This window comes from Martes martes (genome assembly GCF_963455335.1).
Source record: "Martes martes genome assembly, chromosome: 5".
In the NCBI taxonomy this organism is placed as follows: Eukaryota; Metazoa; Chordata; class Mammalia; order Carnivora; family Mustelidae; genus Martes; species Martes martes.
In genome coordinates this window covers 41,569,202-41,641,290 of record NC_137892.1, presented here as the reverse complement: position 1 = coordinate 41,641,290, position 72,089 = coordinate 41,569,202, and the positions used below count along the sequence as shown (strand labels likewise).

Below are 72,089 nucleotides of genomic sequence, written 5' to 3'. Positions count from 1 at the left end.
TATGAGGTTTTATTGATAAGCTGAAGGTTGCACAGGAACACTAGGCCATATTGACTGTAATAAAACATTAAGTGGTTTAATTAAATCATTAATTCCACCCCCAGTTCCATTTGTCAAAAGACAGTCAATGTAAAAATAAAATGGTTTCTTTTTTTAGCTGCTTCTCTTTCCTCTATAATTTATTAAGATGAGTCTATAGATTGACTTATTGCTATTCTGCCGTAAAGCACTTGCTGTCATTTCAAGAATATAGCACTTTAGGCAGGATACAAGGAGGTATTGATCTCAAGGTGACATCTTTCTTCACTTTTCATAAAAGGATTTTTTTAGACAAATCTATAAAATGTGTAAGAATGCAGAGGTTTAAGTCACAACATTATTACAATACTACTAAAATGATTATTAGCTTGTTTCTCTGATTTATGAGGAAAACTTAGGAAAGGTAAGTGAGCAATTTTAAATCCATATAATGGTAGTCATTACCTATTTTCTTTTAACATTATTTTTTATTTATGAAAGTAGAACAGAGGTGGTTTTAAAAATCAGTAATATCAGAAGGCTTAGAAGTAATCTTCTGTCTCCCCCTCCCTACCCTGCAGTCCTACTTCCCAGAGAGAGGCAAGCCATTTCTTCAAGTATTTATCTCTATATTTAAAAATAATATGCTGTCTTAGCCTAGATTTTCTAAAAACAGATGAACTCAGGAATTAATACTTTGATACTTCATTTGGGGGGTATAAGCCCAGAGAGGTGAAGGTAAGGCAAAAGAGAAGGGAGGAAAAGAGAGCTATGAAGCATTGCCATGTGATGTGTTACATGGCGAATACACAGTGTGCGTGTCAGGTCCGCGTGCGACTTCTGCACACGGTCTCGGGGGAGCCACCCCACCCGGAATACTGTGCGGATGGGAGAAGGAAGGGAGAATTACCTGCATGGTTTCCTCTTGTCTCCTTTTTCTCTTTGGTCACAGTTCACTCCATGGGGCCCCTCCAGAAGCCTTGTTCCCTAGCCGGTGGCATTGCATTCCACTGAAGCTCAGGAGAGGAGGCTGACTTGGTGTGGGTAGGCGCTCAACACGTGGGGTTTGTGGGTCATCCAGGTGCTGGATTTTACTTTAACTCGGGCCAGCTGGGGCGCCTGGCGGAGTGGAGAGAGGTGGAAGTGGGGGCTTAGCTCAGGAGGCAGACAGCCTCCTTAGAAAGGAGAGAGCAGGGTCCATGTGAGTGGGTGTGTAATACACAGACTGCATTTATTCCTTGATTTACTGACTTCAGACATTAAATATTGACTTCTTGATATGAGCTGATGAACATTTAACTCTCTTAAATCTCTTTTCTTTTCATTTCTACTCCAATGTAGTTATATAATATTTTTTGTATCAAGCAATAGTCAGTGTTTACATTGTCATGACCAGGTAAATTATGTTACCGCTCAGCCAAGTAGGGACTGTAATTAAATTTTCTTTCTTACACAACTTTTATTTCTCCCGATTGTCACAGGTTTTTATTTACATTGTTTTCTAAGAACTTGTTTGATTATTTTTCATTGCTGACAGTGATCTATTTGTCCAAATCATCCCTCATACCCTGTCAATTCCATTTTTATTTTTTTCCTCCCTTTATGACCTCTTTCCCAGAGCCCTGAATCCTCTTGCTTTAATCTGGACTGATTGCTTTCCAGGCCTGATGGTATGGAATCCTTGTTTTCTGGATCTCATGTTTTCCCTTTTCTTGGATACTCCTTTGTTTTGCTTGAACACATCTCACAGTGGCTTCCGAAAATAAATATGGTAGACATGTCTAGTACCTCTCCGTAATCTGCTTTCCCTCCTTCCTGGGCAGATGAGAGAGTGACACTTCACTGCCTCTTGGTAGCTATGTAGGTCATTAACTAGTTCTGGTCAGTGGGTTGTGAGTAGAAGTAACATGTTCCAGTTTGGGCAAAAGCATTATCTTTCCCCATGAAGAAAGATATCATGCCATGGAAGATATTTGACCTGGAAAATACAAAGGAATAGGAATTAAAATAGAATCAAACTTGTCTGTAATCTAGAATTCTATATCGAGCCAGGTTATTAATTAAAGGTGAGGGGGAAATAAAAATCTTTTCAGATTGAAATGGCTCAGAAGTGTATTTCCCGTGAGCCCTTTTGTATCAGTCAGGAGAGACCGGAATTCCAGCAATGCTAAAAATCTCAATTGCTTAATAAAGCAAAGTTTCCTCTCTTGGCATACTTGGAATTTATGTGAGTATAAGAGATTTTCCAGGTCAAACATCTTCCATGGCAATTTATCAACCCAGCCTTAATTTGGGTCTTATGACCTTCTCTGTGTAAGCATGATATCTTTCTTCATGGGGAAAGAATAATGCTTTTGCCCAAATTGGAACATGTTACTTTGACTCTGCATCTAGTTGATACCATTCATTCCTTGAGTGTTTTTTCACTTTTTGGCACAAAAAAGTATTCTAGATTCATATTGGATCTTCCCTAGTCAGCCTGGAATGAGCCATTTCTCCAAGAAGGCGTGGGTTTCTTGTGGTGGAAAGTCAGCTCCCAGCCACTTCGGAGAGTACCTTGGCTTAGAACCTACCTTGCCCAAGCTGACTCCCCTGGGCAGCCCCACTGAGGCAGGTATGAGAGTCTATGTTAGAGTATACCTCCTGGAAAACCCAAACTGTGACTGAAGCCAAGTTTAGTCTCTAGTTGTATTCATTGATATTGGGGTATTGTTGTTCCCAAACTCTCAGGGGGCAGAGGTATTGTGTATGTATGTGTGTGTGTGTGTGTGTGTGTGTGTGTGTGTGTACAAATGCATTTACAAGTATATTCTTTTATGCGTCTGTGGTAGACTTAAATATAGCCCCCCAAATATTATCCACATTGGCTAATTGGATAGCTGGCTATCCACACTGGAACAACCAGTGGCATTCAAGGGGGTCCACAGGTTAGTTGGTAGTAATACATCAGTGCTAACTTTTTTATTTTGGTAGTTTATACTGTGGTTGTATAATAGAATATCCTTGTGAGATGCACATCAATTTCTTGGAGTGTGATGGTGCATCACGTCACTGACTTATTCTCAAATGATTCAGAAATAAGTGTCTTTGTATAATACTTGAAACTTTTTTGTGAATTTGAGATTGCTTAAAAAAAATTCAAGTGACTCCCTCAGCTTTTGCCAAACAGCTCATAGCATTACTTCTAGAGTGGTTGTTGATCCTCTTGGGCAAAAGGGGATGTGGAAGAAGACTGATGGAAAGTGCAAAGTGAAGGAATAAAATTTTATGGGGAACATCATGCCACTGACTCTCCTCATCCTGAGAACTGTCTCCCAAGATTTGATCGTTTTCCACTGAAACTCCATTCCTTTCTCCTTTCAGCTCCTTACCAACCCTCACCATTGCAACTATAGGCCACTGATTTGTTTTCTGATATTTTATCCCCACTACCCAGCTTAGTGTCTGGCATGTGGGAGGCTCCATAGCCATTTAAAAGATTAGTTAATAATCATCTCTAGAAATGAAGCCACCAATGAAGTCTTGAAAAAATCAGTTAGTTCAGCCTTCATTTAACATTCTCCATTAGTTAAAGAACTAAGCAGCCAAAAATTTGTTGTTTATTTTGCTTTCTGTGTTATTATTTTGAGTGAGATATTTCTATTTATGGCCTCTCCACCTGCATATATTTTCCTGAGCAATCCCAGTAATTAGCTTCCTGGAATATAATGCTGTGTGCCAGGTTCCTCTAGTCTAGCTCTCTTATGTTTTCCTGCTTGAGAGAGTTGTCATGTCTTAAGAATTGATGGAAGAAGATGCTTTTCTAACTTTTCATTAACATGTGACTCTAGACTAAGGGGTTTTTCTTGGTTCTTTGTGAGTGGAAAACTTCATCAGTTTTACCTCTGGCCCAACTCTGACTTGCTATGTGAACTTTCTCCGTGATCAATCCTGAATTCAAATCCCAATAACTAATATCAAAATTCTAATAATAGCTAAAAATTATTAATTTCTTCTTAGGTGCCAATCACTGTGCTAATAATCCTTTTTGGGCATTGGTTCATTAATCCTCACGACAAGCTCCAAAGATAGGTACCATTTTTATCTACACTTTATAGTTGAAGAGACAGATATTAGACTGAGCCTCTAGGAACAACCCCCAAATCCTCATGTCAAAATTGAGCTGCCAAGGAGCTGCCGCCCTGTCCATGATGGGAAAGTTTCCGGTCCAATGGAAGCTCTGCCCCTCCTGCTATCTACTTGAGAACCAGACTCACAACATGACTGTTCTGCTCTGCTCTTTTCCTGAATCCTCATTTCCAAATGCAGGTCTCCTATTTGTGCATCTGATTGGTAGAACTGGAACTCACATCTGGAAACTAAGCTGTTGCAGAGTCTGAGGGGGTGGACTCTTTAACTTTCTAGCTCAGTAGTATAGGAAGGACTGACTACAGGAAGGGCATTGCAGCAGATGTGGACCAAACTCATCCTCGCTTTGTTACGGCAGAACTTCACTGCTGGGCTTGGTTTATGCAGATGTGTGCCTACAGCAAGATGACATATGCATTCTGGAGTCTGTCTCACTTTAGTTTCTACCTCTGAATTCACAAAATCCCCGTATTGACTATCTTTAGTACATCTATCCAAATGAGGTCTAGTCTCAGGATTCTTTAAGCACCTTTTCTCTTGTTCTTTTAAAAGCTCTAGTAGTGTCCAACACGAGTAGTTTATTTCATAGCTCTCTTATTTAATTTCTGTAGCATCACAGACTTGCTAGTTTCTCAGTCACCCAGAAAAGTATAGTTTTTCATATTTCTGCTTCTTAGTGATACTTGCATTGCATGGTCAGACTCAGTATCCAGCCAACACTTTGCGGAAGACGAAACTCATGTCTCCATTACCGTTTGTTTTCTTATCAAATGAAAGTTGTATCTCTGCACTGTCCATAGAAATACATTATGAGCCATATGCGTAATTTAAAATTTTCTAGTAAACTACATTAAAAAACTAAAACAGGTAAAATTATTTTAAGAGTGTATTTTATTTACCCCATTATTTCCAATAGATTATTATTTTAATATGTAGCAAATATGAAGAATTATTAATAAAATATTTTACATATTTTGGTAGTACGTCTTCTAAACTGAGTATATATTTTACCTTAACAACACAGCCCTGGCCACATTTCAAGTCGTCGATTGCTATTGGGCATTGCTGCTACGGCTGAAGAGAACGGCTTACTTGGTTTGGAATGTGGCGCTGTTGTGTCCTTAGGAACTCATTGTTTTGCATCACTGTAACCCAGAGGTCTGTGGAAGTGGAATTAATCTGTTAAATCACTTCTTCCAGTGGTGTGGACAAGTAGCAGGAAACTGATGACACACTGGGCATTCTGCTCTGACTTGAGTATTTCTAGTGTCTTTAGCCATGTATGGCCCCAATGTCGTAGCTAAGGATGACTTCATGATTTGGTTTAGCCTAGACTTCTTAGTACCAACCACCCCTGGACGCTTCTCTCTTTGAAAGAGAACCTTAATTGGACTGGATTTTTGACCCGTCAACTATGGTGTGGAGAGGTTCTTTCTTTCCCATTACTCTCGTATTAGTGAAATGGTGAACTTGTAGATCCTTTAGATGCCGTGGGCCTGAATTTGCTCTTTTTTCCTAGCCAGGATAGTCATTCACAGTATTTTGCTCCGTCTTGGAACAGAAGGTCAGTACCTCTAGAACTAGGCATTTACCACTTGTCACATTTCCCAGCTGTGCTGCCTGAAATTGTAATAGCTCCTGTCACTCATGTCCTATGCAAGTACAACAGGCTTGTCATGAAGCCGGTAGAATCTATTCTACCCCAAATTCAGAGTGCTCTCTTGCGCTTTCTTCTTCTTGTCATTATAGAAAGCTCTCAGTGCAAGGTCAATCATTTTTGGATTTGGGGGAAAATTAATATTTGGATATCTTTTCATATGAAGTAATACAGCCATTCCCATAGCAGCATTCCTGCTTCTGGTGACCAAGTCCTTATGCTCTGGGGACAGATCTCCTTTAAGAGGAGTATCAGGAACTCACCATCTTATGATGGCGTTTCCAGTTCACCAGGGTTCGAACTATGGTTCTGTGTCCGTGAACTGACTTCAGTTCTTTAGGAGGGAATAAAAAGGTACCTAATGCATTTCGCTGAAGGTCACTGTCTTTTCTCTTCTCTCTATTTTTTCTACATTATTTACCAGAGTTTCTTGCTATGCCGTCAGGTTTACTCTCTGCCTCTCAGACCACTACTTCTATGTTATACAGAGAGTTAGTGTCTCCAATTCCATTATGCTCGGGTAACCTCCAGACAGCTAGATTTTACAGCTTCTAGTAGATTTCAGTTTATCTTGAAAATGAGAATTAAAAAACAAACAAACCAACATTCTTTCCACTTTTTTTTAAAGGCAGTGAAAACATCAGATGAACTAGTTGCTGGAGCCTCTCTCCCCCTGCTTGAACACATTCACCTGTAAATGGCCAGGGAGTTCTTCCATATAGTAGGGTTTATGTTGAAGATAATTTGGAGTCTCCTTATCCTTTACTGTCAGGGTAGGTATTCACTCCTCTTTTTCCGTATAGCTTTTCTTTATGATCTCACTTACCTTTTTTGTGTCTTTGCTTCAGTACAAAGCAAGTATTTTACTCTGTGGCAAAAGAGTATACTGAATGTCTGTTGCCTATGACACAATTGATCTATGAGTTTAGGACTTGTGCTTTAAGTTATTTTTTATTTAGGAAAAACAAAGAAATGGTCTCGAGAAAACTAACAGTTTTAGGGGTGCAACTTGAGGTCTCGGAAAAGAATAAAGCTAATGCATGAAGGTGTTTGCCCTATTAAAAGACCCGTTAAGGGGTGTCTGGGTGGCTCAGGGGGTTAAAGCCTCTGCCATCAGCTCGGGTCCTGGTCTCAGGGTCCTGGGATCGAGCCCCACATCAGGCTCTCTGCTCAGTGCAGAGCCTGCTTCCCTCTCTCTTTATCTCTCCCTGCCTCTCTGCCTGCTTATAATCTCTCTGTCAAATAAATAAATAAATAAAATCTTAAAAAAAAAAAAGGGAGAGACCTATTAACACTGGCAGTAACCAACTGAGTCAAATAGTAGCAGAGTAAGGAAAAAATTCCTTAGCAACAACATTCTGTTATCCTGAAATGATTCTATGACAGTGTATCGATCCGTGGTAAAAGTCCCAGGAGTGGTAGAGAACCAGCACTCAGTTATCTCATTGAATGTTCAGCCTAACAAGAGGCATAGGGACTAGGTAGCGGCAAGAACATATCATGCAAAATGTAGCACACTTCGTTTTTAAACTCTGGTAATTCATTGAAAGTAATGATGTGAAATTTATGTCTTCACAGCTTGAGTAATGGTGCTTTAATAGCTAGTTGGTTTGTTTAGGATGCCACACCACCTAGCAAAAGTATTTGAGACTTCAGTGTTAGAACAATGGTTACTTTTAATTAAGAATTTATTACAATTCATTTAATCACGCCCCCTTCCTTGTTCATCTGAGTTACGGTCTAAAGGCCAAGCCCCCCAGGTATCCACGATTACCTCATCTCCATTCTGGGTTCAGTATATTTGCCAATCTGACTCCATCTCCTCGCTCCCTTGTGCCCCCAAATCTCCTGCTCATGGTCAGCAAACTTGTATCTATAAACTCTTCTCTGATTATTCACTTGTTTTTCTTGTTCCAGCAGAAGTCCAGCTCTTCCCAAAGGGGCTTCTTCTCACCCTCTGGGTCTCAGTTTAGTAGAGACACCTCTCTTGCTCATCTTATCTGACCAGCATAATTTTTATTCTCTATCCGTACTGATTGTTTTCCTCCTTGCACTCATTATCTTTTGTGCTTATTAAATTCATTGATTTATTTCGTTGCTTGTTTACGACTTGACTCCTCTAGTCGAAGGTCAGCTCCTCGGTGGGGACAGAGATCTTGTATACCAGGCAACTCTTCTCCAGAGCTTGACATACATTGAGCTCGAGTGAGTGAATGAATGATTATGGAGCTAAATTTTTGATGATTTTTTTAAGATTTATTTATTTATTATTTGAGAGAGAGAGAAAGTGGGGAGGCGCTGAGGGAGAGAATCTCAAGCCGACTTCCCACTGATTGTGGAGCCCAGTGGTGGGCCCGGATATCACGACCTTGAGATCATGACCTGAGTCGAAATGAAGAGTTGGTTGCTTAACTGACTGAGCCACCCAGGCACTCCTGAGTAAATTTTAAAAACTAATTTTATCAAAAAAAACCCCAAAAACTAATTTTATCTTTTCACTAAATATGTGGATATATGGTCATCACTTTTTCCTGACAAATAGAGTATTTATCAGTTGGGTGATGGCCTAGTGCTGCTTTTACCAATATTCAGAAGAAAAATTTAAAAATCCCATATAGGTTCATCAGGTGGCCACATTTACTTTACTTGGTTTTTGAAGCATTAAACTTTGTAGCAGGTCATGATGATCTTATTTGATATGGCGTATTGGCCTTTTCTCCATAAAAAAGTTGGCAGTTTTTAAACTATTTCTTTTCTTTTTTTCCACGTTTCTAGGAGTGCACTGACTAGCACCTGTAACTTGTTTAGCTGAACTGCTGAATACACAATTCTAAGCTGCGTTTCAAACCAGGTATAAACAGATCCTGGAGTTAAAACACCATCGTTATGAACTAAAAAATGGATGCTATAGGTGGTAAGAGGCTACTTTAAAAATATTTTTCCTTTCAGGATTGTTGTGGAGAGGGTACCTCCATTATTCTTACTGTGTTTCAAGGGACATTTTGTTCAATTAAAACCCTGTCATGGAATTTTTTTTTTTAAAGATTGTATTTATCTGATAGAGAGAGACACAGCAAGAGAGGGAACACAAGCAGGGGGAGTGGGAGAGGGAGAAGCAGGCCTCCCGCTGAGCAGGGAGCCCCATGTGGGACTCGATCCCAAGACCCTGGGATCATGACCTGAGCTGAAGGCAGACGCTTAACGACTAGAGCCACCCAGGAATCCCCCTGTCATGGAATTTAAAATCCTGTCTTACTTCAAGGCTTAGGAATTCCTAGGTAAGATTTTTAAAAAGACAATGAATACATGCACATGTGCACACACACAGATTCCTTTCAAAAGATCAGGAGGATGTTCTCGTGAAATAAGGGGGGGGAAATGGAAAACAGCATATCATCATCAGTATATTTTTGTGAAAGTCTGTAATTAACTAATTCACAGTAAATATAATAATGCTGAAAGAACTAGGGCTATATATAACTCCATCAGTCCAATTAGTATCAGATTTCACATGTAATTAACACTCCAGAGGAAGGTGAGAAAAGCTGGAATGAAAAGTCCATATGAGAGTAGAGCGAAACTATTGGATCACATTACCTTATGCTGTTGCAAAGAACAGATAACAGATTCCCCAAAACAAAATTCTTATTTATTTTGCAGCATAGAAAAATACAGCAAGGATCATTTAAAAATAAAGTCATAATTACAGTGACTACAAATGAACAGATTCACTGAGCAAAACATTTTATTTGTATCTACAATTTGAGAAACTGGTGAAGCGTAAAGGACAAATATGTATAATCAGTGGGAAAGTTGTCTGAGAGGGGAATCTTAGCAAAATAAAGGATTTGGTGTGGTTCAGTGGCATTCACCCAAGAGAGCTCCTGTTTCAAACTCACGTTCACATCGTAAAACTTCGTTGCTTTGCTGCTAATCAGCACAGTAGTGGAGCTCTGTGAAAGGTCAAGCTTGAATCCTGTATTATTTGAACAATGTCTATACCAAAACGGGTCTCTTGTTTTATATTTATAATTTTAATTACAGATTACTATACGTTCCTCATGATCTTAAACTATCTTGTAATTTCTTGTATAACATAGTGACCTGTTTAAAGTATGGGGTGATTAGTTATACGATTACGAACTTAGAAAAGAACAATCATTTCTCAAGCACTGTCGTTTAAGTATACTGGTTTTGAAATTCAGTTTAGGGCTGAGTGTGCATTGTGCAAAAATAAAGGTGAGGAAACTAAATATTTGAAAAGCCAAGGGACTTAGTGGACAATACAGCTGGTTGGTGACAAAGCTGGGATAATATCATAGGCTACCAGTTAACAGTGGCGATCAGTGGCTGCTTTTGCTATGAAAAACAAAGTCCTGTCTCTGACACAGGACTCTGCTGTCTCCTGCTAGCATCCAAGGAACTATGGAAGGCTTCCTCACTAAATTGCATAGTCATTCCGATAGGAATTCTTTGGCCTCTAGGGCTCCCCTACACCCTTAAACCTATTTAAGTAGGATACAATCTCAACCAGTGACTTCCCAAAGATCCCATTTTCCTGACAAACTTCGCAAAGATTCCACTTCCTGAAAGTTCCCTTTTCCGTCCTCCCTCTATTTCCCTCCAAACAAACCCAGAGTTAGGGCTTCAGAGCTCCCCGAATTTATTTTCTTACAAGGTAAACCCACCTTCTCGGTCATGAGTAATTGGTCTCTTTGAATTTCTTTTCTTTTTTTTTTTTTAAAGATTTTATTTATTTATTTGACAGAGAGCACAAGTAGGCAGAGAGGCAAGCAGGGGTGGGGGGGGGAAGCAGGCTCCCTGCTGAGCAGGGAGCCCGATGCGGGGCTCGATCCCAGGACCCTGGGATCATGACCCGAGCCGAAGGCAGAGGCTTTAACCCACTGAGCCACCCAGGCGCCCCATGAATTTCTTAGAATCAGTATGGAAAGAGAGAAATTATTCTCTCATGGAGAACTGGACCTGAGAACATACATACTAGAAGTTGTGAGTTACAGTCCTCTTCCTCCATGTGGATGACAAAGCAGAGAATACCATTGTGTACATTATTCATAAGATGACATATATCTTACTTTGCCTGAGACATTTCCTGCTTATATCCATTGTCTCAGTATGATTATGGATAGTATATTTTCTCAAAATGTCCTGATTTGGAAGCTAAATTATATGGTCACCCTGATCACCCAAGATTCTGATGGCAAATGTTAGAAGCTGGACTTGGACAGCAGCTGCCTAGATATCATTATGGGTTCCGCCATCCAAAGTGAGAGACATAACATTCAAGCACTTGGAAAGAGTGGAGGGACAGCATTTACTGCTTTGTGGGAGCAAGTGCCTCTGAATTGGGAAGTCTCCTATATCTTTACCATGGAAAGGGGGGAGCTCCTTCTTGAGTTCAGTTTTCTGTAAGTGTTGCTGTGTAGGCCCTGTGTTATTGGTGGTATGCGGATTAGCTCGGCCTGATGTGTTGACCCTTGATATGATGGTTACAAAGGCTATTCTACCTTTATGCTCTGGCTGCTGACTTTATGAGTAAGCGGGCAAGCACTCTTCACGTGTTGATGCCACTAAGAGGCTGTAACTGTCATTGGGATTTTGACCAAAGTTTGTGCACTCATTCTCTCTGTCCACTAAAGTCAAGCTGCAGGGAGAAAGAAGAATGAAATGGGTACACAACAGGCAGGAGAACACAGAGAGATGAGGACTTGGGTTTTCTCCTTTGTTTCTATGCCTGGAGGCTAGCCCTGAGTTTCATTTTTGCCTTAGTTTCCAGAGAGGCTACCATTTGTTCATAATGATAATACCTTCAGGCTTAAGTTCTCTCAAAAACTTTTCTGTCACTACCAAACCTTAAAGTCCGAATCCAAATCAGAATCTAAACTCAAAGTCAGCAGGGGTGCCTGGGTGGCTCAGTGGGTTAAGCCTCTGCCTTCAGCTCAGGTCGTGATCTCAGGGTCCTGGGATCGAGGCCCGCATCAGGCTCTCTGCTCAGCAGGGATCTCCCGGGGTCTCTCTCTGCCTGCCTCTCTGCCTACTTGTGATCTTTCTCTCTCTATCAAATAACTAAATTTAAAAAATCTTTAAAGAAGTTAGCAGATTTAGTTTTCATCGGTGATCAGGTCAGTAGCTGGAATTCATGTGTTGATGCATTTACCACATGAATGTTGAGTGCTTAGTGTATGCTGGACATTGTGCTAGCTTCAGGGAATACAGTAAGTCAGACAGACATATTCCTACCTGCCTCCAGTCATCAAACCAGTAATTACAGATGTGAGGTCCTCCCCACTCATCTTCAGAAGATTAGGTAATGCACTAGCATAATTCAGACCTTGTTTGTGCCTCCTGAGTATTCATAGCCTGTGAAAAGTCACTGAAGTGAAAGACTCCACTCAAGAATGGGTTCCATTCTATTTGTGTGTGTGGTGTAAGAAAATGGTCTAGTTTCATTCTTCTGCATGTGGCTGTCCAATTTTCCCAACACCATTTGTTGAAGGGACTGTCTCTTTCCCATTGGATATTCTTTCCTGCTTTGTCAAAAAAAAAAAAAAGTTTGGAAACATATGAGGGATATTTTTCAACCAAAAATATACATGCATAAATATTGTAGATGTGAGCTGTGAGGTATTGTTAGAGTGGTTACTTTTTTAAAAATAGGCTTTTACCTCCCACTCTGGACATGTCTTTGAAATGGTTTTACATGGCTGTTCTATGGATTTGAATAGAAAAACATTTTTTATTTTTAAGATTTTATTTATCTGAGAGAGAGCGAGAATTAGCAGGTGAGGGAACAGAGGGAGAGGGGGAAGCAGGCTCCCTGCTGAGCAGGGAGTCCAATGTGGGGCTCAATCCCAGGACCCTGGGGTCATAACCCGAGTCAAAGGCAGACTCTTAACCAACTGAGCCACCCAGGCGCCCCTAGAAAACAGAATTGTACTATATGAGCCAAACCTCTGGAGAAAGCATTTTTTCTCAGAAGTCGGGGTGAGTGGGCGACAGATAAATCCAAGCCCAGGAAGGAGCTTGAGAGGTGATTTGGAAGCAAGGGATCATTGAGATCATGTTCTCAGGCTAAGTGGGCAAGGCAAATAAGGAAATAGACTGATTGTGTGTGGCATTCCCTTCTTAAATCATTGTGTTCTTTGATATTTCTTAATTTATCTTCACTAAATGTAATTCCCAAGTACAGAACAGTCCAGGGGTTTTCCTTTATAGCATGCACATTAAGTCAACAGATGAGGCAGAACAAGAATTGGAGTGAGACCAGCACGACTCGGGCCCATGAGGGACCTCCTGAGACAATTTGGACTTAGTTTAGGGCTTGCAGGAATACTGATGGAAAATCTTCCAATTTTATCAAGGATTTGGGCTAGCCGAGTTTTGTCAACAGCAGGCCAGTCTTGACAACTATAGGGCTCTGAAGTATAATTTTTTTTAAGATTTTATTTATTTATTTGACAGAGATCACAAGTAGGCAGAGAGGCAGGCAGAGAGAGAAAGAGGAGGAAGCAGGCTCCTTGCCGAGCAGAGAGCCAGATGCGGGGCTCGATCCCAGGACCCTGGGATCACGACCTGAGGCAGAGGCTTTAACCCACTGAGCCACCCAGGCGCTCCTAAGGCTCTGAATAGGGTGATACTATGTGGCATATGACCCAGAAAGCCTGAAACTGTAACTTGGCCCTCTCTGTTAAGTCCACTTAAGGTGGAAACCCTGACAGAATTCTCCTTCGTCAACCTCCCTCTGCAGGTAGTGAGGTGAGGGAGACAGGATGTATTGCTTCAGGAACAGTCCACAGAGATGTGAGGTCTATTTGTAGCCAGCTGACAAACCTCGCTAACAACACTGATAATCGTGTCAAGAGTTCACTGGGACTAGTCACTGTTCACTGTTTCTTGTACACTGTTCATTTCCCATAAACACATGTGACAGATACTATAATTATCCCCATTTATAGATGAGGAAACAAAAGCAGGGGGAGTTAAAGGAACCTGCCCAAGGTCACAGCCAGAAAGTGACAGAGCTAGAATTTGAACTTGGGCCTTCTGGCTACAGAGGACATGCTGTAATAATTTTTCTGCCTCTCCTTAATGTTAGCAGGCTGGTGGCAGCCAGTTCTTGGCCCATATTTGGTGCTGAATGACCATATATTGACTAACTGACCATTAGACTCACAGCAAGTTCTCCTTGATTTGCCCAAACGTGGGCTCATCCTAAAATATGCGGTGAGATAGTGCATCTGTAGAAGCCCGGCCCTGTGCTCTCCCCTCCCTCTTATATCGATTAAAGATGGAAACCTTGTGGATCTTGAGAAATGTTCTTAGTCTTAGAACTAAAAAGTTCTTTTTGAGTCACCTATCCCTTGAAAATTGTATCAAAGCTTAAAATTCTTTCCACATAGAAATGCTCACACATAATGTTGCTGAGGTTTTGCATAATGTATGGGATTGCTTATATCTCTAGAACCTTCCAGGAATAACAACAGTACTTTCTGAGGAGGATCTTTAAACTTTGAACATTGATACCTTTCACTTTCAAGTGAGTCATACGACTGCTTAATTCAGGGAAAATTGTATTCCCATTTTATTGAGGTGGTTGCCTTTGTTTTTCTCCTTCAGGGGAGAGCTCCGCGCCAGCGTTACAGTTGGCCGTGGTCACTAGCTGGCTGCCTGGTAACGGCACAGTTTGTATGTTCTGTGGCGGGGCTCCAGAAGGGCCGGGCGCTCCACTGGGGAGCGGATGTATGAGCTCCAGGTTTCTGACACGAACATTACTGATGCTGCCCTGCGGAAAGACCTCATTATTATCATGGCGAGGACCGGGTGAACAAAGGGACCATTGTCAGAACAGAGGGCTATCTGTTGTTGTTAATTGAATATTTTTGATTATGGTATTAAGTTGGTTAGAGTATCACAGCATGTCTTTTTTGGGGCATGGGTTCATTTGTGCAGCTTCTCGACAGGAGAACGAAGTAGCACATGCTCCCACACTCACAGGCCTCCTCTGTCCGAGCTGTAGTGGACGACCGCTGCAAGCTGTCGCCATCTTTTTGAAGAATTCACTGGCTTCTTCTGGGGGTGGGCACGGGAGGTGAAGAGTATAGGAGCGTGGCTTGACTTTTGATCTCTTTTTCACATTTAAGATTCTCTGTAAAATATCATTTGCATGAACCACGAAGCCCTCCGTGAGATCGTAGAGATAGAAACATGATGTATTGCTGGGCTAGATGTGTTTTAGCCCTCAGGCAAGGACCAGGACTGTTGGACAACTTTGGGAAGTGGATGATTACATCATCTCTGGGAAACCACACCACACCCTGGGTCACAATGAAGGGTCATAGGATGAGTGAGAATAACACTGGATGGAGGGATGGAGACCGGGGATCCGTTCCAGTTCAGCCATGAACAACTTTTGTGATTTTCAACAGTTGACTCCCTTCCTGAGCGGCAGCCATAAAGAAGAGGGGTTGAGCTGTAAGGGTCTTGGGAGCTCTGAAATACTATTATTTTGTAAAAAGACAAGACCTCAAATTTTTGGTTGTTGTCAGAAGCTCTTCCAGAGCACTTGAATTTAACGGTTGAACGCCCTGAAACTTGTTTTCCATGTTCCATTAGTAAGGGCATGGGACTTCCGAGTACCTCACAGCATCGTGGGCACACACTAGGATTGTTCCACTAAGAAACGAAGTCGATGCTTAGAATTCACTTTTGAATTTCTCTGAATGTCACTTCCAGGATTAAGAACGGGACATTCTTGATTTATTTTGTGTTTTCCCCTTGCAGTGTGACAGATATTCAGGTAATAATTCAGTTAATATTGTGATGCATGCCTTTGAGTTTTCTCCCCTAAGTGTAGCCTACTTTTCTTTATTTTATTTTTATAACAATACTTGGTATTATTTTCTTTCCTCAGGGAAGTCCTGGGAGGCACTTGGGCCAGTCGATTGTAAGATGGCCTGACAGAGACGACCTTGTTGAGTTGAATTATTTCCTCACCATTTAAGTCACTTCATTTCTATGATCTTAATTTACCTTCCCACATCCTGGCCTGCAGGCATTCTAGGAAGCCTACAGTCAAAGGACAGAGCGGAACATTTAACAAAGAATATGAAAGAGAAAATAAATCAACATTTATTGTATTTATGCTTTCAAAAGACAGGGGTATGGGACATACTATATTTTGATGCTAACATGTGCAGCCTGAGGGGCAAAAACATGGGGGGGGGTGGATTAATGATGTTGACGTAAGTTGTATTTCCTGCATGTCACATTAGATTTTGGTGCTTTGGTTCAAAAACAAAGTTATGATCTTACCACAAAGCTTTAGTGTATCTGAGGAGCATTCAGTTAAATGCTACATAACGAAAAATGCTTTTATTTCTTCCCACAGCAGATCAGTGATGATCTGTGGGTCCCTTCTCTTAAGATGAGGGTTTCTTTCACATTCTGGTCTCCTCTAGAGGTCGGTTCATGAAGTCTTGAATAGCCTGATGCAAAGGAAGCCACTTTTTGATGGATGCTTTCAGAGCCGTAATCCAGCTGCCGAAATAACAGTGCAGGCCAATTAAGCGATTTTTAAACAAACAGGTCATTTAAAACAATTACTGGGCTGTAGGAAAGTGAAACGTTAAAAAAAACTCTTAAATGTATTTCCTAATTGTTTCTTCTAGTTATTTAGTTTGAAATTAATACAGAAAGCCCTGATCCTTAGGTTTGGATTGAACGAAAAGGTAAGATATCAAATGTGGAATATACAATGGTAGCAAAGAAATAAAACTACGTTGATGTAACCGATAGGATCAGAAGAAGGCACAATGTTTGTTAACAGCGATTAACGGAGCTGTAAGACTTTTACAATCATTACTAGTATTTTATTGTTTCTAATTAAATTTCAAGTTCGAGTGGTCAAGTGTATAGTAATCAAATATTGCCATTAGGGCAAAATATTCTTTTTTACATTCTGCAAATCACAGCGAACTCTGCAGATTAACTCCTCTCTCTTTTCTACTCCCTTCTTTTCATTTTATTGGATGATGTTCCATAAAATGTACCCGTATATAATTTATTCTAAAGGTAGTTAATTGTTATTTTTTTAAAAGAATGGTTTGGGTCAGGTAAGTTCAGGTAGGGGAAGTATAGAGAGGTAACTAAGCATTCATTCCAGTGCAATGTGTCAGGAACATTAATAAGTTAATGTCCTTTGTGATTCTCTGAGAGGGGAATATAATTTGTATCATTTCTTAAATTTGCCTAACTATTTTTGGGGAGTAGGGCGTCTTATGAAGCCAGAATTATATGAACTACACTTTGTGAAACTCTGCTCTTAGGCTTTGAACTATTTCTCTAGTGATTCAATATTGTTTCCTATTGATAATATCCACTCATGGATTTGGCAGTGAAACCCAACTATTCAGAATCCACTCTTAAATCAGATAGGAGTTAACTTTATTTCATTGACCCCTTTTCTTATATGCCAGCTGGAGCCTCACCTTCAAGGGAACTGTCTTAGTCCGCCACCCAGATTGTGGAGCACAAGCCCAAGGAAACAGATCTTGGCAAAATATCTAACAATTCTATATTCCTTAACCTCCCACTCTAGCCTATCCTTAGGAATGGGAGGAGCAGACAGGGTTTACATAATGGGAGAAGGCCTAGGGAGAGTCCTTTGTTCCCTAAATGGTTACTTGCTGGAAACCCTGAAATTCTACTTTTTGAGTTTTATGTCTTTGGGCTAAAGCAACGTATTTGGTTCTTGTAAATACCCCTGAAAATTTTACCACGTTCTCTGTTTTAATAAATGACTGTGAATTTCTTTATTAGATCTTTTTTTTTTTTTTTAAGATTTTATTTATTTATTTGACAGAGAGAGACACAGCGAGAGAGGGAACCAAGCAGGGGAGTGGGAGGAGAAGCAGGCTTCCCGCAGAGCAGGGAGCCCGATGCGGGACTCGATCCCAAGACCCTGGGATCATGACCTGAGCCGAAGGCAGACTCTTAATGACTGAGCCACCCAGGCGCCCCTCTTTATTAGATCTTTTTGACCCAGACAATTGGGAGAAAGCATCTGGATGAGGTAAGGGATGGTCATCAAGCCGGTGAGGGTAGGAATGGGAGACAGAGGGCACTGGATGTCTTAGGGATTGAAATTAGATGGGGGAGGGTCCTCTATGTCCAAGAGAATACTCCTTTTGCCTCATGGTTTTGTCTCTGTTGACTCTACTGCTCTTTTTTCCCTCAAATCTTCATAAACCCAAGCACCCATTTCTGCCTGCCAAGCTGGGTAGTGAACATATTGAATTAGAGAGGTAAGTTCTATATCCTTCAGAGGCTTATAGCAAAATGAAACAACTGACCACATTTAGATGGACACAGCAGTAAGAGTTATATGAAAGGAGGCGAGACAGCGAATCTGAATTAATGACTTATAATATTTACAGCTAACTGTGTTAGTGGATCTTTTATGTTGAAATCTGAGTCAGTCACTGCTTTGGGAAGAATGGCGGATTCCTTTTTCATTGAAAAAAAGTACTTCCAGAAGAGTCATCTTCTATGCATTGAAAGAAAAAAAAATGCTGGGGAATATTAACTCCAGAGACTATGCAAAGAAAGGGAGAGACTTCATTGAAGGTGGGAGTTGAAATTGGAAAGTAAGGATAAGGGTGTTGCTAAGATGACTCTTGTCAGGGCAGATGATCAAGAAGAAACACGAAGACCTTGACTTACCGTTGGTTCTCTGTCGTATTCTCTGCACAGAAATAGAAGGTCTTGAACTCCTCAGATGGAGGTTCGAGTTCGATTACTGACTGCTTGAAGCTTAGGGTCTGCTCGTTCACCTTATATCCTTGTAGATACAGGCCACCTACAGAGGGAAAAAGATGAGGAGAAGAATAGGGAAAGAGTAAGATGGAGAAAAGGAATCTGAAAAAGCACCAAGAAAAAATTTTATCTGCAGGAACCTCTAATCTAGGTGTCTCATTTTACAGATGAAGAAACAGACTCAGGACAGTATGTGATTTAATCCACCAATGATTAATGTCAAGACTGGTCATAGAGGTGGTTTTCCCGGTTTTCATTTTTGTGGTCTTCTCACTGCATGTTCCGTATTTAGCTTTGGGTTCCCGTGGGTCTACTTTACCTGGAGGACACATTTTGAAATCAATTTTTTGGTATCAAAGAGTGACACCTGTGCTGTCACATTAGAGGAAAATTAAATAATATTTGATCGGGCAGAACCATTAAGACATCCTTCCTGAATAATGAGATTGCTAGCAGTTTCTAAAACCAACACAGATTCTCACCTTCTTTGTGCATATGCAAAACACATTTAAAATATGAACCAGCAGCGTGATAAGAGAGAGCCAACCTGAATTAAAATGAGAATGAATGACTGGTTTTAGGAGATAATTTCTTCCCCATGGTCCTTTGAATCCATGTTAGTGGGTATATATTGCTTGGTCTGAATTTTGTTTCCATTACTTGGGATAGGGAGAGCATATCAGTTTGGGGGAAGATGCTGGAAAATTAAAACCCTTTGTGTTTTATAGTGTCTTGATGCTCTGAGGTAACCTGAATCTCTTGTTGATACTCTAGACATCGCTAATATTGATAATTCGGTGTTTAAACCTCTTTCTTGCTCTTGCTAACTCTTGTTCTAATCTCCCATCCCCCCCCCCCCCAGGATGCACGTTAGCACTCTGACAATCATCCTATGCCAATAAGGGACTATGAAGGGAAGATTTGGTTCCTTTGAATGTGACTGACTTTGTTTTCCTTTTTTTATATTTGGTACCAACATCTGGAACACATACATTTTTTTTTCTTTTTAAACGCAAGTAGTGGTTTTTGGACTTTAAAATCTGTCTATTTTATAGAGGGGAGTTTAGATGCAGTACTAAATTCAAAACATGTTTTCATTTGAAGAGTCAGTTTTAAAGCTAACTTCTAGGAAAGCACTCATTTTAGAAATGGTTAGGTTTTCTTTTTCCCCCTTTAGTAGGCCCCAGTAAAATGGTGTTTGCCAAAATCTGAGATTGACATTAGCTGTCTTTGTGCTAATTCACACACCATAAAATTCACACATTTGAAGTGTGCAATCAGTGGTTCTTAGTTTATTTATGGAGTTGTGTGACCATCACCAGAATCTGATTTTAGTACATTTCCTTCACCTCAGAAAGAAACTCCATACCCATTATCAGTTACTCTCCATTTGCTACCCCATCCTATCACCAGGTAAACCAACCTCCTCTCTGTGTCCACGGATTTGCTTTTCCTGGGGTGCTCAGGATAAATGGAATCATACGTGATGTGGTCTTTTGTGACTGGCTTCTATCTCATATGCCATTTTCCAGGTTCATCCCTGTTGCCCTGTGTATCCGTTCTTCATTCCTTTTTTCTTGACAAGTGATATTCCATTGTATGGGCATACCACACTTTATTAGTTAGTTCAGGACATTTGAGTTTTCTTCATTTTTTGAGCTCTTACAAATAATCTTATGAATGTGTACAGATTTTTGCATAGATATATATTTTGGGGCATATACTGGAAGTGGAATAAGCAATGTGTTGGTTGTTTCAGGACCGTGGGCTACCTAAAGACATACCAAGGGTTAGTTTGCTGTCTTAATTCTCTGCTTCCAACAATAGTACAAAGTGTTTGTATTATTGCACTGGTTTCTGACCTTTTCCTACTGGTGACATTTCCCTTTCTCATATGTCTGAGCAGATATGAATACCCTCTCCCATCCCTTCCCTTTTTGAGAACAAATGGAAAGTTTTGTCCAAAAAGGTATCTGCTTCAAACAGGAGAGTTTTGGCCCCTTTTCTAACCAGTTATAGAGTAGAAATGATTGGCAGAAAAGACACCGGACTACAACCCCATTACCTCATTTGAGGTGACCTCATTGGGCCAGTCTCTCTGTTATTAAGTAGCAGCAGTGAATAGCAAGCTGGCACAACATTTGGACAGAGATTTCTCACAAGAACTATGCAAGCATTAAGTGTTCCATTTGTTGCAATAATATAAAATGTATCGGAGAAGTACACGCAGACCTTGATGTGATTTATTCAAGAACAATAGTTAATGGTCACAATTTGTTACTTTTACCTTCTGCTGGAGAAAAATAAAAGGGAAAAAAATCAGAAAGTATATGGTGAATGACAAGGGGCTTCAGGCCTATGAAGAGGCATTTGACTAAAGGGCTTTTGGAATACTGACACAGTGACTTTTTAACATTAGCCGGCACAGGCAAGCCAGTAATGCATGCTGTTCAAGTACGAGCACTTTCCTTGACAGTAAGCACAGACTTCAGGGAACCGACTGGTGCTATTTCTACAACTCTGACAGTACACATTAGAGGCGTATTTATCTAGCTGAAAGTAAAATGTGAGATTCACATCTAATGTGGTTTTCACAGGAAATTAGGGCCATATTGCTTCTCACATCGTGTACTTTCCCCTCATTTCACTGTTATCTTTCCCGGTCTTCTGTCTGTCGTCCGCAAGATTGCCTCGCTACCTCAAGTGACTGTTACAGTCAGTCAGTCATGTCCCAAACACTACAGATACCTGTAGAAGTGAGAAATATCACGTGAGGTCTCGTGGATCTCTCATCAAGAAGATAAACCAACGGAATAAAATAAATGTAAAATGAATTGAAAATAAGCAACCGAGATGCTATGGTCAGGGGGGTCTTGTCTCTGTGAAGTGGTGACCACAGAAGCCTGAGCTTAATAACAAAGCAACTAACATGGTAGACGTAGGAGAAAGATAATGGAAAGGAGAAGAAGCTTTTTTAAATACCCTAAGACTGTGAATGTGAAACTGCCCATTTAGCAAGCATGAATGCAGAGACAAGTGTTTTTGTACTTGAGTGTTTTTCCAACCTTTTTGGCTGTGATCCAAAGATGTAAATAAATGCAGAGCTCTACATTTTTAAATTTTCATACAGTTAGCCCAAAAGTTTTGTGAAGCACTGAGATGTATCATGATATTTTCTATGCAATTAAACTCAATTCTGTTGTATTTTTAAATACTTGTCACAACCTACTACGTCGACTGCATGACTCAGTCATGGGGTAAAAACCTGTAGTTTGATGAATAATGCTATAAATAGCAACCAAGACCTGCTTCACAGGGCTGGAGAACAAGGAACCAAAGAGGGTGGGATATGCAAGAGCCAAGCAAAGCTTGGACAATACACGTAAGGGAGGAAGTAACAATCAGACCAGTGCAAATGTCACTCACTTAGCATCACCTAGAACTGAAAATAAGTACTAGAACTCTGTATAATCTTTATGAATATAAAGATTCATATCCCGTGGGCGCCTGGGTGGCTCAGTGGGTTAAGCCTCTGCCTTCGGCTCAGGTCATGATCTCAGGGTCCTGGGATTGAGTCCCGCATCAGGCTCTCTGCTTGGCAGGGAGCCTGCTTCCTCCTCTCTCTGCCTGCCTGTCTGCCTACTTGTGATCTCTGTCTGTCAAATAAATAAATAAAATCTTTAAAAAAAAAAAAAAGATTCATATCCCGTGCATATAAAAATGATTACATTAAACTGAGTATTTTATTTTGATTAATGTATTTCTTTTATTGCCTATAGTGTTCATGGCACAGCATGGGTTCAGCCATTCTCAGTAAATTTCTCTGCTGCCTTTTGTCACAACTCCTGGTGAGGAGTTGCTGGACTACACGGACCATGGCTACAACAGTCATTGTGCTAATTTCTGGAGACTAGATACCCAGCACCGATTGCTACTTTAATAAGATTGATTTCTGGCAGGGAGTGCTCTCTCTAACATTATGGCTAAGACATTGGGCATAGGATCTGGATAGCATTTGTTCATATTTTGTCAAGTACCAGTGGGGGGACCACATCAGCATGTTAGTTAACTTCTCTAAGCCTTTGTTTCCCATTTACAATGGGGTAATAACAGTGGATGTTTTGCCAATACTAGTTTTAGATGATGAATATAAAGTGCTTATAAGTCTTGGACACATAGGAAGCATTCAGTGATAACATGCTAACTTTTCCCCTCCAATACACCCAAGCAGTATGATCCAGTCCTCTCAAAAAAACTGTGGCTCCCCAGGGCAGTGATACTTAGTAGACAGTAGAGAGAGGCATTTCTGTTTGGAGAATTTCTCCACAGGAGACTGGGATATGTCTCCATTGTAGCTTGGGTTTCGTTGTTCCAGATTGTTGGCTCCGGGCCTCAGGTCCTGATGCAAGTTAAGATGTACAAGAAGACTGGGAAGGACTCCTAGAAAAAGGATGCAGACCTCAATTCACAGTTCCAGTCTGGGGCAGGGGAAAGCACTCCAGAAGCTCTCCTGCACAGCTACCTTCATGCCAGAGAAGAGTGAGCTGCTGGTTAGCCCTCGGAGAGCTTCCATCCAGACCCAGCATCTGTCAGTGTGAGAGTGGGGAGGAGGTGGCAGGAAAGCGCATTTTCTGGAAGAAGGTGCATGCTCAGGCAAGTGGTATTTTTTTATTCAAGAAAGAGTAGAGTCATGTAAAACCCCAAATCACAGGCCTCTATTTTAGAACATGGCCTAGATATAACAATTTCTTTAGGAATTTCAGTAAGAAAATGTTCTTTTAATCCACATTTGAGATAATTTAAGCTAGAAATTGAGGGCCTGCGGACATAGGCATATTTAAGGTGTACAGCTGGGTAAGAACTGATGGGTTTGGATTAAACACGTTTATTAGTCAGAGAATGATATATTTTCAAGAGAAGAATTTAAAAATAGATAGAAATTAGGTAACTTCTTAGGGCTAGAAAGAGTGTGATATGGCAGAAGGGCGAGGCATCTGGTGGCCTGAGTTGTGGTTTTGCCTTTGAATTGGTTTTCTAATCTTCTAACCTTTCTCTACTATTAAGTGAAGGAAAAACAAACTATTCACACTTCATGGGAATGATGGCCATTTGGGGTGACTTGATGATTCATTCATTCATTCATTCAAAATACATAATATAGAATCATCTTTGGAGCCTATAGTCCCTTAGAAGAGATAAGATGGCTATCTAGAGGTAACATACAAGGTAGAGGGTGATAAGTGTCACAAGATAGGTAAGTGTGGGAGGCCAGAGAGGGGAGATACTTTGTCTAGGACCATCTGGGATTGCTATATAGCAGACATGGCTGGTGACTGAATAAGTATTTGAAGGACTGGTAGAATCTGGACAACTAGAGTTGAGAAATCAGTGGGTATAGACTTCCAGGGGAAGGAACTAAAACAAGCAAAGACATGGTGTCAGAAAAATGTTCAATGTGAGGTGTGTTAATGAAGTAGAACATGACCATGTTCGGTTAGAGTACAAGTCACTTTAACACAAGGAATGGAAAACAAAACCACAGAAAGGGTTTGGGGACAAAGTATAAAATTCTATAGTGCTCTGGAGGCAACAAAGAACAATGGAAGATTCTAGAAAGATATGTGCGAAGATAGGAGCTGAATATAAAGAGGACTTCCTTTTTTCCTCCTTGTCTATTTTTTCTTTTCCTTTGTGGAACTTAGGCTACCCGGGTTCAAATTCTGTCTTCACCATTTACTAGCCAGGGGGAACATGAGCAAATGATATAACCCTGCTAGGTATCAGTTTACCAAGTGGTAGGTGGGAAAGTAACCTGTCTCATAGGAGTGTTGTTGAAACTTAATGAAATGATAAGCAAAAGCATTTAACAGAGTGACCAGTACAAAAGCTGCACTTACTAAATGGTAACTCTACTTTTGTTGTTATTATTTTTAGGCCATTTATTAGTAGCTATTTCCCAGAGGGTCACTTGTGATGTTTCAGAATAAGGGAAGCCACCTAGTGGCTATCGTTACTGTTTTAAACCTGGAGTCAGCAGCAATCTCTGGGCCCCAGGGATTTGGAAGCATTTAGTTAATATTTCAGTTTGGAGTAATCTGAGCATTCAATCCTAAGCCTTTCTTTTCTATCTCTGGAAGCAGTCTCCAAAAAATGAGTTTCGTTGATTTGGTAATTAAAATGATTCAGACTTTTGCAGTGATATGTATTTTATTTATTTATTTATTTTAGAGAGAAAGAGAGTTATGCATGGGGGAGAAGCAGAGGGAGAGAAAGGGAGAGAATTTTTTTTTCAAGATTTTATTTATTTATTTGACAGAGATCACAAGTAGGCAGAGAGGCAGGCAGAGATGGGCGGGGGGAAGCAGGCTCCCTGCTGAGCAGAGAGCCCGATGTAGGGCTCAATCCCAGGACCCTAGGATCAGGACCTGAGCTGAAGGCAGAGGCTTTAACCCACTGAGCCACCCAGGTGCCCCGAAGGAGGGAGAGAATCTTAAGCAGACTCTGTCCTGAACACAGAGCCTGAATCAGGGCTCGATCTCCTGACCATGAGACCACAACCCTGGCCGAAACCAAACCAAGAGCTGGACCCTCAACTGACTGTGCCACCTAGGCACCATTGCAATGATATTGTATAATAAAAGTGCCAGTCCATGACTGTTTTGGAGGTTTGTTGTGTTTACCTTCATTCCCATCCTGGTATCAGGTACTTAAAACTATGGATTTGGAGTTGAATAGGAACAGCATGTTCTGGAAGCACTTAGAGAGGCTGGCTCTCTCCTAATAGTTGAATGATATTTCGGGTTATGTTGTAACACTCTCAATAGAAAGGTGAATAGGTGAAAAAGAATCATTGTATCTTTCATCCTGAGTGATAAGAAATAGAACATAGTGTGCCATTCACCTTGTACTTCTTTTGTATTTTCCAACGAGGCTGAAATGGTCACTAACTATCTTCCCATTTGACATGGCTGTCTAGCTTTATTAAACATAAGCATTAATGCTAAAAAAAATTATAAATGACTGCGACTCAAGGATATTTACTACTATTAACTATTTAAGGATTATTCATTTGGTGAAAAAAAATCCAGCCACAAATAAAATGCCAATAATCTCTTTTGTCAAAAATTACAGGAAGGCTAGGGATGCCTGGCTGGCTTAGTTAGTAGAGCACAGGATTCTTGATCCCAGGATTGTGAGTTCAAGCCCCACATTGGGTGTAGAGATACTTAAAAATAAAATCTTAAAAAATAGTACAAGAAGGATAAATAATATTTCTTGTCAAAATCAGGCACAATTACTTCATTATTGAATTATATTGTTTATATACCCATTTTGTACATAGAGCTTTTAAAATACATAATTTAATAAATTAGGGTGCCTGGGTGGCTCAGTGGGGTAAAGCCTCTGCTTTCAGCTCAGGTCATGATCCTAGGGTCCTGGGATCGAGCCCCACATTGGGCTCTCTGCTCAGCGGGGAGCCTGCTTCCCTCCCCACCTCTCTCTGCCTGCCTCTCTGCCTACTTGTGGTCTCTGTCTGTCAAATAAATAAATTAAATCTTTAAAAATAAAATAAAATACATAATTTAATAAATATACAAGATGTATACATTTTGTATAGAGAGAGCTTTCTCTGTAGAGCTTAAGTTACCCTAATAGCAGTTACCTCATGAAATCTTCCCAACAGTCTTAAAAAATAGATAGCTGTTTCCATTTTACAAATGAAGAAAGTTAAGTTCTAGGAAGTTAAGTAACTTGCCTGAGAAAAATTAACAGTTAATGTTCTTTTTGTTACTCACTTGCCCAACATTAGGAATACGCTGAGAAAGGGGAGTTACTACCCCCCAGAAAGATACTGGCATTGATTCTGAGTGTCATCAGCGACCATAAGAATGAAGGAGTTTGGGGCATCTGAGTGGGTCAGTCAGGCAGAGCTGAAGCGTCTGCCTTCAGCTCAGGTCATGATCTCAGGGTCCTGGGATCGACCCCCTGCTCAGCAGAGAGTCTGCTTCTCCCTCTGCCTGCTGCTCCCCCTGCTTGTGTTCTCCTTCTCTCTGTCAAATAAATAAATATTTAAAAAAAAAAACAAACCTCTTTCAAAAAAAAGAATGAAGGAGTTTATTTTTGCTTTTCTAGGCAATAAAAGCATGGGATCTAGAGTTAGCTTGGCTGTGTTTAGCTCTCAGCTTCATTGCATACTACTTGTGATCTTGTTGAGTAAAGTAGCCTTTCCAGCTAGTTTTCTTATATATAAAAGGGGAATAATAATAGTATATCTTCATTGGAGGATTAATGAACTAATTTAGGCAAAGCACACAGTATAAGGTTTGGTTAAAGGTCCATAAAGCCAGGACATCTCTACTACTATTACCGTAATGGCTATTATTTTGAGTAAAAGTTGAGTGCATACCTGAAGCCTGGGTGGAGCGAATGCTAGCATAGAAGTACAAGCAGCCATCCTTCAGAATGCAGTAGTGCTGGACCCACCTCTCTGTGCTTCCATCCGATTGTTGCAAAAGGCCCAGGCACTCTGGGTTCTTGATAGCCAGGGGTGGGAGGCTACTGTTGTGCAGAGTAACATCTTCCCAGACATGGGTCTGCAGGTGTAGCACAAAGGGATCATCTGAGTGGTCATCTTGACTCCTAGAGCCAGTTATAGCAGCACAAAGACTGTTTGATTTCAGAGAAGACACTGCCCTAAGTGATTATATTGCTAAGTCAATCTCATACTTGAGCAACTAGCCAGAAAACCTGAATTTTTCCAGTGGCTGTAGAGAACTTCTTCCTTTCCATGTCCATTGACATCCTTTGTCTTTGGTTTCTATTCTAGTGTGAGGAAGGAAGCCCAAAGAATACCAGTGGTATTTAGAAAGGAAGTGGAAATGGGCACCTCACTAAAGACTGTCCGATGGCCTAGTCTTTACGTGCCCGTCCCAATGTGCTATTTCACTGACCATGGGGATTGTCCTCTTAGCCCCATTCCTGGCCTGTCTACTGTATCTCACAGCAGCCCGTGGTTCATACTTCACTTTAGAACTCCCATTTGTGATGATTCACAGACCTGTACCCCTGGGGCAAATAATACATCATATGTTAATTAAAATAAAGGAGCAAAAAAATAACTCCCATTTGTGCAAAGGACCAAGTTAAACGCCACAGGCCAGATTTGGCCTTAGGGTCTCATGGTCAGTGATGTGGAAAGCCATGATAAATCAAGATCTTCTGGGAGGGCAGCCCTCGGTCCACAGGCCTGATTGGCAGGCTTTCCCCTGTAACTTGACCTGAGGCTGGGGACACAGTGCTTCATCTCCTTATCATAATTGCCCGGCCAGGTGCTGGCCAGGCCTTCTTTATTTGGTTTCATTTTTTGCACTTCAGTTTTAACAAGGCGGTGCAGAAGATTTCAGGATGCAGAGCTGACTATATTTTTTGCTGTGAGGTGGAAGCCTGCTGGGAGTTTGGGTGTGCCTTTATCATTCTGCAATAGATACTCCGAGTGCATTAGCAGAACAGAGCCCTCTTAAAAACATCATGCTCATTAGAATGACACATTGGAGAGATGGATGAGTGCGTTGAGCATTGTGTTCCAGGTAAAATGAAACACAAGTCTCGTTGTTTATCATATGATGATGCCAGTGATTGTTCAGAAAGGACAGTTATAGGACACAGGGCAGTACGTGTAAGCTCAAACAATCCAAATTTTCCTGAATGTTCAAGAGCCAGAATCTGTAGGGAAGATAATGGATTGTAAATATCTTTTGCCTATGTGGCATTTTGTGAGAAGGTGAGCATATTTAAAGGAAATCTATAACCTTATTAGAAATCTTGTACAAAGCATAAAAATGGAATAATTGGACATTAAAACCATCTCCCCTGCCCAGCCAGGTGATTGCACTAGCTCAGAAAAGGGGTTATCAAATATCTTAGGGCCTAAAGAGTAACTCACCTGTTGATGTTATGAAGTTATCACTTTATAGATCAAGCCTAAATTAAACAGTATATTGCTTCAAACGGGGAGTTGTGAACAGGTAGGGACAGTGAAAGGTGGGCTAGTATGTATCCAAAACAAGGATATGAACTTAAACCACTGCATTTCTGAATATAAGACATTCGTTTTCTAATAAGCTGCTCAGCCAACAGCACAATCCCAAGACATCCCCGAGATCTTGTACTTAAGGAATGAAAAGAAAACAGAAGCAGTGGTTTAACCTCCTGGACTGCGCTGTGTGAAACGGAAATCCCACCCCAATATGTGACTACCCAGCAAGTTCACTGAGAGAAATGTCACACAAGCCTGTGAAAATAAAAAGAACAGCAGGAATGCAAGTTCCCTCCTAGAATCTGAATAGAAAACCCTGTTCACTTAAAATCCTCTTTCCCAGCTTTTAGAGATCTGAGAAGTCCCAGGGTGAACTGCATGACATCCGACTTGATCCTTTCCCCCCCTCTGAGAAAAAAGCAGAATGAAGGCAGAGGTGAATATCACAGATACCTTACCTGGCGGACAGGATGGGTTGCTTTGTCCATTGCCTGGAGCCACCTGAAAGACAGTCCAATGAGAGGCACTCTCCTTTGGGGGCCGGTTAAGTATCATTGGGAGGGGCTTGTTGTTCTCCCTGGAAACCCATCTTCCAGACAGAACAGTCCCGAGGCTCAGAGATATTTCACTGCTTGAAGATCATAGTTGAAAGGCCACACATTCTTACAAAATTGGTATTACTAGAGGGTAAAATCCCACCCCCCACCAGGCATATTTAAAATAAGTCATTGTTATCCTTCTCCTTTACTATAGTTTCATTAGTGTGTAAGAGAAAATTCACTCATTCTTTTATTTTTACCAATGTAGGTAGATTTATGACCACCAGCAGGGCTAGAAACAGTTGGTGTTCCTGACTGGAATGCACTGGCTGGCTAGTACAGCCTGGAAAGACGCAAACAGTCACTGTCCTAGCCCCCTGCCCAAGGGTTCCTTGGACAGGCCACTTTTAGTGCAGACTGCATTTTCTTAGTCTTGTCTCCTTAGCCAGGTCCCAGTCTATCTGCCCCACATCATTTGTCAGTCTTTTTCAACTTTCTTTTAAACTCTATAACTCTCAATCAAGCCCTACAGCTTGCTCTCTTCCCCAAAAGTTTGACTGATTCCTTCTGTCCTCCCTGGTTCCATTTCATCTTTTGCAGGCTTGTCTGATCCTCTGCCACATCCCTCATCAACTCCTCCCTCATCCCCACCATGAGAGATCCTCCCTCCCCACCCTTAATTCCCAGACCCTTTTGCTTTCTCTTATAGCACTTCTCAATTTCTATTTTGCATTACAAATATCGAACTGAACGCCCTCTCTTCTTGGTTCAGAGTTTGTCTGAAGGCAAGAATTGATATTTAAACATAGTAATAATTCTGTGGAGAACTTAAAACAGTGTCTTGGACACATTAGCTAGCTACCCAACAAATATCCATGATTAAATACCATCAAGTTACTATTATCATATTTCCCTATTTGTCCTTTAAAGCAGCACGTATTTGAACAAATAATGTTCCACAAATAGGAACAGTATATTGTTTGACTAAGAGGTTTCAGGGCTAGGCCTCTCTTTAAAATTCGAGCTGAGTCCAAAACCTCTTCAAGAGACATGCCATTGACACACTGTTGACCTCTTACATTTTTTTCGTTCTTTCTCACTGCATCCTACCTTCACCCTAAATTAGCAGCACTTACACTCAAATTTTCATTTGGCTCACTGGATTGACCAATGATCTCCGTTCCCTTAGGCTGATACACTGAATAATGATCATAAGTCACTAAATTCTTAAGAGTTTGTAGGCTACTGTCTTAGAAAGCCTGACCCTCCAGTTGGGTTGTATGCTTCAAAATGTCAAGCCTACTGTATTATTTTTGTACCTGAGACTACCCATCCAATTAGCCTAAAATATATAAATCTGATAAATTTGGGAAGCTAGATGTGAACCATGACAGTACTAAACTTTTTTAGAAAATGTGGAGGTCTAGAGTAAATGAGTTAGGAGAAGATGTTTCTGTTCTTTAGAAAGTGTTAAAAAAAAATGGAGGAATAATAAAGAACCAAACTTCTCATTCTTCAGAAAAAGTTGATTGACTCACGCTGTGAATTTGCCATTCCCTCCTCTACTTCCAATCCCCCAAATCTGTAAGAGTGCTATTGAAGAAGCATTTCCTCCACCCAAAGTGAAACTCCTAAGATCAAAGAGTAACGAATTACCTTTTCATTTCTTGGTTTGAGGTTGCACAGAAGCAAAAAGTCCTATTTCCAGACTGAGGCGTACAGTTGAACACAAATGGTTTTCCCAAACTATCAATGCCAACTTCTGCACCTTCTAGTTTTATTATTTCCAGAGGCGAGTATTTTCCTTCATCCTGTAATTGATAAGGAAGAGGTTCGGCATGGGCAGGCACTGCAACTAGACAGATAAGGAGATGATGACTGAGGGAAGGAAGACTAAGCTTATTTTTTTGAATCGACTGTATGTTCTGAAATGAAAATATAACCCAAAGGAGGTTTTGTTGACTGTGTTCTCCGTGATATATTCCATGGAACTCCAAATTTCCAGCTATGATATTTTTCCACATCCCTTTTGAATAGCCTCTAATAATATGAATTTTATTTATGCCACCTTGGGGAAGTATGATTAACCATGAATGGTCATTTTTCCCATGAGAAAAAAAAATTAAATTTATTTTACAAAATATATGTTGTTGGTAACGACACGAGATTGCTAGTTGGTGTCTACAATGAGTTGCTTATTGTGGCAGGCCCTCTTCTAAATTGTTCATATCTGTTAATTGGTTTTTCTTGACCAATGCTCATGAGGAAGTTGCTTTTATCATCTCTATTTTATAGATGGGGAACCTGCAGCACAGAGAGCGTAAAGAACACTTTTCTTTAAATGACAGTATTTTAAAATACCATCTATATGTGCAAGACTAAAATAATTTTACAGGTAAATATTTTGTTTCATTTATTTTACAATGACATCGCGAAACATCGGGTCCATTATTCACATCTTTTTTTTTTTTTTTTTTTGACAGAGATCACAAGTAGGCAGAGAGGTAGACAGAGAGAGAGGAGGAAGCAGGCTCCCAGGGAGCCTGATGCCGGCTCGATCCCAGGGTCCTGGGGTCATGACCTGAGCTGAAGGCAGAGGCTTTAACCCACTGAGCCACCCAGGCGCCCCTATTCACGTCTTTTCTAAAAACAGCTATATTGCGGTGTAACTCATATACCGTCAAGTCACTAACTATATGGGTACAAGTCAGTGATTGTTTTAGTCGGTGTACAGAGTTGCGAAACCATCGCCACCATCTAGTTTTAGAACTTTTCCGTCTACCTCCAAATTTTCTTTGAGGCCGCCCTTGCTCCCCCACTCACAGGCAATCACACATCTGTTTTCTGTTCCTATTAATTTGCCATTTCTGTACATTTCATGTAAGTAGCATCATACACTAGGGTCTTTGTGATTAGCTTTTTTTACTTAATGTAAAGTTTTCTTTTTTTTTTTTTTTTTTAATTTTTTTATTTTAATAAACATATAATGTATTTTTATCCCCAGGGGTACAGGTCTGTGAATCGTCTGGTTTACACATTTCACAGCACTCATCATAGCACATACCCTCCCCAATGTCCATTTCCCCACCACCCTCTCCCATCCCCCTTCCCCCCCCCCCGCAACCCTCAGTCTGTTTCTTGAGATTGAGTCTTTTATGGTTTGTCTCCCTCCCAATCCCATCTTTTCATTTTTTCTTTTCCTACCTCCCCCCAAACCCCCCCACCTTGCATCTCCACTTCCTCATATCAAAGAGATCATATGATAGTTATATTTCTCCGATTGACTTATTTCGCTAAGCATGATACCCTCTAGTTCCATCCACGTCGTCGCAAATGGCAAGATTTCATGTCTTTTGATGGCTGCATAGTATTCCATTGTGTATTTATACCACATCTTCTTTATCCATTCATCTGTTGATGGACATCTAGGCGCTTTCCACAGTTTGGCTATTGTGGACATTGCTGCTATAAACATTCGGGTGCACGTGCCCCTTCGGAGCACCACGTTTGTATCTTTAGGATATATACCCAGGAGTGCAATTGCTGGGTCGTAGGGTAGCTCTATTTTCAGTTTTTTGAGGAACCTCCACACTGTTTTCCAGAGTGGTTGCACCAGCTTGCATTCCCACCAACAGTGTAGGAGGGTTCCCCTCTCTCCGCATCCTCGCCAGCATCTGTCATTTCTTGACTTGTTAATTTTAGCCATTCTGACTGGTGTGAGGTGGTATCTCATTGTGGTTTTGATTTGTATTTCCCTGATGCCGAGTGATGTGGAGCATTTTTTCATGTGTCTGTTGGCCATCTGGATGTCTTCCTTGCAGAAATGTCTGTTCATGTCCTCTGCCCATTTCTTGACTGGATTATTTGTTCTTTGGGTATTGAGTTTGATAAGCTCTTTATAGATTTTGGATACGAGCCCTTTATCTGATATGTCGTTTGCAAATATCTTCTCCCATTCTGTCAGTTGTCTTTTGGTTTTGTTAACTGTTTCCTTTGCTGTGCAAAAGCTTTTGATCTTGATGAAATCCCAATAGTTCATTTTTGCCCTTGCTTCTGTTGCCTTTGGCGATGTTCCTAGGAAGAAGTTGCTGCGGTGGAGGTCAAAGAGGTTGCTGCCTGCATTCTCCTCAAGGATTTTGATAGATTCCTTTTGCACATTGAGGTCCTTCATCCACTTTGAGTCTATTTTCGTGTGTGGTGTAAGGAAATAGTCCAATTTCATTTTTCTGCATGTGGCTGTCCAATTTTCCCAGCACCATTTGTTGAAGAGGCTGTCTTTTTTCCATTGGATATTCTTTCCTGCTTTGTCGAAGATTAGTTGACCATAGAGTTGAGGGTCTATTTCTGGGCTCTCTATTCTGTTCCATTGGTCTATATGTCTGTTTTTGTGCCAGTACCATACTGTCTTGATGATGACAGCTTTGTAATAGAGCTTGAAGTCTGGAATTGTGATACCACCGACTTTGGCTTTCTTTTTCAATATTCCTTTGGCTATTCGAGGTCTTTTCTGGTTCCATATAAATTTTAGGATTATTTATTCTATTTCTTTAAAAAAAATGGATGGGATTTTGATAGGGATTGCATTAAATGTGTAGATTGCTTTAGGTAAAATAGACATTTTCACAATATTTGTTCTTCCAATCCATGAGCATGGAATATTTTTCCATTTCTTTGTGTCTTCCTCAATTTCTTTCATGAGTACTTTATAGTTTTCTGAGTATAGATTCTTTGCCTCTTTGGTTAGATTTATTCCTAGGTATCTTATGGTTTTGGGTACGATTGTAAATGGGACTGACTCCTCAATTTCTCTTTCTTCTGTCTTGTTGTTAGTGTAAAGAAATGCGACTGATTTCTGTGCATTGACTTTATATCCTGACACTTTACTGAATTCCTGTATAAGTTCTAGCAGTTTTGGAGTGGAGCCTTTTGGGTTTTCCACATATAGTATCATATCATCTGCAAAGAGTGATAGTTTGACTTCTTCTTTGCCGATTTGGATGCCTTTAATTTCTTTTTGTTGTCTGATTGCTGAGGCTAGGACTTCTAGTACTATGTTGAACAGCAGTGGTGATAACGGACATCCCTGCCGTGTTCCTGACCTTAGCGGAAAAGCTTTCAGTTTTTCTCCATTGAGAATGATATTTGCGGTGGGTTTTTCATAGATGGCTTTGATAATATTGAGGTATGTGCCTTCTATCCCTACACTTTGAAGAGTTTTAATCAGGAAGGGATGCTGCACTTTGTCAAATGCTTTTTCAGCATCTATTGAGAGTATCATATGGTTCTTACTCTTTCTTTTATTAATGTATTGTATCACATTGATGGATTTGCGGATGTTGAACCAACCTTGCAGCCCTGGAATAAATCCCACTTGGTCGTGGTGAATAATCCTTTTAATGTACTGTTGGATCCTATTGGCCAGTATTTTGGTGAGAATTTTCGCATCTGTGTTCATCAAGGATATTGGTCTGTAATTCTCTTTTTTGGTGGGATCCTTGTCTGGTTTTGGGATCAAGGTGATGCTGGCCTCATAGAATGAGTTTGGAAGTTTTCCTTCCATTTCTATTTTTTGGAACAGTTTCAGGAGAATAGGAATTAATTCTTCTTTAAATGTTTGGTAGAATTCCCCTGGGAAGCCGTCTGGTCCTGGACTTTTGTTTGTTTGGAGATTTTTGATGACTGTTTCAATCTCCTTACTGGTTATGGGTCTGTTCAGGTTATCTATTTCTTCCTGGTTCAGTTGTGGTAGTTTATACATCTCTAGAAATGTATCCATTTCTTCCAGGTTGTCAAATTTGTTGCCATAGAGTTGCTCGTAGTATGTTCTTATAATTGTTTGTATTTCTTTGGTGTTGGTTGTGATCTCTCCTCTTTCATTCATGATTTTATTTATTTGCGTCCTTTCTCTTTTCTTTTTGATAAGTCTGGCCAGGGGCTTATCAATCTTATTAATTCTTTCAAAGAACCAGCTCCTAGTTTTGTTGATTTGTTCTATTGTTTTTTTAGTTTCTATTTCATTGATTTCTGCTCTGATCTTTATGATTTCTCTTCTCCTGCTGGGTTTAGGCTTTCTTTGTTGTTCTCTCTCCAGCTCCTTTAGGTGTAGGGTTAGGTTGTGTATTTGAGACCTTTCTTGTTTCTTGAGAAAGGCTTGCACTGCTATATATTTTCCTCTCAGGACTGCCTTTGTTGTGTCCCACAGATTTTGAACTGTTGTGTTTTCATTATCATTTGTTTCCATGAATTTTTTCAATTCTTCTTTAATTTCCTGGTTGACCCATTCATTTTTTAGAAGGATGCTGTTTAGTCTCCATGTATTTGCGTTCTTTCCAAATTTCCTCTTGTGATTGAGTTCGAGCTTCAGAGCATTGTGGTCTGAAAATATGCAGGGAATGATCTCGATCTTTTGGTACCGATTGAGACCTGATTTATGACCCAGGATGTGGTCTATTCTGGAGAATGTTCCATGTGCACTAGAGAAGAATGTATATTATGTTGCTTTGGGATGGAATGTTCTGAATATATCTGTGATGTCCATCTGGTCCAGTGTGTCATTTAAGGCCTTTATTTCCTTGTTGATCTTTTGCTTAGATGATCTGTCCATTTCAGTGAGGGGAGTGTTAAAGTCCCCTGCTATTATTGTATTACTGTCGATGTATTTCTTTGATTTTGTTATTAATTGGTTTATATAGTTGGCTGCTCCCATGTTAGGGGCATAGATATTTAAGATTGTTAGATCTTCTTGTTGGACAGACCCTTTGAGTATGATATAGTGTCCTTCCTCATCTCTTATTATAGTCTTTGGCTTAAAATCTAATTGATCTGATATAAGGATTGCCACCCCAGCTTTCTTCTGATGTCCATTAGCATGGTACATTGTTTTCCACCCCCTCACTTTAAATCTGGAGGTGTCTTCGGGTCTAAAATGAGTTTCTTGTAGGCAGCATATGGATGGGTTTTGTTTTTTTATCCATTCTGATACCCTGTGTCTTTTGATTGGGGCATTTAGCCCATTAACATTCAGGGTAACTATTGAGAGATATGAATTTAGTGCCATTGTATTGCCTGTAAGATGATTGTTACTGTATATTGTTTCTGTTTCTTTCTGATCTACTACTTTTAGGGTCTCTCTTTGCTTAGAGGACCCCTTTCAATATTTCCTGTAGAGCTGGTTTGGTGTTTGCAAATTCTTTCAGCTTTTGTTTGTCCTGGAAGCTCTTTATCTCTCCTTCTATTTTCAATGATAGCCTAGCCGGATATAGTATTCTTGGCTGCATGTTTTTCTCGTTTAGTGCTCTGAATATATCATGCCAGTTTTTTCTGGCCTGCCAGGTCTCTGTGGATAGGTCCGCTGCCAATCTAATGTTTTTACCCTTGTATGTTACAGACTTCTTTTCCCGGGCTGCTTTCAGGATTTTCTCTTTGTCGCTAAGACTTGTAAATTTTACTATCAGGTGACGAGGTGTGGACCTATTTTTATTGATTTTGAGGGGCGTTCTTAGCATCTCCTGGATTTTGATGTTTGTTCCCTTTGCCATATTAGGGAAATTCTCTCCAATAATTGTCTCCAATATACCTTCTGCTCCCCTCTCTCTTTCTTCTTCTTCTGGAATCCCAATTATTCTAATGTTGTGTCGTCTTATGGTGTCACTTATCTCTCGAATCCTCTCCTCGTGTTCCAGTAGTTGTTTGTCTCTCTTTTGCTCAGCTTCTTTATTCTCTGTCATTTGGTCTTCTATGTCACTAATTCTTTCTTCTGCCTCATTTATCCTGGCAGTGAGAGCTTCCATTTTTGATTGCACCTCATGAATAGCTTTTTTGATTTCAACTTGGTTAGATTTTAGTTCTTTTATTTCTCCAGAAAGGGCTTTTATCTCTCCGGAGAGGGTTTCTCTAATATCTTCTATGCCTTTTTCGAGCCCGGCTAGAACCTTGAGAATTGTCATTCTGAACTCTAGATCTGTCATGCTACCTATGTCTGTATTGATTAGGTCTCCAGCCTTCGGTACGGCCTCTTGTTCTTTTTTTTGAGGTGAGTTTTTCCGCCTTGTCATTTTGTCCAGGTAGGATTTGCTTTCTCCTGCTGTGGAATTCCGCTGTTCTTGGTGACTGAAGTTGGTTTTGGATGGTTTCTTGTTGATCTTCTGGGGGAGGGGCCTGTTGTAGTGATTCTCAAGTGTCTTTGCCGCAGGCGGAATTGCACCGCCCTTGCCAGGGGCCGGGCTAAGTAATCCGCTCGGGTTCGCTTTCGGGAGCTTTTGTTCCCTGAGCGCTTTCCGTAGAGTTCCGGAGGACGGGAATGAAGATGGCGGCCTCCCAATCTCTCGGCCCAGAGGAGCCGAGAGCTTGGGGTTCCGCTCCTCAGTGCACTCTCAGAGCAAAGCGCCCAATAGCCCCGCCTCCCTGGCTTGCGGTCGCGCCTCGAGGAAAGCAGTCAATTGTTGGAGCTGGAGAAAAGCGCCGGGTCGCTTTTGTCTCCGTGGCCTCCGGCCGCGCTCCGAGCCCACCCAGCCTGCGACCGGCACAAGGTAACCCTGGGCTTAGAGCTCACTCCTCGGCTTTGTCGCTATAGCCGGCTTCCCCGCTCTAATACCTGCGAGCTCTGCGGCACTCAGACACCCCCAGTCCTTCTGTGACCCCGCAGGACCTGGGGTTATGCTGACCCCACCTGGGTTTCCCCCCAGTTTAGCCTCTGGAGCGATGTCTCCCAGTGGAGCCGACTTTTAAAAGTCCCGATTTTGTGCTCCGTCGCTCCGCCGCATGCCGGGTGCCGGCCCCTCCCCCCGGGGTCTATCTTCCCGTCGCTTTGGATTCACTTCTCCGCAGGTCCTACCTTTCAGAAAGTGATCGATTTTCTGTTTCTGGGATTGTTGCTCTTCTTCTCTTCGATTTCCCGTTGGATTTATAGGTGTTCACAATGGTTAGATAAGCTATCTAGCTGATCTCCTGCTACCCGATGTCGTCTCAGCCTGCTACTTCTCCGCCATCTTGACTCCTCCCCCCTTAATGTAAAGTTTTCAAGTTTCATCCATGTTGTAGCACTTAGTAGTTCTTCATTCCTTTTGATTTTTGAGCTATATCCTGTTATATGGATATAAATCATTTAGTTCATCCATTCACAAGATATTGGAGATTTTTCTTTCAATTTTGGTCTTTTCTGCATAATGCTACTGTAAACATTTGTGCACAGGTCTTGTCTGGGCACATGTTTTCTTTCTTTTTGGTAGATTACTAAGAGTGAAATTGTTGGGTCGTATGGTAAGTTTATCCTTAACTTTACAAGAAACTGCCAAACCATTTTCCAAAGTAGCTGTGCCATTTTACATTCCCACCAGTAGTGTGTGAGTGTTCTAGATTCTCTACACCCTCACCAGTGCTCTATAGTGCTTGCCTTGTTGATAAAGTTGCCATCCTACTAAGCATTTAGTAGAATCTCCTAGTGATTTTAAATTGCATATTTTTGATGCCTGATCATGTGGGACATCATCCAGACCAGAGCTTCTTAACCAATGTTAGGTAATAACTTTGAGATACAGATAAAAACTATGGGCCCACTCATCCTGCCCTCAAAACATGCATGTGTGCACACACACGTGTGTGTGCCCAAATACACGTGTAAATACATATATGAACATGGATACACACATGTAGAGACATGCAAATACCTATGTGAGTATGTGTGCATGTAAATGCATATGCAAAAATTTTTTGCAACTTATAAATAGACGGGTAGAAGACTATTCTTCAACTAAAAGTAATATCTCAAAGTTGTATGGCACTTTAGTTTATAAAACATTTTCACGGGCTCTGTCTTTTTTATGACTATTCTATAAAATAGGAAGCCAATGTTATCCCCATTCTCTAGAGGAAGAAACCAAGTTTCAGTAATATATCTCAAGGTTAAATAGACAGAAACAGAACTTAAACACTGGTCTTCTGGCTCTGTCTTCTACACTATTTCTCCCACGTGTTTGGCTTCTTGGGCCATGGAAATTTGGGAGACTGCTGGATCTTAGCATCAGCACTTGAAGGCTGTAGTATTCAACATTTTAGGAGATGGAGCATTTCCTGAAGCCATCAACTATTCTGGAATATATAGAGAGAGAGATGCAGAATTTTGATTTATCAATATTATTTTCTCAGAGCATTCCAAACTACAAAAAGAAATGGGGAAACGAATAAAGCCTGGGAATTTTATTCTTTTGAGAAGTGAGAGATGTGTTCATTTACTAAGAGCGAACGTTCACTGGGTCTGCTTTCCTGTGGGTATAGGTAAGACGATATGTCGGTCTCTCAGTGTTGGTACCATTATGTTACTCCAGAGCTACTGTGTTCTCCACGTCCTTTGCTGTAGGAGAATGCAAAGGACTACACTCATATGGCACGTGACACGCGACCACGAACAGTACCTAAAATCACTTACGAGGTTCTCTCTCCTCTGCTCAAGGAGCAGCTTTGTGAGAAGAATGAATGATTGATGAATGGACTAGATTAAAAAAATGAATGCTACTGTCTCTTACACAGCCTCTAGCTTGGCCCAGATTCCATTCTGACTAATCTCAGCTGCTGCCTCATTGTCCGTGATTATGAGCCTCTTGTGGCCCTGGGAGCAGCTGCAGTTAAGACCCTAGACACAGAGCCTGTGTAGCAGGTGTGGACACCACGGCAGCTGTTCTTACTGGTCTTACTCTTTTCTCTCAGTTTCACCCATCCAAGAACCTTTAACTCCACTCTTATGGAGATACAGGGTTTGGAAAAGGTTCTCCTTTTAGTCTGGTCCTAACCGTGCTGTAGTTCGGTATTTGCAGATCAAATGTTTTCTAGGGATAAAGAACAACTAGAACTCCATTTTGTCTTGTTGCCGTGCCCTTGGGATCATCAACTTTTCCTTTAAGCAAAACTCAGTCCCTCAGTTTGATTCTTTTTTTTTTTCTTTTTTTAAGATTTTATTTATTTGACAGACAGAGATCACTAGTAGGCACAGAGGCAGGCAGAGAGGGAGGGGGGAAGCAGGCTTCCTGCTGAGCAGAGAGCCCGATGCGGGGCTCGATCCCAGGACCCTGGGATCATGACCTGAGCCAAAGGCAGAGGCTTTAACCCACTGGGCCACCCAGGCGCCCCCCTCAGTTTGATTCTTAAGTGGATTCTGTTTGATTCTTTCCCTGTGGCTCTGCCAAAACTCTCACTTATGTCAGTACTGAAAACAATAAAGATTTCTTTAAGACCAGTTTCCCCACAACTTCATATTCTCCTTTCCAAGGCATGGAAAGGCTCTAGCTTCGTTTTTCTCTACTTGAGCCAAATAGAAATCTAGCGCTTCATGTGTGCAAGATAGAGTAAAATAGGAAAGAGGCTGAACAGAACAATATCACGGACTTGTTTAGTGAGGTCTAGAAGCTATCAACTTCGGAATAAAGGAACTTGGGCTGTTGATGCCAGGTGGCCTGGGATAATGTTGACATTGCCTATCGTGGAAATAAGATTTCTACGAAACAATCCCAAAGGTCAGACTGCTCAGAAAAGGGAAATAGCAAATAATAATGATAAAACCCAACCACAGTGAATCTACTTCTAAATTAAATTATTTCTCTAAATTAAAATATGGACAAGGACATTTGTATCTGTCTGCAACTTGGACTTTCCAGTAAACTAAAATTTCCTACAGAGGTTTTTAGCTATTTTCTTTGGTCCAAATTTTGGTTTAAGCTTGGTAGAAATATTTTGTGGTTGTGCCTCTTTGTCTAAAGAGAGAGAAAATGTGGGGACACTATGCCAATGTGTTTCACTTGATCTGATGGCACAGCCATGAAAATCTAGGAACTAAGAAGGAGGAAAAAGACATCTTTAGCCATGAAAAAGAGCTGATTCTCAGTGGGGAAAACAGAGCCAAAATATATTTAGAGGGAAAGAAAGCATGCCCTAAAGCAAAACAGCACATGAAAGGTGTATAAAATACAAATCTAGAGAGCTGTATTTAAAGGTAGCGGATGGAAGTAACATTGAGGAGGGAGTGTCTCTTAGAGCCTTATTAATGATGATCAGAGCCTTTGATCTGTAGGCAACAGTTTGGGGGCATCCCCTCCTCACTGGTGTCTGAAAACCATCCCTCTTTGATAGCTGAGAGAGAGTGGCCTCTGCTCATGTCATAGCAGATTGGATCAGGAGGGTGGCAAAGCCCAACGAGGTAAGAAGGAGAGATACAAGAGTGCTTTCACTGTAGTGACGTTTGCTGTCTTGGTTCTTGATTAAATGGAAGCCTTGACCCTAGGGACTGCACTCCCCTCACGACACCATTCAACATCATTACATACCTGTATGTATGTATGTGTTTGTTTATACTTTCCTTTATGCTCTCCAAGTAGGCAAGAAAGCATGGATGAAGAACAGAGGGCAAGTCAAACTTGTTTGTGGGTGGTACTGGGGTCCCTGTCCAAACTTTGTGAATTTAACATTTCTCGTTTGGTGTTTACCCAAAGATTGAGATGATGACAGTTTTCTCCCCCATGGTTGCAGCAGCTCTTGTCTGAATAGAAGTATAGTTCCTGCTCTTTTCCTGCTTTTATAGTGCCTGACTGCCACCAGCAACAGCAGCAGAGGTAACTGGCTGCAAATTCGGAATTTTGTGCTTTTCTTTTCAGTTTGCCTGGAGTGGGGAACCATGCTTTAGGAATGACAAATACATGTTGGCAGCATCACGTTGTTTCCTGGCACCAGGGAGATTCCAGGCTCTGGGAGGCACAGGCGGTTTGGGGGCCTGGAGGAGTCAATGTGCACACAGACCTTCCCGTCACGCTGCGCCCAGACGGGACAGGCTTCCTGCGGGGAAGTTAGCGAGGGGGAGGGGCGGCGGCGATGTTGGAGTCCGAGCCGCCCAGGCTTTAAGGCTTTGGAGAGACGCTTCTGGCCTCAAGCACGTGCCTCATTTGTCACCATTTTCCTTGGTTCCTAAACTGCCCCTGAGAGCATAGCAGCTACCACCCGGTCAGAACAGCGAGACTGGGAAGACGTTAACCTGAGTCATGCTTGTGACCTTTCCAAAATTGTCAAGAAGTTACCAGGTGAACTGTAAAACCAAGATAGTCTACATCCCAGGCTCTGCCACTGCATGTTTGCCCTACAAGCTTTCCCTCTGAACTCGGCGTATTTTTGGTTTGGAGATGGATTCTAGAGCCAGGCAGGCTGGGTTGGAAACCTCACATCTGTGGCCTTGGGCAATTTCTTTAAACTCCAAGTTTCAGTTTCCTTATGAGAGAAGATTTAGTCAATACCTAGGTAAACTGTTCAGAACACTACCGTGCATTTCATGAGTGATGTATAAATGTTAACTTTCATCACTTTTATTTTTTCGTTAACTTTCATTATTATGTCTGTATAATATATTTCATATTACATAGAAATTTGATGAAAGTGGAGAGTCAGAACTAGAAATTAACCGAGATTCTTTTTTTAAAAAAAAATGTTTTTTAACGGTTTTGTTTATTTATTTATTTGAGAGAAAGCAGGAGAGAGTATGAGCAGCAGGGTGGGAGGTGGAGGGGCAGAAGGAGAGGGGGAAGCAGGCTCCCCACTGAGCAGGGAGCAACACATGGGGTTCGATCCCAGGACCCTGAGGTTATGACCTGAGCTGAAAGCAGATGCTTAAGCAACTGAGCCACCCAGTCTCCCCCCAGCATCTTCCTTTAGAAGGAGGAGATGAGATGAGATCATCTATGTAAAGTCCACCTAAAAATGAGGTTTTTTTCCTTCCCACATCTGGGCTCCACTTTCAGTTGGAATGCAAATGAAACATCGCTGCCATATCCCTAGGACTCAAGACACTGAGAGGAAAATTCTGCACCAGACCCAGCAGTGGTGGTTACTGAGAGGTGGGCTGGGCGGGGCTGGGGCATGGGTGGGCCTGGGGCTGGAGCAGAGGAAGACGACAGAGAAGAGGGGGAGTCTGGGTAATGTCGCTGTCTTATCTTAGAAAGGAGTTGTGATGTTCTCAGTGGTTGGCTCCTGTGTCTGGATTCCTGTTAACCTGCCCCTTACTCAGAGATTCAGGGGAGTCAGTATTTGCCTCTGGTTATATGTAGACCTAGAATCTCCCACGGGTAGATGCTGTCTGTTGCAAGAGCCAGGCACTTACTAACGGCTCTGCCTTCCTCTGTGATCATGTCTTGAGGCTGCTGCCTTTTGGCCCAGCCGTGCCTGGATGAACATCCGGGCTTGAATGAATTTCCTTCTCCTTACTACCCTCTCTCTTGCCCTTCCTTCCTCCAGCACTTACTGAATGTGTCTGTACCTTTTGCCAGACTTCGTGCTAGGCACAAAGACCCACCATGGATGTTACCAGCCTTAGACTGATCTGCTGGTGTTCAGGCAGTCTCCTTCTTGACAACAATTCCTAGGCCCCCTTTCTGGCCATGTTCTTAGGTCCTGGGATTCCCAAACCCCACGTGCCCATTATTACTCATGGTTTTTTGCCTGCCTCATTCTTCCCTCTTCTGACTCTCATTATGAAAGGGGTGACCCAGGGGCGCCTGGGTGGCTCAGTGGGTTAAGCCCCTGCCTTCAGCTCAGGTCATGATCCCAGGGTCCTGGGATCGAGCCCCGCATCGGGATCTCTGCTCAGCAGGGAGCCTGCTTCCTCCTCTCTCTCTGCCTCTCTACCTGCTTGTGATCTCTGGCTGTGAAATAAATAAATAAATAAATCTTAAAAAAAAAAAAAAGAAAGAAAGAAAGGGGTGACCCAGTTCTTCCAAGAGGGAGTGTTCTGGTTCTCAGTGGATTCAAATGTTTATCCAGACATACACGATAGCATACTCAGCACTTCAGAGTAGAGGGAACGTGGTTCTCTTTCTCTAATCTCTTTGCAGATCTCCCCTGCTTTCATCAGTTGGGGTGTGTTATGGACTAAATGGTTGTGTCCTTCCCCAAATTCATATGTTGAAATCCTAACCTCCAGTGTGATGGTGTTAGGAGGTGGGGCCTTTGGGAAGTGATTGGAAGATGGGGCTAGACCCCCATGAATGGGATCCATACTCTGGACTTCTTTTAGACAGGCCACAGAGCTGCATTGCCCCTTCTGACACGGGAGGACACACACAAGAGACAGCCATCTATGAATCAGGAAGCAGGTCTACACTGGACATCGAATATGCCAGAGCCTTGACCTTATACCTCCTACTCTCCAAAACGGAGAAATCGGTATTTATGGTTTAAGGCACCCAATTTACAGTATTTTTGTTATAGTAGCCTGAACAGATTAAGTCAGGGTGATAACCTAGAGCAAGAATTCTGGTTTTCCTTTGAAATATTTCACCCCAACCTTGCATTTCATTCCTAGCGATAGCACTTTGGTCCAGGGTCTTGGCATCTCATGCCTGTGTTGCTACAGCAGCCTCCTGGCTGGGTTTCCCCATGCCAGTGCAGTCTCGACAATGTAACTTGAACTACCTGATATCATACACCCAAGGTCTGCTTCTACTGCATTTCCCATGGTACTCATTGCCACTTTATTGCCTCTCAGCTTCAAATTTATCCTTCATTGCCTGGCTTGTGAAAATGGACCTGGGACCTTAATAGTTTAATATTAATAGTAAACATAAATAAAAATTATAACATTTTTCCTTTGCCAGCTGGCATGAAGTTAAACTTTGCCAGTATGGAGTTCTGGAAAGGCATTGCAGGAAGAAGGCTTCTTCCTCCTCGGTCCTGTGGGCAGTGTTGCATTTTTTCTCTATTCCTCAGCCCTTTAGGTTTCTTCTGGTGCTAAGTGCTTGTAGGATACAGCTTCTCCAGGGTCCCCCAGCTCTCAGTTTAGGTATTGATGGCATAGCGGGGAGCCCCAGACACTGAGGCCTGGATGCCTCTGTACACCCTCTCCTCAGTCCTGTGCAGCTGGACGGCTAGGAAACAGACCCCCATGCCTAAGAGGTACTTAAAGTATACTAGGTTATTATAGAGGGAGGCCTCTCCAACGCCCAGTTTCAGCAGCACCCACAGTGGCACTGTGGCCCTCCAGCATCTTCTATGTACCCAACTCAAGCATCAGCCTCAGCTCACATGTGCCCTGGACATTTGTTTTGTGATGGTTCCAAGGCAGACACCAAGCTCTCTGGGCCTCACACCTACAGCAGTGCCCAGTACTCTCAATATGCCAGACTCCCTGCACACCTGTCCAGCAGCCTTGGCTCACCTGAGCCCTAAGGGTTGTTTCTGCTAGCCCAGAGACTGTGCACTAGCTCTGCCTTGCCAACCCAGCAAAATCTTCCATCAACCAGTGACTGCAACCAGCCTTCTCCAGTGAGGCCTGAACCCTGTTTCCAAGTTTATGCTTCCTTGAGTACTCTCTCTCTACCTGAAGACACTTAAGAGTTCCCTTTTTTATCTTTATAATTAGTTTCTTATCATTGGTCACTAGTTTAAATTATTGTGTGCAATGGTTAATTTTATATGTCACATTGGCTCATGATGGTGCCTAGACATAAGATCAAACACCATTCTAGATGTTGCTGTGATGTATTTTTTTAGATGTGATTAACATTTAAAGGAGTAGACTTGGAGTAAAGCAGATTACCCTCCATGATGTGAGTGGGCCTCATCCAATCAGTTGAAGGCCTCAAGGTAAAAAGATTGAGGTCTTTCAGAGGAAGGAGTTCTGCTTCCAGACTGCCTTCAGACTCCTGCTGCAAAACCCATTCTTCCCTGGGTCTCCAGCCTGCTGGGCTGCCCTGTACAACTCACATTTGCCAGCCCTTACAATGGCCCAGTTCCTTAAAATCTCCCTCTGAGTATACACACACACACACACACACACACACACTTCCTGTTGGTTCTGTTTCCCTGACTAATACACTGTGTTATTTCTGTCTCCTGACTGGACCGAGATTGATAGACTCATGAGCAAGTCAAAAATATCTTGTCAAGGGGCACCTGGGTGGCTCAGTCCATTAAGCGTCTGCCTCTGGCTCAGGTCATGATCTCAGGATCCTGGGATTGAGCCCCACGTTGGGCTCCCTGCTCAACAGGGAGTCTCTTCTCCCTCTGCCTCTCCCCTCATTCATGCTTTTTCTCAAATAAATAAATAAAATCTTTAAATTCCAATCAAATCTTTCCTGCTGACTCCAATCCCCTCTATAACCTGACCCCACCATTTCCATCCATTTAATTAATCGTCCTCAGTGTCCACCCCAGGAACACCCCCCCGCCTCATTCCTTCTCTGCCTGCACTCAGTTTCCCTCACCTTTCATGCCTTCCTGTCTTTCCTCTTCCTGTTCACATTCTAGCCAACCTCAAATTCCTCTACCTTCATGAAGTCTTTTTATCTCTTGTAGCCATCACCATACTCTCTCTTCCTGCAGACTATGCCCATGCCATATCATTGGGGGCTAAACTATATAGTACCTCATCTGGTTTGTGTGTGTCTATGTGTGTATGTGCTAATATTTACTGAGATCGAGTTTTTATGGTGAAGCAGGTCCTATGCTATATACTTCTAATCATTTGATCAACTCATTTAGGAGGTTTATTTCATCACAGACTCTTTGTAGGGGGCTATTCATTCCTCTCACACTCACTATATAATTAAAAATTTTCTTCTTTCTTTAAGGAAACAAATGAGATTAACAAATCAGGACTATGGTCTCTTGTTCTTTAAGATTTTTTTTTAAAATTTTTATTTACTTGACAGAGAGAGAGATCATAAGTAGGCAGAGAGGGCAGGCAGAGAGAGAGAGAGAGAGAGAGAGGGAAGCAGGCTCCCTGCTGAGCAGAGAGCCAATTCAGAGCTCGATCCCAGGACCCCGGGATCATGACCTGAGCTGAAGGCGGAGGCTTTAACCCACCGAGCCACCCAGGCACCCCTGGTCTCTTGTTCTTAAGTAAGACTCCAGAAGACTGGGGTACACCCTTCTTGGAAGAAAAACAACAGATACATATTGGGAGAGAGGACATATAATATGTGGTGTGAAAAACCTCTCTGTGCGTCTGCATATTATAGTTGTCTGTTGGTTTAGTATATCTAGTAAATAATAGAATCTTCCCATTGAACCTGCCTCGATTGAGACAGTCTATCCTGAGATCCATTGTGAAACTCCTTGGAGATAGTAGAATGGATCAGAACACCTCCCCCTCTTTGCATTAGTTGCTTGGTCATGTCTGCAGAGTTGACTGGGAGTTTCTAGCAAACCCCTTCCTGTCTAACCAAAGAAATCTAAATGGCTCAGAGCTTTGGAAGAGGGAAGAGAAATTTCACCAACATATTGTTAAAAATAATGTGGATAATTTCTGAATGTCATTTGACCTTGTCTTATGTGAAGAATAAAATGGAAGCAAACAGGCCCTGATTCTTCACATCAGAAAGGATTGTCTTAATACTGCTTGTTGACTTTGGCAGGGTTATGAAACAATATCATTGTGAGAGCTGCATTATCCACATTCTATAAACTGGGAAGTGGGGACAAGGGGGTTAAGTAATGTGACCAAGGAAATGCAGGTAATAGGTGGTAAATCCAGGAAATGAACCAAGACTTACTGAATCACAGCATGAGACTGTCTCAGTGAAATGAGATTTATTCCATACAGGTCAGATTCAATGTGTCCTATGCTCACATTCACCTTGGGAGGTCAGGGCTATTATTATCCTCATCTTATAGTTCAGGAGAAAGGTTTGGAAAAGCTCACTGAATTCCCTAGGTCCACCCAGGTAGCAAGTTAGCAGGACTGAGGCTGGATCCCAGTCTGTGAGAACCAAAACTAGTAATCTTATTAATCTCTGCTCAAAAGACTATTTCATGTGGGTCTTATGGACCCGGGTAGATACAAACTCCATTTGAACAGGGATTATGTGTTTTTCCCCAGGTAGTAGCTAGGACAGGGTTGAATCCAGAGGAAGTACTCAGTTAAATACACAATGGTCAAAGCAGACGACTGTCAAGAAGCCCATAGTCCTGGTATCCAGCACCAGTCTCTCTGGGGATAGGTGTGTTTTGCTGTGTTTCTTCACAGCTATGACATAACCTCTTCAGAGACAAATTTTCCTAGTTCTCTTTTCTCCTCCCTAGAATTATGTGAAACGCACTTGTCTGGTGGCTTTGGCTTTTTTCAATCCTTGAGGCCCCACCAAGATAGAAGATTGGCCCTGGAGGATGTGCTACTCAGGACAGACGATGGCTAGAGCCAAGGGGTGGCCATGAAGATGGTGTTGCATGCTTTGAACTCTGGTGTCCTGGTCCTGGCTCTGCTGCTACAGGGGTCGCTCACTCACTAGCTGTCATCCCGGAGTGAAGGACATATGGGCTATTTCTCCCAATTTAGGGAATAATCCTACAGAGTGTTTTGGCCACTGCTTGACTTTAATTCAGAGATCTCATTGATTATTAGTCCTTCTCCTATGATGTGGGCAAAGAAAAACAACATCATGAAAGAGGTATTCTAACCACTGACTAGACCAAAGCTTTGGGATAATATGTTGATTTAATTTGGTACTCTGTTCCACTTTTGCACAGAAGCAGAATTGACTAGGTATTAATTTTCTCTTCAGTGGAAAAACATTTAGAATCTCAGGGCTAAATGGTATTTTCTTATAAAATGTTTTAACTCCATGAGCTCTACTTTTATTCTACTTCTGCAGATAAAAAAAATGAAACCTGCCCCAGTTTTGTAGCTTAGAGATACTATTCTTGGAATTGGAGACTGTGATTTATTGGAAATATTATTGACTATAACAGCAATAAGAATGGGTCTCCTTAATTTTCTTCCCATTTGTTCCAAAGATTGTGCTAGATGCTTTTTTATATATTACATATATATATATATATTTATTTTATAAAAAGTATATGTATTGTAAATTCCAACAATATCCCTTTTGGATCTGTGTAGATCCTTTCACGCCAATTTGAATTATGCAAATTTTGAAGAGTATGATGTAAGCATCAAGTACAAAATTACAAATTAGGTAAATACTCCCAAATTTAAAAAATCAACAAGAGTTTTAAAACTTTTGGGCCAAGAGCACTCTTTACTCTCTTGCCACAAAGTAGTGCTTCTTTAGCTGGTATTTAGAAATACCTGCCATTCTCCATCAAGCTTAGTCTTGGATTCCATCCACTCTTGGGAAAACATTCCTTGCATAAAATATCATTGTCTTGAATTGTAATGCCAGACAGCCAAGAGCAGTGTGTTCCTTGTAGATGGTGGGCAATTAGTAAATGATCATGTAGTGAATTTGAATAGGGTAAATGTGGTCAAAAACCAGCTGGTTAGTCCTTCACCTTTGGGACGAGAGCCTGACCACTCTCTTTTCATCCCTTCTGAGCTCATGGACAGGGTTTTACATTTCCAGCTGAGGATGCAGGTGGGAACTTTTCCTGTCCAGCCAAGTACCTCTAAGTGACTTCAAGTTGATCCTCTCAATGTTGCTCTTAGACTCCTTCCTCCCTCCTCTTTCCTTCAGAAAACTAGCACATGTGTGAAGGCTTTTTGTGCATAACTTTTTATTCTCAAATAAGTGTAGATTCACAGCAAGTTGAAGAAATATGTACCCTCACTCAGTCCCCCTGACAGACACATACACAATCATCTTACAAAACTCTGGTAGCACATGTGTTTCTGAAGGACAGTAGCTCACTGAGTTTAAGTTCTGAGGGAAACACATCTATGCACTGAGAGGCAGTTACCATCTCCTCAGGCTTCAGTCCGGGATGGGTCATGGGCATGGGCAGAAGGAGGCAACTGGCATCTTGGAATTATGTTTTGTAAGTGAGGATGGAACAATGGAGCATGCGCCAGGGGGCTTGGAGCCTCTGCTCACATGGGGTTCCCCCTGCCTGCCTCTGAGAGATATGGTGTTGGTCTCCTGCTCTCCTGCTCCCCGCCAGGGACCACTGCTGACTTCCCCCGCTGTGGGGTGCTGAGTGTGGGAGCCAGAGTATTGGGTTGAGGGGAAGCACCGGGTGCCTGCGAGTGTCTGTGCTTGCCCGGCAAGTATCCTCATGTTTGAGGGAGTTATTTCATATTGAATAATACAAAACACCATGAGAAGTCAAGACAGAGATGGCTGAAGAAAGGAAAAAGCTTATGTAAACTGCATTTTGAACAAAGGGCCCTACATTTTCCTTTTGCACGGGACCCCACAAGTTATATTGCCATCTCTACTTAAAACTATTTTTTAGTTAGCCCAGCCTCTCGCAAGAAACCTAGGCATGAAAATGAATATTTATCAGGAAATAGGAAGCTTCCACAGAAGCACAGAGTAATATTTGTTTGTCAAAGGCAAAAATAGTTCCCACTAATGCCAGAGAAATCTTGCTAAAGCACCTTTTTATCAAGGCAGAGGCTCTAAAACCCGCAGTGCTCCCTGCTCACAGAATACAGTCCGTAGCCACAGCCTGGCCCCGGGCTCTCCAGAAATAATCTGCCCTCATCTTATTTTCGGAATTTCAGGTTTGACCAGACCTTGACTCAAATCTGTGCTTGCTTCCAACTGAGTGCGGCTCATGCTTTCCCATTTCTGTGCCTTTGCTGAAATCATTTTATTTCCTGAAATGTCATTTTACCCATTCTTTGAGGCCGAACTGTCACTTTTCTCCTAAACTCCTGTAGCCTGTGCCTACCACAGTGCCTTTGCACGTGTTTCCTCTGCCCATGTCATTCCTTTCCTAGGTCTTGTATAGCTAGAGCCATCTTGTCATTTAGAGAAAAGGTCACCTTGCCACAGAGGCTTACCTAAAGACCTACTCGAAACTAACCTCCATCTCACCCCATTCCTATTCCATTAATTGTATTTATCACTATTTAGATTAACTTTGTGTATTTATTTATTTATTTATTTATTTTTACTAGTGCAATGATCATTTTTCCCCAAAGAGTAGGGACCTCTTTTGCCTTCTTCACTTCCATAGGCCTCAAACGGTTTAAGCACGCCTGGCATATACTTGTTGAACAAAGGAAGGGCTCTTTCCCTCCTCCAAATGCTGCAGCATTGTGTATGTCATATTTTCCTTCCATGTTTTCCCTCCTCCTCTATGCTGTTAGCTTCTTGAGGGTGGGGAATGATTCGTTCTTATCCCTCACAATGCCTAGGAGAGGCCTAGGTTCTGATACGTCTTCACTGAATGCATGTATAAAAATAAATGGTGCAGAGGCAGAGCATTTCTTTTCTCTTTCAGAACAACTGGACACAGCATTAAGCCAGAGAGATCAAAACTAATTGCTGGAACGAGAAGCACATGCCATTTAGCATTCATTGCCTCTGTACCAAGGACAGCCTTGGAAAAGTGTGTAATCAACTAACAGCACATCGTATCCAGAGTGACCTCTGTATTCATCACAAAGCTATTCTCTTCAGGCAATTGGTTGCCTTTGTGGCCTGTGGGATGAAAAGCTTCCTAAAATAGAGACCAGGGATGAAGTCTAGTTCTGACGGGAGGGATCAGAGCTAGAGGGCACCTTCTTTGTGAGCATCGGGCATCTGGGTTATTCTTTTGGTGAAGTACTTTGTTTTTCATTGTTGATAAAAATGGAGATACTAACCCACAAATCATTTCAGGGATCCAGGGAGCATGAAGGAGGTAAGATGTGGCGTTAGTCGAGAGTGACAGGTTTGGGACAGAAATGGGACCATTAAGTCAAAATGGGGTACATGCAAAAAAACAAAACAAAACAAAACAAAAAACAGAAGAGTGATCTGTTCTGACTCTCTTGGGCAGAGGCCCACTGACCAGCTCATCTGGGCTGAGGTGAGGCTTCTTACGTTCTGTGATGAAAGTGGGGAGCAGCAAATTACCCTCAGGCAGTGGAGAACAGGGTGAACACGCACAAGCTGAGACATCTGGAGGCCAGAGAGAAGATATGCAACGCCCGGAAACTCATTTGCACAGCTCCCTCTTCCCTTTATCCCTCAGAATAGCTTCTCACCCTTAGATGCTGAGCCCTTGGCTTCCCTGAGGAGTGAGGAGGGCTCCCCTCCTCCCTTAGCTGTGGAGAACCTTGTGAAGGGAAGCCTCTACGGTTTCATTCCTGGGGAAAGTTCGGGATTCAAAGAGCATTTTTTGGAGGGGAGGGGCAGTGTGCGGCACACATAGGAAAACACAGCTATGCAAACTGTGAGACACGTGGGAATCATGCCGCAGCTCCTGAGACCAATCTGCCCGGCTCAGGTTCCTCAGCAGGCTGAGATTGGCTGTGGGTGCTGATGGAGAAAGGTGTGATGACCTGGGCTGGTGGAGTTAGCGTTGGGGAGGGGATTTTAGGGAAATTCTTCCAGCAAGGTCCTAGAAGCCTGGGTGGAGTGAAGGCTTATTTAAGTCTTCTCTCCTGCCGGGGAAGGAAAGGCCTATTGTGTGACAAGGCAGCATGGCCTGTCTCCCATGGAACGTCTCCAGTCCCCGGGTTCTCAGTCCTCCCGCTGGCATTCCACACAGCTCTGGGCTGCTGTGCAAGGACGGTGGGCAGAGTCCACAGTCTGAATCCTTGCCTGTGGCAACGTCTCGTTGCGATAGCAGGTGGGACCCTGGCCTGCAGGCGGGATGAAGGAGTGGAGGATGGTGCTCAGAGAGGTCTGACAAAGGCTACAGGGGTCAAGAGGTGATTTCTTTCCTTCTCTTTCCTGCCACCAAGAAAATCATTCTTCTTACTCCTCATAAGAAAGAAATTCAGCAGAGCCTGGAATGAGACCAGAGCACAGTCTTACCCTCAAGGTCATTCACTTCTGTGGCTGCTGCTGTCTTGGGTCTTGCTTTTCCATTCTTGATGACAGTGCAAAACCAAAGAGCTTGTCTTTAGACTTGTTCAGTCTGGGCTCTGAGTTCCTTCATTTTGGCTAGATGTTTCTGGTTGGTGAGTAAATTATTTATCTGTCAAGTCAGTTACCTAGTAAAGCAGCACTTGCTTCCTAGGACTGATGACTCTAGGGTGCCAAATGGTACCACGGGTTCCCGCTCCCGCCAAAACAAAGACTGGCTTAGGAGCTAAGGGACTCTGGCAAGTCCTAGCAGCTCTACCTCCAAAATCCATGTCCGGTGTGTCTCCTTATCACAGGTCTGTGTGGCCACTATTACTCTTGGATGGAGCCACGTCATCTGAATGTCTGTAATAGCATCTCAGCTGGCTTCCCAGTTCCACCCTTGATATCCCCCTTAAGCCATTCTCCACTCAGAAGCCAGAGGCATTGTATTCATTTCCTATCGCTGCTGTCGGGACCTGCCACACTTGTAGCAGCTTAACACATGATCATTAATTTTCTTAGAGTTCTGAAAGTCAGAAGCCCACAGTTATTTTCACTGGGCTAAAGTTGGGGTGTTGGCAGGGCTGCATTCATTCTAGAGGCCCTAGAGGAGAATCTCTTTCTTGCCTTTTCCAGCGTTAGAAGCTGCTTGCGTTCCTAGGCTCGTGGCCCAGCGTTGTAGCAACCTCTGCTTCCTCTGTCACATCCTTTTCTGAGTCTGATTTTCCCACCTCCCCTTTATGGGGATCCTTGTGATGACATTGGGCCCACCTGGATAATCTAGGATATCCTCCCCATCTCCAGACTCCTATTCGTTTTAAAGACTTTATTTATTTGCGAGACAGAGTGAGCAAGAGAGAGAAAGGAGCAGGGGGAGGGGCAGAGGGAGAGGGAGAAGCAGGCTCTCCACTGAGAAGGGAGACCAACGTGGGGCTCTATCCCAGGACCCTGAGATCATGACCTGAGCTGAAGGCAGACGCTTAACCGACTGAGCCACCCAGGCGCCCTGTCAAGACCCTTGACTTAATCACGCCACAGTGTCCTTTTTGGCATATGAGGTAATATATTCACAGGTTCCAGGAATGCAGATGTGGACCTCTTTGGGTAGGTGGCACAGTGTGGGGAACAGGACGCATTATTCTGCCTACCCAGACATCATGTCACTCACCTCGTTAAGATGTATAACTTCCCTTTGCGTATAAAATAAATCCACACTCCAACACCTGGCTTCCAAGACCCTGCCCACCCCTCCAGCCACTTGTCCACCAGCCTTTCCCTGACTCTGTGCCTCCCTGTCACCCTGGCTTGTGCTTCCTCCTCTGAAAACCCCAGACCCTCTATTTTTGAGGGTCTTAGTGGTTGTTACTCTCTGGCCGGACTGTTCTTGTCCCAGCTCCTCACGCAGATGTTTACTCCTACTTTGGGACTTTGTCCAAATGTCAGGTTCTCTGAGAGATGGCAAGTATATAGCAGAAGAGTTTCCAATTTGGAATTCATTGTTTATTAGAAGGAAGGAATATACCATTAATTATGTGGCTAGGACCTTTTTTTGCTTAATCCTCAAATGCCCCATTTGTCAAGCATTGTGAGTCCCACTTGACTCAGAAGAGACTGAGGCTTAAGGAACTTGCCTGAATTTCCAAGGCTAGTGAGAAGTAGAGTGGAATCTGGATAGTGCCTGTCTGACAGCAAACCGAGTACCATTACTATTGTACATACCTGTATAGCAGGGATAGTTTAACCAATAGGAGAAAGCTCGGACTGTGGATGGACACTTGAATCCCGACAATACCACTTAGTAATAGTGTGACCTTAAGTGAGTGCCTTAATCTTGCTGAAATTCAATTTCCACATCTCATATCTTTGTTAGGAAAAGTAAGTGAAGTAAGATATACCAAGCGTGTAGCACAATGCCTGGTAGTAAAGTGAATGCTTAACAAATTAGTAAGTCTGAAATGGTATTAATAGAAACCTGCTACTCAAGAAGAGAGGCATTTTTGCTTCCCTCTAATTTAAAAGAAACTTCAGTGAAAAAAACAAATACTCCAATTTAAAAATAAGCGGAGGACATGAACACTTTTCCACAGAAAGACATCCAACAGACACATGAAAAGATGCTCAACATCGCTCATCGTCAAAGAAATGCAAATCAAAACTACAATGAGATATCACCTCACACCTGTCAGAACGGCTAAAATCCACAACACAAGAAAAAATAAGTGTTGGCAAAGATGTGGAAAAACAGGAACCCTCCTGAACTGTTGGTGGGAGTGAAAACTGGTATAGCCACTGTGAAAACAGTATGGAGGTTCCTCAATGCAGTAATTGATGCAGTAATTCTGCTACTAGGTATTTATGCAAAGAATATGAAAACATTAATTCAAAAAGATATATGCACCCCTATGTTTATTGGAGCACTATTTAAATAGCCAAATTATGGAAGCAACCCTAGTGTCCATCCATAGATGAATGGATAAAGAAGAGGTGGTATATATTTATACAATGGAATATTATGCAGCCATAAAGAAGGATGCGATCATGCCATTTGCAACAACATGGATAGACCTAGAAGGTACAGTGCTAAGTGAAATAAGTCAGTCAGAGAAAGATACATGATTTCACTCATATGTGGAATAAAAAAACAAAAAAGAAACAAATAAATAGACTTTTAACTATAGAGAACAAACTGATGGTTACCAGAGGGGGTCTTGGGTAGGGGAGATGGATGAAATAGGTGTAGAGGATTAAGAGTTCACTTACCATGATGAGCCCTGAGTAGAGAATGTATAGAACTGTTGAATCACTATATTGTATACCTAAAACTAATATACCACTGTATGTTAATTATACTGGAATTAAAATTTTAAAAATAAAAGAAGCTTGAGTAAGAAAACATGAAAGAAATGCCCCTGGTTAATAGTTTCCTGTATTTTTATCATTACTTCTTCCTGTCACAAATATTCTCAAGCTGAAACTCACTGAAACAAGTTCCCCCATCAGGAATGGACATTTTGTAACTCACTCACAATCTGCAGGGAAAGTTCAAAATTTATCAGTGTTGAAATGATGTTCTTTTGGGACAGTGGAAGCACAAGAAATATTCCAAGTGGGTGAGAGAAAATGTCCTGAGACCCAGTAGCTCTTGTTTCCACATAAGATTATCTCCCTAGTGAAATATTTCCAGAAAGCTGTATTTTTCCTATCCCCCAGGAGGGTAAATAAAGCAGTTATCTTAAACTCCCTTGTTAACAATTTCCTTTCCATGTAATGCTTAATGCTGCCAAGTTTAAAAGACAAGTGTGTGAAAAATGTTAATACAGATATGTCATATCCTTGCATCAAATCTCCAACAAGTCCCCATAACTTTGAGAATAAAGCCCAAACACCACTCCTTGTCTGATAAGGCTCTCTACCATCTCATTCTGATCTACTTCTCAGGGTTCTATTTCTTGGCACTATTCCCCATTCCATCACTACTGCCTCAACACACTGCCCGCTTAATAAAGAAGGTGCTGTTAGTTGCTCTTCATTCTTATGCTGGGAATTAACTACAAGGATGTATGTTTTAACTATAAGGATGTTTATGTTCGCAAGAGCACCATGAATGAAATTTATCCCTACATCCTCTACAGATGAGAGGAGAGTTTCTAACATAGTCTAAGATCTCACTATCCCAAGATTTGGACTGACCAAACCTATGGGTAGTATATATCCTTATAGGCAGCTAAGACGGTATACAGAATGCCAACAAAAGCAAAGAGCTTCAAAACTTGTATTTAAATTGTTAATTTATTGATTACCAAATAGCTAGTCTGTCCTCATGGAAATTTCAGTCATTGGGTCATTTTTCAACAAGAGTCAACAATGATATCTCCGCTTTCTTGGGTAGAAGATGTCCTAAGAGATATGCCAAGTCCTAGATATCCATGCATCTTTCCTTTCAATTCCCCTTACTTTTGTTGAACACCTATGAGGTGTAGGCACTTTCTTAAAGACACAGACACATAGAAGTATGGAGCTGGAATAAATTAATTATAATCTGGAGATACTTACAGGTTCTCATGAAGGAGGCCATATTTTGGCATTTATAGATCTATGTTAGAGGGAAGAGAGCCAAGCAGAAGGAATGATGTGAAGACTGGTGTAGGAATTGGAACAAAGGAGTATTCTGGGGCAGCAGCAAGTGGAAAGGCACTGGATGGAGCAGAGTAAGCACTGAAGAATGCAATGGGAGGTAAGTCTAGAAGTTATACTCATATTATGGAGACTCTGATCAGCCAGGCTGATGCATTTGACTTTGTTCTATGTATAGTAAGAAATTACTGAGACTTGGAACAGAGAAGTGCCACGATCTCCCATTACTCATAATAAAATATGGAGAAGAGATTGTTGCATGTTTCAGACGCATACGTCATTTACCATAGGTGTTTCTCAAAGAATACATATCCTAATTTCTTTCTGAAGGATTATAAGCTCAAAAGAGTGTGTTCCTGAACAAATACAACAAAAAAGGATTGTGTTTCCACATTTTGCTCTTTTATGTTCCACTGAGTTTACAAGAATGTCAACAGAATATTTGTGCCTGGTTAAGATTGGTAATATTTAGATGGAAAATTTATAAGAACTTGAACAGAAGAAAAACTGTGTAAAAAAAGTGTAACTGGACTCTAGCCAAAAAAGGCCACTGTACTAAATTTATCAATCAATTTCAAAATAAGAGCTTACAATTAAATTTAGGAAAGTCCTATTTCAGGGAAAGGCAGGAACCCTCTGACCTTTGGGGCTACATTGAGTTCTAGCTAAGCCAAACCAACTAGCAGCTGAGTGAGCTTGGGGAATATGCTTTCCTTTCTGAGCCTCAGTTTTCTCATCTGTAAATGTGGTAATAATGTTAACTACATACATGGGTCATTGAAATTATAAGTTTGTTATAAGCTTAACAGAGTTCTATTTGTTCCTAAGAAACTCCTGGTAAATATTTGCCATTTTTACTGTAGTACTTTCCTCCCGTTTTTAATAAAATTGACATTGAAAAAAATTATTATCTTCCATATTTTACTTCCCTATTTTGTTTATATAGTTTTTTAAGTTTTTTATGGAACAGAACAGTTGGTTCTCATTATTCATGAATTCCATATTTGTGAATGTTGTGAATTCATATTGTGAATGTCATACTTGCTAAAATTTATTTATAACCCCCAGATTAATACTCACAGCACTTTCATGGTCATTCATGAATATGTGCAAAGTTGTGAAAAATTGTCTGTTGTTCCCAGCTAAGGCTGAACAAAGCAATGTTCTGTCTTCTTGTTTCAGCTCTTATTTTGTGAACAAGTCCTTTTCCTGATCTATTTAGGTCATAAATTTTGTATTTTTATATTTTGAAATTTTGTTTTTGTTTCTTTGTGTTCTGGTGATTTTGCTTTTGTGGAATTGTTGGCCAGAGTTCCTAAGTGCGAGAAGGCTACGAGGTGCCTCGGTGAAAAGCTTGTTAGAGCTTGCTGTCTCTGTTAGATAAGCTTCATTCAGGCTTAAGTTACAGCGCTGTACGCTGCAAATTTGATGTTAAAGAATTAACAGTATATATTAAATAAAGTGTATCTGGACAAAAACATACATATATCCTGATGGGCTGATGAAAGTGTTGTGACCAGAGGTGTGTGGGAAACTAACTAACCCTGTTTCCCCTTGGAGGAATGGTTCAGTACTCACTAATTCATTGCTTGCAGTCAAGTCATAAAATATGACTCCTGAGAGTAATGAGAATCAGCTGTGTTTTTGAAATTTGTCCTTAAAACCATGAATATAATAAGTGGTTAAACAACTGTTTAATCAATAAATATGCCATTATAAATATGCCATTATAAAAACATTGTTTGAAATTTCTGGCCACTTGTTATTTCTTGGTTATTTTATGTGGGACAATTATACTTATTTCATTTGCTTTGCTTTTGCTTTTTTAGTTCTTTGTTGCAGTCTCCAAATTTTATACTATCAATTTCATGAAAAACCAATTAAAACAATATATAAAAGGCTAGTGTTTTCATTATTTTATTCCTTGGATATTTGTTTCAGGCTATTTATGTCTTATTTAAGTTTTTGTTTGTATTTAGCTTCAATTGGTTGAGCTTTTTGAGAAATGGTCACAGAATCCTGATAATGGTGGTATTAATAGAAACCAAATACATCTTTTAATAGTGAGAATGTCATTCTTCGTGAACCAGCAGGAAAGGCTATGTCTAGGTTCTTCTTGTGAAAACTCAGACACAAAAGCCCATGGGCTATGTGCTCATAGATCAGCAGGAAAGTCTACCTCCAATACCATGTTGTAGTATAGATTTTCTTTCATCTTAGGGAGTTTAATATTTTAGAAAAGATCTGTAGAGGAAGAATTTTTTTTTTTTGCAATTTGTTTTTGTTTCAACAGTGTTCCTTAAAAGAAATTCTTTATTTTAATTTATACATAGTTATTTTCTAGGCCTTATGTTCTTTTACTTTTAATTTATTCTTGAAAAAATTAAAGAATTTGTAGACACTATTCTCTATCTAATAGTCCATAAAGACAATTGAAAATGTTAACTAATAATCTTTGCCGTCTAAACTGCTGGCCTTTAGCAGTCAATTACAAAAAATTTGAAAAGGACATTATCCAAATTGATTTAAGACCTTGATATCCACTATATGGACACCTCAGGGACTAAGATACAGGAAGAAAATAATAGAATTTCTATTTTTAGAACTTTATCCATAAATGTAATTATAAATTAAGCTTTATTAATATGTAATATCATTAATATTACTAATATTAATTAGTAATAATATTAATACTGTTAACTTAATAATATTAATTAGTAATATTAATAATACAGCAGGGACAATACATTGTCCCTGCTATACACTGTCATGTAGCCTGTATTTCAGGCAGATAGAGTTAGCAACCTGTACCCAAGTTTCCACCTCCCAAGGACAGTGTCTGAATTCCATACTCAGAGGCACTAACAACATGCCCATGGCTTTGAGCATATTGCAATATCAAATTAGTATATGGGTAAGGGAATTAAGAAATTAGATAACCTATGTTAAAAAAAATCTTTATAACACTTTCCAACGATATGGAGCAGTGATTTTGAAAATTCGGCACAACACAGAGGTTTGCTGGTTATGTTACCGGAAGATAACGTGTCAAATTTAAGATTCATTGTGTATTGTTTTTTTTATTTTTGGTTTTTTTTTTTACTAAACAAACAAACCAGAAACCCCTCACTTGCACCTTTCTGACCTTTTGTGATGACAAGTAGCTATCAGTAGTGTGTTACCTAGCAGATATTTGAAAAAATAAGCAGACTTGATTTGGCCCTGCAAGGTAAAGGTCACATTTTAATAATGGATGAGAAAAGAACTGCTCTTGAAAGAAACTCATGTTATAAGGAAAGTATTTTGGGAATATTTCTCTCATTAATGATTTAGTTGCCACAAAGAGTGGGTTTCACCTATAAAAACTCATACCTCCACATTTAAGGGACTTGGAATTTAAAAATCTTCCAAATAAGATGTTCTGAACCCATTTGTTAAAAATAGTAAAATGCAATACTGCCCAGATAGTTTGCATGGATGAGTGACTGACATCAGGGAAGACAGAAATTTACTAGCCAAATTTAAATGAAAAACTTTTGCATAATCGGTGAATGGGATTGAAAATGAGTACTATGATTTAGGATGTGCAGCCAATAAGGCACTTCTTCCGTTTGGATTTCTAGCTTTGTAAAGTGTGTATTTAAGTTATGACAGCCACTAAAACTATGTAGGGAAATAAACTGAATTCTGGGCGAAGCCTTTGAATTCCTGTCTCACAAAGAGCTAAACCAAGATTTTTTTTAAAAATAAGATATACTAAATGAGTTGTTCTCAACAATATTTTTAAGATGAGAGAGAACACAATGGTTCTTGAGAATCTTTAATAAATAGAAAGTTTTTGTGTTGATTTTTCATCCTTTTAAATTTATATTTTTTGTGTAATAATATCAGAGCAGCAGAAGAATATAATTTATAAATAAAGCCCCATATCCTGGGGATGTGTGCATAAATTTATCTGAAAGAATTAGGAGTTCACTAGTCTGGACTACCCATTCTAAGAGTAGAAAATGAAAATGAGTTTGGGACCTTGGATATACATTTCAATTTTCTTTTCCTTTTATTTCAAATTTTTATTTAAATTCTAGTCAGTTAACGTACCATGCAGTATTGGTTTCAGAAATAGAAATCAATGATTTGATTTCTTCACTTACGTACATACACATACAAGAGTCCTCCTTAATACCCATCACTCCCCAGCCCATCCCCCACCCTCTTCCCTTCATCAACCCAGTTTATCTTTTTTAAAGATTTATTTATTTGTTTGTTTGTTTGAGAGAGAGAAAGCAGAGAGAGAGGAAGAGAAAGAATCTCAAGCTGACTCCTCTGCTGAGTGGGGAGCCAGACGCAGGGCTTGGTCCCACGACCCGGAGATCATGACCTGAGCTAAATCAAGAGTCATATATGCTCAACAGACTAAGCCACCCAGGTACCCTGTTCTCTGTCTTTTAAGAGTCACTTACGGTTTGTTTCCCTCTCTTTCTCTCTCTTCTTCCCCCTCCCCTATGTTCATCTGTTTTGTTTCTTAAATTCCACATATGGGTGAAATCATAAGGTATTTGTCTTTCTCTGCCTGATTTATTTTGCGTAGCACAATATATTCTAGCTCTGGCCACATTGTCGTAAATGGCAAGATTTTATTCTTTTTGAGGGTTGAGTATTATTCCATAATATGTACCTCCCACGTCGTCTTTATCCATTCATCAGTTGATGGACCTTTGGGCTCTTGCCATAATTTGGCTATTGTTATTAATGCTGCTATAAACATCAGGGAGCATGTTCCCCTTTGAATCTGTATTTTCGTATCCTTTGATAACTACCTAATAGTGCAATGGCGGGGGTAGTTCTATTTTTAACTTTTTTTTACCCCATTTTACCCCAATGATGGGTAGTTCTATTTTTAACTTTTTGGAGAACCTCCATACTGTTCTCCAGAGGTGGCAAATTTTTTTAAAAAAATTCTTTCCCAAAGAGAATGTTTTCAGAAACAGCTATCCTTTTGTATTTCAAAAAGAAAAGGCAATTGAACACCAGAAAATTGGGAAGGACATGTTTACGAAAGGAAGGATAGATACTTACACTGAAAGTAATTTACTTATGAGCAACTTAAAACATTGTCCTTTAAACAAATTTTTTCTGAGGCCTCTTTGAATACCACCATGGAATGGTACTGGCCTGTAATTCCTAATTCTCACAGTCTTCTTTTTTCCTTATACTTTCTCAGAATTTTTTTTTTTTTGGTAATTCATTTCTTATTTTATTTTATTTTATTTTATTTTATTTTATTTTATTTTATTTATTTGACAGACAGAGATCACAAGTAGGCAGAGGAGGAAGCAGGCTCCCTACTGAGTGGAGAGCCCAATGCAGGGCCGGATCCCCGGACCCTGAGATCATGACCTGAGCCGAAGGCAGAGGCTTTAACCCACTGAGCCACCCAGGAGCCCCTGGTAATTCATTTCTTAATACTACATGGATTTTGACCTCTCCTGTGACAGCTATCCTCCTCCTCCATGTCTTCCTAGACACAGGGCTCAGGTAAAGCACCCCTGGTGCTATCCTTAGCGAATCAGTGGCTTCACCAGTAGCCAGAGAGCGAACGTTTTTGAATTTTCCATTTTAGTTTGCTTTCTGGATGCATGGCCCACTCTAACCCTTTCACATTTTTGGTCTCACACAAATACACATTTGGCTCCTTTTACCTCAGTATACATTTGTCCCCATTCACCAATTACTTCCAATTATAAAAGCCATTAGAATTTCAAGCCTACCTTTTGTGATACTAGAAATCCTTGCATCTATGACTCTAGTCTTCATGATCAAACTTCACATTCCTATTTTCTTGATTATTATTGAAAATGTCAAGTTACAGATTTTCGGAAACAACCCCTGAAGCTTCATTATTTACTTGAAATAATGGGAGAGAATGTTGATGAAAATTCTGTGTACAGTTTCTGGCTAATTATTTTTTTCATTAGCCATTTCATGTGTATGCTAAAAGAAACAAAGACCTAACAAAGCAAAACCACGTTGAAATCTCCACAAAATTCTACAGTATGCATGTTATTTTCTCTCCATCACCAATGCCATCTCTTACAGAAAATGAAGTACATTGGAAACAAAATCTGTTAACATTATTTTCGTTTCATCACAATATCAACCAAGAAAACACTAATGGTTTCATGTTCCATATGGGGCCTAAGCCTGTGCCCTTTGAAAAGTTATATAACAGCGGTTATCAATTTATGCACCTGTTCCAGGATTCTCAACACACATGATCATTCAGTAGGAACAGTGAGGGTCACTCCTAGATGAAACTCATGTTTGGTGCACATCTTGCCCCCTAAAAATACCTTCTTCCCATTGTTCAGTCAACAATTTCCTTCCTGCCTTCTCTCCCCACACCACTGGATAGTCAACAGTCCTACCAACATGCCTCCCGCAGCATTAATTTCCCAGCAGGAAATTCCTCTCTCACCTCCTGCTCCCACTTACAAGAAAGTGAGTTAATGGAGACTGGCCTTCACATAGACGCTGTTGGCTTCTGGTATGCCGCAACAACAAACTGACTGGATCCAGGAATAGCATGGTATTTAGCATAGAAAGAATTCTCCAGGGAAGAAAAAAGATTGAGATTATGCTCGGTTATAGAAGCACTGGCATTCTGAAGGTGCATGAAAGAAAGTTCATAAAATAGAAAAAGTTAAAAAAATAAATAAATAAAAGGTAGGGGTGGGACAGAAGAGGTGAAAGTAGCAACAAAGTGGCAAATGAGGGGGTATCTTTCCTTCCCTGGTCTACAGGTGAGGAGAGACAGATGGAATACTTTCTTTCAAAGATATAGAGACCTTGAAGATGGTGAGGAAATTGTGTCAGGTCATGACCTCATATGATCTAGATCTCTATAAGGCTTCTTGATGTTTAACAGTCTGGGGAAGCTTGTGTATCTTTTTTAAGAATAACATTTTAAAATGTGTTAATCAAAATACATAGGATTACAAAGGAAATCAATTATATATAGCAATACCACCATTAAAGACAGGGGCACCTGGGTAGCTCAGTTGGTTAGGCAACTGCCTTTGGCTCAGGTCATGATCCTGGAGTCCCAGGATCAAGTCTCCCGCATCAGGCTCCCAGCTCAGCAGGGAGCCTGCTGCTTCCTCTGACCCTCTCTCCTCTTATGCTCTCTCTCTCTCTCTCTCAAATAAATAAAACCTTAAAAAAAAAAAAGACCCAAGTTTAAAAAAAAAAATTAAAAATTTGTGATATGGTAGCACTTGCCTCTTTAGTAACACATTAAACAATAGAATCTGGTAATGGTTCTAACTGATGCCTTACTTTTAAAATAGTGATGTATGTAAACTGTATTTTAATATATGAACAATAACTGTAATATGACATAAGCCATCTATAATTTATGTTATCAAAAAGTTGACAGAACAGCTTATTTTATAATGGTATGTTTCCTATTTTATAATTGAGAAAAATTTAAAGTTGCAGTTAGAGGTTAGTGAAAATAAAGGTGTAACTTTTTTCCCCACCCTAGTCCAAGAACCTTTTAATATTACGCTCTCAGGAGTATCTGCACTCCAGGTTAAGAACTTGCATATCTATGGGCTGAAGACACGGGTTACGGCACTGTGAAGGATGGTGTCTATGGTGGGATAGAGGACGTAAGACTGGTGAGAGCGGTATGAGATAGCAAGAAAAAGTCTGGAATGGCAGATGAATAACTATATCTGAGTTGGGTTTTCTCTCTTTGATTCTTAGTGCCATCCCCCAAATTCAATGTCTCATCTCTTGCCTGAATTAATGCGAAGCTTTCTAACTCACTGTATAACTCGACTTCCCAATACTGCTCCACAGTCTTTAAGAATAGCTCCATTTATCTTTCAGTATGCTTCTGGGGTTCAAAACGACTCAATGATTCTTCATGGCCACCCAAACAAGGTACAGCTCTTTATTCCAAATTTAAGATTTGTTACTATTTGGATTTGGTCTACCTTTACAACCTAAATCTCCTTTGGTTTTCCCCAAGTAGCTCACGGTGCAATCAGATTGGTCCACTGATGGCTCTTTGGTTGGGTCCAAGCACATTCTTGTCCAGCCTTTCCTCAGGCTGTCACTTCCATCCAGAATTTTTTCCCACATTATGTGCGCAGAAATCCTACCCAAGCTACAAGTTTAAGTTCAGTCACCATCCACTGTGAGTGTAGGAGCTTTGTCCTATTCAACTTCATTTTTACACTAATGATTATCCGTGTCCCTTGCACATAAAAGATGGTCAATAAGAGCATCTGAAATTAATGAACAAGATGACTATACATGGGATATTGGCAAAGACACAAAGTTATAAACGACTAAATTTGAATGGGATTCAAGGTAGTGTGATTCAGCATTAGGTTTGAAAGACTAGGAGAGGGGCACCTGGCTAGCTCAGTTGGTAGAGGGTATGACTCTTGATCTCAGGGTCGTGAGTTCAAATCCCACATTGGGGATAGAGTTTACTTTAAAAAAATAGAACGGGAGAAAGAATTCTGATATTTGGGAGAAAAAATAAGGAGTTGGTCAGCAATGAATCAGAGGTCTTTTCTCACTTTATTTGGATTAAGCTGTTTTCATTTTATTTGTAATACTTTATCTTGTTGTTCCTATTATTATTACCTCCCCACCTAGTGAAAAGGAGGAGAGAATAGGGCATATTAGCTGAGAACTGTAGTGGAATGAATATTAGCACCAAGGTAATTAGTCTAGAGAATAACTTTTATATGGAGGCCACTTTTTTTTTTAAGATTCCTTTTTACATAATTTTGACATGTCATTTCTTAAATGTTGTCTGCCTTTAACCTGTATGAGATTTTGGTTAGAAATTATACTAACCAACTCCAGCTTTCCAGTTCCCATAGTACCCATTACAGAACAAGGCAATCTAGTGGCTGCTGATGATACAAGATCTGATGAATTCTTTGTTCCCTATAAATTATTCAAAGGCAATTTCAACTTACCAGAAACGAATTTCCCTTTCTATGAAAAAAACAAGTTTTGGTCATCTTCACCTTAAAATAACCTAATGGCCCTCAAGACTAAATACATGGATACAGAATATTTCTCAAGAAACTTGTCCGGTGAAGGCTCACCTGACCTAAATTCATGTCTCTTTACCAGATTCAAATGCAACTTGATATCTGTTAGACGAAAGAGCTGGGTGAGAATTAATATTACACTGACCTTGAGTTCTCTCAATTTCGGATGAAAAGTTTCAAGTTGCAAATGTTCCTTCTGTGCTTTCAGAACACATTTTTCACAGCAAGAGCAGGTACTCTGCTTATAAGCTTTTTATTTTAAAATTTGTTGGGTGGTATTCTAGGCAATTCCTTTAATATCTTAATTCTTTGCACTGTACAAACACCTCTGACCATCCCACAAAATGGCCCACAACAAGAGATTTGGGGACCACAGCTCAGCTTGCCTTGTCATTGTGTTTGGCCCAAGGAAACAGGAGATGGGTAGTCCGTGCCACTATGCAATATTCAGGACAAAGATGACTCAGTTTAAATGGAAACATTATCCTAATTCTGAGGCAAAGAGCAGATCTGAAAGCAAATACCCTCCATGTAAATGATGATGACAAACGTATCCCAAAGGAAAAAATGCAAATTGCATATGTCTTTCTGAATAATTTGCCTTAATTGTCCGTTCTTAAACTTGTACCCTAAGAATTTCTTGTGAAGAACAAATTCACAAGCTTTAGTTTATGGATTCTTCTTTTGCTGGTCTAGCAGATACATATTGTTTTAATTTTTTAATTTTTTTATAAACATAGAATGTATTATTAGCCCCAGGGGTACGGGTCTGTGAATCGCCTGGTTTACACACTTCACAGCACTCACCATAGCACATACCCTCCCCAATGTCCATAACCCCACCATCCTCTCCCTACCACCCTCCCCCCGGCCACCCTCAGTTTGTTTTGTGACATTAAGAGTCTCTTATGGTTTGTCTCCCTCCCGAGCCCATCTTGTTTCATTTATTCTTTTCCTACCCCCGAACCTCCCATGTTGCATCTCCACTTCCTCATATCAGGGAGATCATATGATAGATGTCTTTATCCGATTGACTTATTTTGCTAAGCATAATACCCTCTAGTTCCATCCACGTCGTCGCAAATGGCAAGATTTCATTTCTTTTGATGGCTGCATAGTATTCCATTGCATATATATACCTAAATATACCACATCTTCTTTATCCGTTCATCTGTTGATGGACATCTAGGTTCTTTCCATAGTTTGGCTATTGTGGACATTGCTTGGTCTAGCAAATATTTTACTGAAATAAGGAGATAAGGCTATTCTGGGGGAAAATCATGTATTATGGAGCCATAAAATAATTTCCACTCTAATGAAGCCTCTGAAATTTTGGTTAAAGCATTTGAAGGGTGTGAATTGTGGTTGAAGAGTCTTTAAGCGAAGGTTGTTGGGCTTCATTCCCCAGGTCCCACCACTATAGCTGCTGCTACTGTTAGGCACTATAGCCTACTAGAAAAATCTATGGAAGAAAGAAGTTACATGCTTTCTCTTCAAATTTTTGATGATAAAAAGTAAGAAAGAAATCAAGCATTAAATGTATCAGTCTGTATTGGGCAACCAGATAATCCTACTCTCTTTGTTGGTTTACTGGGGTTGCGTAAGTAGAAGAGTTAGTTAAAACAAAACAAAACAAAACAAAACAAAACAAAACAAAAAGCACCAAAACCTCAGTACCTAATTACAGATGGGAGGTGGGCAGGCAAGAAGTCCAAATTTACTCGTTGCGCTTTTTTGGCTATAGTCTTCTAAATCAAATACAAAGATACCAGTGGATTGAGGAACATACTAATTTTCCTCACCATTCCAAATGCATTTGCCATGTCCTCATTGTTGTCTACTGCAGGAGTTAAAATCACAACCTCCCAACCCACAATTTCACTAATGGAACTTTCTTTCCTATGTATACCCAAGAACTGGATGAGATGAGAGCTCAATGCTCTTGAGATTCAGGAAGAGAACATTATTGCCCACAAAATTACATCATTCATAGGAAAAATAATACTATACCCTTAAAGAAAGCCTAAGGTCCTTTGATTATTCAAATCCAGAAAGAAAAGGGCTCCTTTATATGTTATAGATAAAAAGCCCCACAAATTATCAAAGACCTATATGTTTTTTTATAAAGGGAACTACTAAAGGTCTCTAAAACTCCCTAATGTTTTGCAGGTTTTTTTTCATGCATGAATCTTCCCTTTTTCTCTTGGGGGTGTTTTAGCCTTTTCCTACTTTGAAGAACAGAGCCTGTGCTAGCAGAAATAGAAGGCCATACTATTTGAGGAGGCAAAACACTGGTAAAATGTAAATTCTACACAGCATCAGTTCTCAACTTTAGTGTGTATGACATTCATGGTGTGTGTGTGTGTGTGTGTGTGTGTGTGTGTGTGTGTGTGTGTGTTTTAATGCATATTCTGATTCTAATAAATCTGTGCTTATTATAATCCCCACCCCATAAATTCTGATTTGAAAAACCTGATGTGACGCCCAAAGGTATGTGACAAGTGCCTGGTGATTCTAATTTGTGGGTTTCAGGCTACATTTTGAAAAACAATGAGATGGAAATAAGCAGGCTATTTTAAAAGCTCTTTCAAGAGCTACTTTGTAGCACTACCATTTGTATTTGGTGCCCTCTGTTTGTCCCTTTAGTAAATCTTTCCTGCTTGCTTGTGATGTCTCCTCTCTGGCACATCCCCGCAGCCCAGTGTCACACACACACAATTCTCCCCCACCTCTGCACTAGGGAGAGACACACCTGCCCTGTCCCAGGATGGCCCCTCCCCCTTCCCTATTTTTTCTTTTCTTTTTTTTTTTTTTGAGAGAGAGAGATTGAGAGAGAGAGGGGGGTCACAAGTAGGCAGAGAGAGAGGGGGAAGCAGGTTCCCTGCTGAGCAGAGAGCCGATGGGGGCTCGATCCCAGGACATGGGATCATGACCTGAGCCGAAGGCAGAGGCTTTAACCCACTGAGCCACCCAGGTGCCCCCCCTTCCCTCTTTTAAACTTTACTGCCTTCAGCATCTTTTTCTACACCAGGTAGAAGGTCTCAAGATGCAGTAGGATGAACTACCTAATACTTATTAAGGATATAATGATTAAAAATTGTTTAATACTTCTTCCACAGGTCCTTTGTATTGTTTCCTCTGCTGATATCATCCCTCCTGATCTTTGTTTTATCTTAAATACCATCCTCTCAGACAAGCTTTCTTGACTCTTCCTTGAAAATGGCTCCCCAACCCCATCCCTCCCGGAGCCCCTGTCACATTCAAGTACTTGCCAGTGCCTAAAATTATCTTGTCTCTTTTCCATCTCTTCCCACAGTAAAGTGAAACTCCATGAGAACTGTTGATCTTGACTACTATTTTTACAACTTGATCCTGGCATATAAGGAGTTTTCAATAATCATTTTTCCAATAATGGGATGGATGTGAATTTCTCCCGGGAATGTCTTTTGGAAGTGGACATGACATGATGACCTTGCCTCTAGCTCCCGGAATGCCAGGGACTGGGGTAGCCTGGAAAGTAAGCCCCAGGTGGAGTTTTGTTTTAGGGGAAAAGGCAGAAGGTGGTGAAAGGTGATTTTAAATGTCCTTTTTAAATTGGGACTTCATAATACGAGATAAATAGCTCCAATACAATAGCACCCGAAGAATGTGGTCTTCTCATGGCAGAAAACTTTTCCTACATACACTTGCACCCTCCTAACCCAGAACCAGCTGCTTAGTGACAGTAGTTCAAGTGATGGACCTTCTCTTGTAAGTTATATAATATTGAATCCCCATTTTCCTATTTGGGAAAAGGAGGAAGCTGGTTTAAGTTCATTTTCCAATCTCTTTCTGCATTAACAAGAATTTTATGGTTCAAACTATGATCCACCCGTAGCCCTGAAAACCATTTGTGAGTAAGCGGCACCACCTACTGGGCATCTCTTAAATTACAAGTGAGTTTCAAGGAGGTATCAAAATTTTTCAAGATGAGCTTTTTGGAGATCTTACAGACCTCTTTTTACGTTGACCGTGTGCATTTACTGACTCATTCCCTCCTTTCTGAATGCTATCCTTCGATTGGACATTTATTTGCCCCAAATAATCCTGTGAAGTTGACAATGTTCGCAAATCTTACCTAATAGTTCTTAACCTTAGCCTCTCTTTTGTCCTGCAACTTTCTCTAGGGGTTGACATAGTTATGGTGTGGGGACAAGTGGGTTGGGCAGCCAGCAAAGGCTGATACCTGGAGTAGAACCAGATTAGCAGCATAGGGTCCAGCTTGGAGTTGTGAACCTGGGAAGTGGGTCAGGGACTGTGGTTTCCAAGTAGTTGACAGGCAGGCAAGCGTTTTAGCCAAAGCAGACCTGAGTTTGAATCTATACTCTCTTAGGACCCACGTGACCACAGGCAGTTTACTTAGAATAGGGTAAAATAGGCCAAGGAGATAGCATCTAGTATTTGAAACTATGTGTAAGACCCTGTAACTATTAGTTTAAAAATATCATGTAATTTAATCCACATAAGAGTCTTATCAGGTAGACATCATGCCCCATGAAATGTTGGTGGCCCGTTGCTTTTATCATCCTACACTCTTTTCCTGGATAATCTGGGCATGATAATAATTCCAACAGCCACATGAGAACAGAAACAGATACCCGATTGCAGTGAATTAAGAAAGAAAGTAAAAGATGACATTAGATAACTCTCAGAGTTTGTCTTAAAAGGGGGAGAAGAGAAAAAGTTACAAGAAATATACATGCAAGGGCATTTCCCCTCGGGATGGCAGAGAAAAATATGCCTTTATATTTAGAAAAAGTAAGATCAAAGCTGTAGGCAGACAAAGCCAGCCATAGCAAGGGAGGTCCGTCCTCCCATAAGAGGCTTGTATCTAGCAGGAAATTAATTCATAGCAGCGTTTGACTCCACTGACCACGCCTATCTTTTTGAAACACATTCGTCTCTGGCCTTTGGGAACATAAGACTTCTCTTGTCTCATTGTCTGTCCCTGATCAACCTCTAATGCTAGATCCTCACTGCTGCACCAGACTTCTGACTGGCTCTGTCCACAAACCAATGGCTTTGACCTTAGCTCTCTCTTTTCTTGTAATTTCCATTCTTCCTAGTTTATATCATGGCATATGGTGCCAACTCCATATGCAAATGATTAACCCAATTGATTCTCTTGCCAGACTTCTCCCCAGCCCTCCAACATCCTGTCTCCTCATATAGTCACCTGGACATCTAAAGGCACAGAAACATTCTGGTGATAAGCAAAACCAGAAGGTGCCTTCAGAAATACCTATGCTATTTCCTTCTACCGCCCAATCAAACCAATTCTGTGAGCCCGGTTTTCTTCTGCTTCTTGGATCAATTCTAGGGCAAACACTAGGAGTTACTCATTTCCTGGCAACTGGTGGTTTACTAAAAGTTGTAATAAAAAATTATTCAAAAATTGGGGGCTGTAGAGCTAGACTGGCCTTCAAAACCCACACTCTATTTCACTTCACCTTGTCTCCATTTAGTTCTTTTCATAAAAGGAAACCAGTGATAAACAGAGATTTACAAAGAGATTCAAGACACCTAAAAAACTAATCTTATTTCATGCTCCAAGTTTTACTCTTTGTTCAAAATGAAGTCTCCCACACTATTGTGTGTTATTTAGTCCCTTGGGTCTCTCCTCCAACATAGCAAAGTAAATATGCTGTGGCGATCAGAATTCCTGAAATAGGGACAAGTATTTAAAGCATGGCATTGTAAAGCCCAGTGTGTGAAGTGTCTCCCAGTCCCCACTATGCTCCCCCCACACACCCACATTTGGTTTCTCGCATACATAGACTCATAGGACAGACAAAAGTTAGCTTGTTCTGCTACAATATACAGAGAATGCCTTATTTTGTTTCTAACCTGGTTGAACATTCAGTCTTATCCTTCACAAAGTTCAATTTCTCTTCTGGTACCTAGGGGCTAGATACACCC

The 72,089-nt window shown here is 40.9% G+C and overlaps 1 protein-coding gene across 1 annotated transcript; it reads right to left on the bottom strand.

The window, feature by feature from the left end:
- Window positions 1–15,925: 15,925 nt before the first annotated feature.
- On the bottom strand, window positions 15,926–49,903 carry LOC308343283 (uncharacterized protein; the record flags this gene model as incomplete). Its single annotated transcript, XM_080804321.1, has 6 exons — window positions 15,926–16,357; window positions 18,542–18,677; window positions 27,042–27,228; window positions 29,129–29,171; window positions 30,866–31,020; window positions 49,871–49,903. The coding sequence occupies 6 exons, from the start codon at window positions 49,901–49,903 to the stop codon at window positions 16,258–16,260; spliced, it is 654 nt and encodes a 217-aa protein (XP_080660447.1). The 3' UTR covers window positions 15,926–16,257.
- Between the last annotated feature and the right edge of the window lie 22,186 nt (window positions 49,904–72,089).